Raw genomic sequence first — 72,089 nt, 5'->3', positions numbered from 1 at the left:
CCCCAATGCTCTCCCGAATCGTCCGCTGCCAGCCGCTTCAACGGACGCAGGAGGGCGCGCCGATCTCCCGTCTCACGGCGTCGCAGCTCGCCCCGGCCAGCCCGATGTCGTGGTTTCACTCCTGTTGCTCTCGTGTCAAGCGCGAAGCCACTACCCCTTTCTATATGGCGCGGTCCACTGGACTCATGTGGGGACCTCACATGCACCGACAGGCGGACAAGTCATCTCGTGTCTCAGTGCGCGACCGACCAACCGACCGATCCAACCGCCAATGAGGGTTGCCCGAGCAACTCGAGCAGACTGGCGGACTTACGCGCAGACTCAGATGCAGGCACTAAGCCCCGACCGGGCGACCTCTAGCTGAGTTCTACTACTGGCGGAGTGGCAAGACTCTCATTTTCTGGCTTAAAATTTGATCCAAACGACAGACGTACTCGCTCTCCGAAGACAGAGAGACACTAACTGCCGCACAAATGCGAACGAGAGACAGGCCAGCAATTGGTTACGCGAGACTGACCTAGCCTCACTCCGACTGACCAACTGCCGAGCTGATAGCGCCCCTTAAATGCACGTGAACAGGCAACCCTTCCGCTTTCCCACCAGAGTGAGACAGCAAAGCTGCGATTGCCACAGCGGCGCCACAGCCGGAAACGGAGGGTGACTGCTTCATACAACGCGCTGCGGCGCGTTCTTCAAACAGCAATTTTTTTTTACCACGGCTCAAAAGGGAACTTCACAGCAAACATAAACATAGCCAAAGCCTTGCAGACAAACAAAAATTACGCGAAGCGAAATGTAGTGTGAGAAGGACTACGCGAGGGGCATCAACGAATTCGAAAGTAAAGTTCTATGTACTGACTTGGTAGAAAATTCCAAGAAATTTTGGTCTTATGTCAAAGCGGTAGGTGGATGAAAACAAACTGTCCAGACAGTCTGTGACCAAAATGGTACTGAAAGAGAGGATGACAGACTAAAGGCCAAAATACTAAATGTCTTTTTACAAAGGTGTTTCACAGAGGAAGACTGCACTGTAGTTCCTTCTCTGGATTGTAGCACAGATGACAAAATGATAGATATCGAAACAGATGGCAGAGGGATAGAAAAACAATTAAAATCGCTCAAAAGAGTCAAGGACGCTGGACCTGATGGGATACCAGTTTGATTTTACACAGAGTACGCGAAGGAATTTGCCCCCCTTCTTGCAGCGGTGTACCGTACGTCTCTAGAAAAGCGTAGCGTTCCAAAAGATTGGAAAAGGGCACAGGTCATCCCCGTTTTCAGGAAAGGACGTTGAACAGATGTGCAGAACTATAAACCTATATCTCTAACGTCGATCAGTTGTAGAATTTTGGAACACGTATTATGTTCGAGTATAATGACTTTTCTGGAGACTAGAAATCTACTCTGTAGGAATCAACATGCGTTTCAGAAAAGACGATCGTGTGAATCCCAGCTCGCGCTATTGGTCCATGAGACTCAGAGGGCCGTAGACACGGGTTCTCAGGTAGATGCCGTGTTTCTTGACTTCCGCAAGGCGTTTGATACAATTCCCCACAGTCGTTTAATGAGCAAAGTAAGAGCATATGGACTATCAGACCAATTGTGTGATTGGATTGACGAGTTCCTAGATAACAGAAGTAAGAGTAATTTCAGGTGTGCGGCAGGAGAGTGTCGTAGGACCGCTGCTATTCACAATATGTATAAATGACCTTGTGGATAACATCGGAAGTTCAGTGGGGCTATTTGCGGATGATGCTGTAGTATATCGAGAGGTTGTAACAATGGAAAATTGTACTGAAATGCAGGAGGATCTGCAACGAATTGACGCATGGTGCAGGGAATGGCAATTGAATCTCAATGTAGACAAGTGTAATGTGCTGCGAATACACAGAAAGAAAGATCCTTTATCATTTAGCTATAATATAGCAGGTCAACAACTGGAAGCAGTTAATTCCATAAATTATCTGGAAGCAGGCATTAGGAGTGATTTAAAATGGACTGCCCATATAAAATTAATCGTCGGTAAAGCAGATGCCAGACTGAGATTCATTGGAAGAATCCTAAGGAAATGCAGTCCGAAAACAAAGGAAGTAGGTTACAGTGCACTTGTTCGTCCACTGCTTGAATACTGCTCACCGGTGTGGGATCCGTACCAGATAGGGTTGATAGAAGAGGTAGAGAAGATCCAACGGAGAGCAGAGCGCTTCGTTAAAGGATCATTTAGTAATCGCGAAAGCGTTACGGAGATGATAGATAAACTCCAGTGGAAGACTCTGCAGGAGAGACGCTCAGTAGCTCGGTACGGGCTTTTGTTGAAGTTTCGAGAACGTACCTTCATAGCAGAGTATGGATGTAAATGTAAATGTAGATGTAGAATGGTCCTAGGAAATCGGCCACATATGTTTTATCACTGTATTTACAATTAAATATTACTATCTCACTCTCAATTGGGCAACATTCCACAATTAGGAAAGTATCAGAAATACCCTCTGCTGACGGCGGGGGCTCTGGAAATAGAAATATCTGTACTATTCTTATGACTGGCCATACTTTTCCAATTAAAAAAAATTTTTTTATTCCCTTTGCGGCTATCGCAGTATTCCAAATCAAATCCATACTTTCATTAGCACTGGACATAGTCATTTTCTTTGCACATGTTGGAACACACACACACTTCATAAGCCTAATGCTCCAGGCGATCCTATCACGTATCCCCTACTACTAAGTATAAAACTTAGTCAATAACTGCTTGCTGGCGATACGAAACAATATTGAACGAAAATCAGCGATGCGTGGACGTGTCTCATAAGTTTTTCTGGCGAGTGGTACCACAGAAAGAGAAATGTAACCGTCTTACAAGCCGCCAGGTGTTAGAAACACGATCGCATTGACTACATTACTGTCACAAGCGGCGTTGGTTCTACAGGTCCTCCCAAGTATCGCTAACGATATCCACGTTAAAAACTATAGAAGCCTCATAAACACAGGTCTGGCATTACCTCCGAATGAAGTGGTTTTTCCGCACAAATACCGCGACACTGAATATAGACAATGATCGCCGGAGTGTACTATATTAACAGACCGAAAGTGCGGTTACACGTCGCGGACGGTGTAAGCTCGTAATAAAATCATCGAATTTAGAAAGTGATTCGGCTAAGGAACGTGGTATATGAAGCCGGTATTAGCCGGTATTTGCAACTCCCTCGTGCTGTCGTGTGATATTTCTCCAGCATTTGTAACGCATTTCCCTCGACGCCACATCAGAGGTTCTGAGATATATCAACTATAGGCGATGGTTGATTGAGAATGATCACATACAGTAGATGGTATGCTGATTGAGGTCGTAAGAAATGTACAATAGCTTTTCAGATCTCTAGTGTAAGGCTTACCTGTAGAAATGCTGCCTGCGATTTAAAATCAAGTCTTTCCAATCAACCACATACCGGCGATGGATCCTATGTAGAAGTCCTTTTTAATGGGGAAACCACATCAAGAGAATGTCTGACACTGATGTTTTTGGATTCTCTTTTGGTGGGCGGAATTATTTAGAATTTAATCAAATTTTGACATCATTTCTTTCATATTTCGACCAGTTACGCTGTGCTATCCTCTGAAGCTTGTGAGTATAGTTCTCCAATTGCGTGCAGTGTAGCCATTCCGATTTTCATCTGAGATGAAAAAGGTTTTGATTTTACATTAATAACGTATTTTCTAAGAACATGAACCTCAGTACAGGTGAAAATAATAAAATTAAACTTTTTGCAGGCGTTGGAACAATTTACTTCGATTTTCACAATTTTTCTCTAATTATGCAAAGAAAAATGCCCTTAAAAATCTGGTTCATATAATTCATTACTTTTTAAATAATCGTACTATCTTTTTTCATAATGATCGGTTCTATACTTCTTCAGTTTGACTGCAGGCAAATGAGAAAAATGTCGTTTCGAGATAAACGCGTTTGTAAAATAAATTCTTGGGAACTAGAAATTCAAGGAAGTTAACAATAATGTAAAACGCTTACCGATTAATCTGCGATTCCAGCACTATACAGTAATCCTTCATCTTCCTCACAGGCTTCGTTTTGCGCTTGCAGTAGTGCTTTCCGAGCTTTCCGACCTTCCTTCGATTTCATTGAACTACGTCGATTCTGACAGCTCACGCGCTGGTTATCTATTTGTTCGCCATAATTGAAGATTTACGTGCATATTACAATTCCTGGCTCGTTCATGACGATCAGTTTCTGTCACTGAATAAGCCCACTGCTAAATCGACGCCAATTCAACGACTTTTAATCCGGAGCTCAAGTGTTTAGGAGCTAATCGCCAAATAGTGGAATTAAAACTTTCATTCACATTTTGTTTGTGGCCACCTAAACATCTCTTCAGTAGTTAATCCCTTTGTAAATCTTCATAAATTGGAGGAATTTTCTTCTGTGCACTCGGTTCTATGCTTATAAAATCTAAACGAATGCTAATTCCGCTTTGAAATTTTGACAGCGTTTTCTTGAATAGTTAAGCTAACGATTTACTGGGTTTTTTAACCTCCTAATGTGGTTTCCGCCCTTAATGATTACATCCACTAGTGAATTATATTTCTTGTACTCTCATACATCGAAACGAGTCACCTTTTTCGAAGCTTTCTGTTATAGTGAAATTCTAACGTGGTTCTAGAGACTCCCTATGCCTCTTGCAACTGCTCTGCCACACTTGCAGCTTTGCGCATGTGATCGTCCCAATTTAAGACGGAAATGAGCAGAAGTCGGAGAGAGCTATATCTAACAAATTCTGCAACCTGTGTAGAACCAGGGAGAGCTGAGTTAGTGCGACAGGACCGTGTTTTGACCATTCGATGGAATTGGGACCATATTGTCGTAGCTCCAACAACTTTGTACGTTGTGTAGGGTCAGCGCGAAACGAAGCCCGCTCCTGCAACACCAGGTAGTATAGAGACAGTACGAACAGTTACGGTGGTGTTTCGTATCAGGAAATTACAGGTATTGCAGTCCGAAACAGATCAGCATCCCTCAGTATAAATTCACATCTATCACCCCAACATTCTATCATCGTGATTATGAACCATACAACAAAGGAAAATTACGAACTATAAAAGTTCCGCTAACTTCATCCGACAGAGAACTCGATAAGATTTTTACCGGATCTCACTCTTCCCATACGTCAAAAACAAATACAGCGTGTGTGCCGGCATCAAGCACATGTGACCATCCTATTAAATATACAGCTATTGATCCATTGCATGGACCAGTGTAAAGTTTAATTGCCTTTACTATAGGAGGATGATCGCATCCCATAGACTATACTATCAGTATCACGAGAGGCTCCCTGTGACCCCGTGTCGTTGTTTGAAACATTGTTGTTTTCTGCTGTAACACGCTTTGTACACTGCCATACATTTTGTTTTTTCCGCCATGACTTTGTGGACTGTCAGACTCTAAACTGACATTAAAATGTGCTGATCCATTGCCTCTCACAGTAAACTAGATGTCGCATCGTGTAAATTATGTTGTTGCTGTTGCTACCATAACACACACACACACACACACACACACACACACACACACACACACACGATGATTTTAAATAAAAGACAGTCACAACATAATGAAACTGGACAAGTTTTGCGGCGCTGTGGAGCGTTTCCAGACTCCTGTTCAAAGGTGACTGATGGCCTCTACACTTACGACTCATCTGTCACAGTGATGGAATAACTGATAGCACGGTGTTCCATTTTGATTGATTCCTCATTTTGCAGCCATGTACGCGATCACTGTTTCACTGTTTCGGTGCTAGCCACCCCCCCCTCCCCCCCCCCCCCCAAAAGATGTTGCCCCTCCACCAAGACTCTTTCTTCATCTCAAACAAGCGATGTGGTAATCAACAGTATACCAGTGAACAGATAGGATGGAAAAGACACCGTCAATATACTGTAATAATGAGCATCACACATGAAAGTGCGAACTATTTTAGCAACTTTACAGTAATTTCAGCACCGATCAATGATGTGACAGCATGCTTCCCAGTTTCAGTATCATCGCTAAACCGCTCCTCCTCTACTTTGCAAGTACCGTTGCGAATGTAGAGAGATGACTGTGCAGTATGTCCATTCATTGCTAATTCTCGAACATATACATCATCAAAGTATACCAGGAAGCGATCTACATATTTCTTGCACCTCAAGCATAGTGTGTAATTTACGATCTTTCTCAATGCAGATCGGAGTCACAGGGCATTCTCGCATTCTTAGGATAAAGTCAGAGACTGAATGATCTCCTCGCACTGTCGTTGAACAACCCGCCCTGCAGCACCGTTACCGCTTTGTTATGCAGCTGAACAGGAGTAGACCACTACATTCCGCGTCTCGTGAATGAATGGAGCTTGTTGCACCCATCGAAGTGCATAAGATTTCTCCAGACGCGCGCATGTCGAGGAGGTTAGTACCCCTTATCAGTGTATAGTAGTAGATTTGAAAGTGTTGTGGTGTAATAGCAGACAGTTAAGAAGAGTAAGAAAGGGGTGGTTTTTATGCATAATGGAGCTCCAGACAGATGGAGCTCAGGGCATTTTATGTAAATCAACTACGCTATCAATTCTAAAGTATTATTCTAGTGTCTGGGATCAGTATCAGGAAGGTATTGGTAAGAGAGAACATAAACACACGCACTCCTAAGGCTACACGGTTCTGTACATAAAACAGGCTATAATGTTAAATCGCAGCAGTTTCCGATCTATTAGTCATGGGGAATGCAATACTGTTATTATTACAATCTAAGAAATATATTTCCAGCCCATGACATACACCTTTCTTGCAGGTTTCTCTACGATAAACTATGGTAACAAATTGTAAAATAAAAAAAACTACTTCCTTAAAACATCGATTCTGCGTGATACATGCACAATATAGCTTTCCAGACGTGTATAGCGTCCACTGTTCACATCTGATCACGGTTCAGAAATTATACTATGGACCCATCAGTCCCTTATAAAATGGTCGTTAATGGAGAATACCTCTTACAAGGAAACGGATAAAGGCGTAGCAGCGGCATTTGACATGTGAAATTACACGTCACGCCGCTACTAACTCTGTAAACAGGACATCTGTAAAGCAGCTGCATACACTGGCGCTGCAGTGTCTCACAAAGACACTGAGAGAAATAATTTCCAGCCTACATCTTCGGAATTATACTGTGAAAGCGATCGGTAGCACATTTCTACGTGCTTCATATCGAGAAGTATCGCTTAAATGGTATGATATTCAGGCAAACCATGTGCAAATACGCGTGTTCTGGTAATCCAAGAGTGTGGAGAGGGCTGTAGAAAGCAAGCAAGCAAGCAAGGTGGTCGGGACCTGAAACAGTAACGCCTATGTGTCGAGGGGGACCGACACAGGCTTTGTACAACAGCGTGGAGACTGACCTCAGTCCACTGAGGGTGCTCTGGTCGCGCATCGGGCCAGTGTGTGTGCGGGTCAGATGATTTGTGACCGTCGGCTGCTGTGGATGACGGACCGACCTCTCGGGAAATACACTACGTGATCGAAAGTATACGTACGTCACCGACATTCATACTTTTTCATATTACGTGCATTGTGCTGCCTCCTACTGCCAGGTACTCCATATTAGCGACCTCAGTAGTCATTAGACATCGTGAGAGAGCAAAATGGGGCGCTCCGTGGAACTCACGGTCTTCGAACGTGATCAGATGATTGGGTGTCACTTGTGTCACAAGTCTGTACGCGAGATTTCCACATTCCTAAACATCCCTAGGTGCACTGTTTCCGATGCGATAGTGAAGTGGAAACGTGAAGGGACATGTACAGCACAAAAGAATTCAGACCGACCTTGTCTGATGACTGACAGAGATCGCCAACAGTTGAAGAGGGTTGTAATGTGTAATAGGCAGACATCTATCCAGACAATCACACAGAAATTCCAAACTGAATCAGGATCCACTGCACGTACTATGACAGTTAGGCGGGAGGTGAGAAAGCTTGGATTTCATGGTCGAGCCGCTGCTCATAAACCACACATCACACAGGTAAATGCCAAACGACTCCTCGCTTGGAGTAAGGAGCGTAAACAATTGACGATTGAACAAAGGAAAAACGCTGTGTGCAGTGAAGAATCACGGAACACATTGTGGCGTTCCGATAGCAGGGTGTGGGTATGGCGAAAGCCCAGTGAACGTTATCTGTCAATGTGTGTAGTGCCAACAGTAAAATTCTGAATTCTGAGTTTGTGGTTTTATGGTATGGTCATGTGTTTCACATGGGGGGGTTCAAAATGGTTCAGATGGCTCTGAGCACTATGGGACTTAACTTCTGAGGTCATCAGTCCCCTAGAACTTAGAACTACTTAAACCTAACTAACCTAAGAACATCACACACGATCATGCCCGAGGCAGGATTCGAACCTGCGACCGTAGCGGTCGCGCGGTTCCTGACTGTAGCGCCTAGAACCGCTCGGCCACTCCAGCCGGCTCGGGGGGGGGGGGGGGGGGTCTTGCATCCCTTGTTGTTTTGCGGGGCACTACCACAGGACAGGCCTACGTTACTGTTTTAAGCAAATTCTTGCTTCTCACTATTGAAGAGTAATTTTGGAATGGCGATTGCCTCTTTCAGCACAATCGAGCACCTGGCCATAATGCACGGCCTTTGGTGTAGTGGTTACACGACAATAACATCCCTGTAATGGACTGGCCTGCGCAGAGCCCTGACCTGAATTGTATAGAACATCTTTGGGATATTTTTTTCAACAATTTATTTAGGGATGGATTTCACATTGTATACAGGCTGTTTGTAAATGAATATCGGGGATTTAACGCTTTATAATATATATTACATTAAACTTACAGTTATAAATGTTATGTCAAATGAAAGAGCAACTCAAACAGTTATGTTTTATCACCAGTGAACATGCGCAGTGCGCAATATTTCCACCGCAATCCATGCCAACTTCGGTAGTAGCGAAGATGGCGACTAGCGAACAGAAAGCGTTTTGTGTTTTGCGGTTTGCAAAGAACAAATCTGCAGTTACTAATGCAACGTGTGTTCCGGCAGAAGTTCGGTTGTGATCCTCCAAGTGATAACATTCGTAGATTGTATTATCAATTTGAAGATACCGGCTGCCTTTGTAAAGGGAAGAGCACAGGACAACCAAGAGTTAGTGAAGAGACTTGAGAGAGTCGTTCACTCACAGCCCAAAGAAATCAGTCGAGAAAGCTAGTCGTGAATTACAAGTTCCCGTGTCGACTGTTTGGAAAATTTTAAGAAAACGCGTACCACTATGTCCTTACTGTTTACAGTTACTACAGGCTCTAAAGCCGGCAGACTATGGATTACATCCCAACTTCGCAAACGAAATGTTGATTCATGGCGATGAAGATTTTCTGGATCAGGTTGTCTTCAGTGATGAATCGACCTTTCACCTTGGTGGACATGTTAACACTCACAATGTAAGCATCTGGGGCTCAGAAAATCCTCACGAGGTGCTACAAATGCAACGAGATTCCCCTAAAGTGACTGTTTTTTGTGCCGTATCCTGGTGGAAAGCTTATGGGCCTTTCCTTTTTGGTGAACCTACTGTCGCTGCCACTTCTTACCTTGGTACACTACAGCAATGGCTCTTCCCTCAGTTGGAAGAAGATGAGCCAGAGAACTTTATTTTCCAGCAAGATGGTGCGCCACCTCACTGGCATAGCGAAGTACGCTATTGGTTGAACTTCACTGTACTCAAGCGCTGAATGGGCCGCAAGGGGCCCAATGACAGGGCTTGCTTTGCATGGCCTCCACGTTCACCCGAACTAACGCCATGAGATTTCTTCCTTTGGGGCTTCATCAAGGATCGTGTGTACGTGCCTCCACTACCAGCAGACCTCCCTGAATTAAGAAACCGGATTGAAGCAGCTTGGTGTGGCGATCGCACACTAACTTTGTATACTATTAACACAACCAGTTTGTAGTTGCAACGCTTCCTTAAAGAAGGATGGTCACAATGGAATGTAGTGGTCTACTACCGGTCAGCTGCATAATAAAGCGGTAACGGTGCTGCAGGGCGGGTTGTTCAAAGACAGTGCGAGGGGATCATTCAGTCTCTGACTTTATCCTAAGAATGCGAGAATGCCCTGTAACTCCGATCTGCATTGAGAAAGATCGTAAATTACACACTACGCTTGAGGTGCAAGAAATATGTAGATCGCTTCCTGGTATACTTGTATATGTTCGAGAATTAGCAATGAATGGACATACTGCACAGTCATCTCTCTACATTCGCAACGATACTTGCAAAGTAGAGGAGCGGTTTAGCGATGATACTGAAATTGGGAAGCATGCTGTCATCATTGATCGGTGCTGAAATTACTGTAAAATTGCTAAAATAGTTCGCACTTTCATGTGTGATGCTCATTATTACAGTATATTGACGGTGTCTTTTCCATCCTGTTTGTTCACTGGTATACTGTTGATTACCACATCGCTTGTTTGAGATGAAGAAAGAGTCTTGGTGGAGGGGCAACATCTTCTGGGGGCGGGGGGGTGGCTAGCACCGAAACAGTGATCGCGTACATGACTGCAAAATGAGGAATCAATCAAAATGGAACACTGTGCTATCAGTTATTCCATCACTGTGACAGATGAGCCGTAAGTGTAGAGGCCATCAGTCGCCTTTGAACAGCAGTCTGGAAACGCTCCACAGCGCCGCAAAACTTGTCCAGTTTCATTATGTTGTGACTGTCTTTTATTTAAAATCTTCGTGTGTGTGTGTGTGTGTGTGTGTGTGTGTGTGTGTGTGTGTGTGTGTGTTATGGTAGCAGCAACAACAACATAATTTACACGATGCGACGTCTAGTTTACTGTGAGAGGCAATGGATCAGCACATTTTAATGTCAGTTTAGAGTCTGACAGTCCACAAAGTCATGGCGGAAAAAACAAAATGTATGGCAGTGTACAAAGCGTGTTACAGCAGAAAACAACAATGTTTCAAACAACGACACGGGGTCACAGGGAGCCTCTCGTGAGACTGATAGTATAGTCTATGGGATGCGATCATCCTCCTATAGTAAAGGCAATTAAACTTTACACTGGTCCATGCAATGGATCAATAGCTGTATATTTAATAGGATGGTCACATGTGCTTGATGCCGCACACACGCTGTATTTCTACAGGCACACATGAATTCAGCAGCAGTAATAATCAATTAACAACATTTGCATATCAAGGCCCTGTCCACAATTAGTATTTACAATATTAACCGTCACACTTGTGGCAACGGTCCCTTTACGTGCCGGTAACAACAACCAAAATGATAGATGAAATACATAACCAAATGTTTACAATGTCGGCTATCACCTTTCTCACTCAGTTTTACACTTACTGAAAAGGTAAAATTAATTTGATGCTATCTGACCTGAAGAGGACTATTAATTGTTCTGTTTACACTTAGCATTCTACTACACTCACCGGCGAGGTGGCGCAGTGGCTAGCACACTGGACTCGCATTCGGGAGGACGACGGTTCAATCTCGCGTCCGGCCATCCTGATTTAGGTTTTCCGTGATTTCCCTAAATCACTCCAGGCAAATGCCGGGTGGTTCCTTTGAAAGGGCACAGCCGACTTCCTTCTCCGTCCTTCCCTAACCCGATGAGACCGATGACCTCGCTGTTTGGTCTCTTCCCCCCAAACCAACCAACCATCTACTACACTCAACGTCCGGAAGATTCTACACTTCATGTAAGCTTAAGACAAAACCTTAATTTGATGAACATGCGATTGATCCGAGCAAACGTTAATCTATTACGATTTCACAAACACACGATCCAAAGAGTGAACTTATACTCAACTTTGGGCAATAGGAAATCTTCTGCCTAAAACAAGCCTCTCGTTGAATGGAATAGAGAAATCGCGCGTTAACAGGGTCCGGAAGGCCCTGAGTTCAAATCCTGAGATTTCCGTCACATTGCAAGCTCGCGGGGCGAGATTTGCTCGCGTCGACCACTATAAACGTTTCTGAAAACAGGAAAACGTGAGCGGCATACACACTGTAGTATATACAAGTTACACAAATATATATATATATATATATATAGAAAAGCAATACCGTAATATAAACATATTACAAGTTAACCGATGAACAGAAATAAGGATCTTAGTTTCCTTTGATATATATATACTACGTGAAAAGACGTGTCAGTCCACACCCAATGACTTAAGGTCCACCTTACAAGATAATCTGTCTTTGCTGAATGGCTGACACAACATAAATCAAACGTGCAGTACCTAACGTGACAATCAACCTTCAGATAGGTATTTGAAATTGCAATAGAACATTAATGTCACTTCAATAGGTCGCTAATGCAATAAGCACGGGCCCTATGGCCACAGACCAAAATACACACGGCCTCTATCCGACCATAAAACACAACGTGACCTATGTTTATCATGGCCACTTGCCTTCCATACACACAAGACATTAAGAAACTAATTCATAAAACCAGAAAATTCTAAATCTAAAGCTAAATCAAGAAATGACGTTCAAGTGAACCAGCTACCTTCAGTGTGCCACTAAGCACCAAATCCAAAATTACAAATTCCAGGCGCTATTTCTAGGCACTTCATTAATATAATTTCATGGCCGTTCCAGAAGATAACTCGCCTCACCACCACTGCAGTGAATGTTTTGCTGGCTACTAGCACGAGCAACTGCAACAGTCAACAGTCCTTAAGTACACAATAATATTCACTATATATATAGAAGGAGGAACCCACCACGAAAGCTTGGCGATTAATTTTTTTTTTCCTTCATGTGAAATTCACACGCCATCCATCCACATAGCTCTCGTGGCATTCCTGGTCGCCACTGGCCAGCCATGCGAATACAACTTTAATACTTTCCGGCAGCGGCCCATGCTTCTTTGTTGCTCCAACTCAACTGGTCCTCACGGCATACGGCCGTGCCATGTGACATGGTGTCGCCAACTCCCCACAACGACATCATCGAAAGCACGTCACGTCACGTCACGTCACGTCACAGACTGACTCGGGTCATGCGCGGACCCACTCTCTTCGACTTGCGCACGCGCGCCGCCATAAATAGCCTGCCTCAAAGACGCAAAGAGAACAAGGCACAGGGACAACGATCAAAGGTGGAAGTAAGAATCGATATCGCCTGGAGCCAGAAACCCACCGGCTCACAGCTGTTGCTACAATCACTGAAGACACACTTATCAATGTTTGGGAAGAACGTGGCTATAGACTTGATGTGTGCCATGTGACAAATCGTGCTCACATTGAATATTTATAAGGTCCTTGATAAAACTGTTTGAGTTGGTCTTTCATTTGACATATCATTTATAACTGTAAGTTTAATATAATAAATATTATAAAGCGTTAAAACCCCGATATTCATTTATAAACACCCTGTATTTGTTATGCTGATACAAAACACTTCTCCTGGCGTGCTTGGGGTCACACAGTAAATAGCATACAGATCTGAAAACTACTCGTAAATCACCGCCATCTTGGATCCGTCATCTTGAATAAGTTTGGCAACAATGAAGAGTGGGATGACACAAAGGTAATCCCACTAACGTCGGGGAGCTTCCCATAAGCAAGCGAGGGTAATACGTCACTGCGACAGAAGGTCTCACAGCCTTTTAATTTGCCGCCGCATTAGCCTGGCTCGGTCCCAGGCAAAGAGCTTTAACGATTGCTTTCTGCGTCGCTGGATGTCTTGTTTTGTTTCTATGTGGCAGAGTGGTGGGTTGCTGTGCTGGGACCGCTTGGTGCGTTAGAACTCACAGAAGTTGCCCTCTAGGGGTGCGGGACATGTGTTGGATTGGCATCGTATATAGACCAGCAGGTTTACATGTTTGGTCATTGCACTCCACGCCTGAGTTGCCATGCATGTGGACTTGGGGTACCTCTAATTGCTGGGCAGACTAAAACGTCTGCCTATGTTCAGAGCCGCCTTTTAGTTTGGAAGGATGGCTTCAGATTCGCACTGGACATTTTTCTGTTTTTGTGGTGGAAGCAGAGAGCATCAGTTTCAGGGTCATGATTGGTGCCTGTTTTGTTGCCATGCCTAGATCGTCAATTTTCGAGAGCAACTGGATGGACCTCCATGTTGTTGTGCAAAAGATAGAAAATCAGGCACTCACCTCTGGACGGTCGTAGAGTAACGTCGTTTAATTTCTTCCATATCCAGAGACATTCACGCAGATTTCTACGTCTACATGGACACCCTGATGCTCTCCGGAGTATGCCAAATGGGAGGCCGGGCAGCTGACAACACATGGATCTTCGACATCGACCTGTCGGTGGCTTTGGTAAAATGTCGCAAAACTAGGACAAAGAACTCTGAGCTGCACTACTACCACATGTTACCTTGTTGTCATCTGCAGCACCCACAATCAGCGACACTCTGTTTGCACGCAAAGCCACATCTTTTCTGTGTGTGGTCAATCACCATTTTGAGTTATTTAAGTTCTACCTTAGTATTAACAGTCCTCCACTCACAGTACAGTCCACAGCATGTTTATTGTAGTGAAACTAGGCATACAGGCGTGTACTGTTAGCAACACAGCAGCACTTCTTGCTCATGTTCGTCATTTTTGTACAGTCTACCATTCTAATGTTCTGTGCCAAGATCCCTGCCTTAATTTTGCCCTTACGGAAATAGCTTAGCACATTGTTTTGTTGGCCTGTGGTGGTAACTCAACTTCCTTTCCCAACTCACGCAATTTCTTTAGCGATTGTGTTTACGAAAATTAGCCACCTCATAAGTGTGTGGCAAATCGGTCTCCGTACAAGATGGTTGCAGGACCTCGCGTCTTCGAAATAAAATGTCAGATCAAAACACCTCCAACTGTTCCAATATCCAGTTTTATTTTATTTATGCCAACAGGTTCAGTGCTACAGTATACCATTTCCAGGCACCCTGGCTGACGTGTAGGAAGATTCGCACTCCTGCTCCAGTCTTAACAGGGGCCAGCACTCCATGACCAGTATCAGCAGAAGAAATCTATGGATAGCAGTCACTGAACTCTGCTTCCTATTTGTACTGGACCAGAGGTGCGACTCTACCTACACATCGGTGGGAGACCCCGCAAATGGCGCATTGTAGCGCTGAAACCGGTTGCACAAACAAAATAAATAAAATAAAACTAGCAATTTGAAAGACTGAAGGTGTTTTGATTTGACATTTTCATTAGCACGTGCACAAGGGACAAAGTAAATTAGCGTTCAGTAAGCCTGGCGCAACAGTATCAATGTGCACCTTCTTGAGGGTGGCGGATATCAAAATTCTTCCCTTTTGATATTGAGGAACGTAAATCTGTCAGCCCTAAATAGGACCCATCGCAGGCTAACTCCCAACATGCCTAAATCAATTAACTTGAATTGATTCGAAATATAGGAATTTTATCCGAGAAAAATCAAGACAACTTAGTTCAGTCTCTTGACAGAAAAATACTGGAGGACGTAATAAGTTTTCTGACATGGTTTGAAAACGCCTACTGTGATCTTGAAACATCCAAAATATGCTGTATGTGTGTTGTGGAGGTTGTGGCTGCTTTCCATTCTAGAAATCCAACGAGGCCGAAATCCTTTACCTAAAAAAATTAAAGAACAAAGCAAAATCACTTTTAATCAATAAATGGGAAGTTACAACGACTTACAAATGCACATTTTTTTTTGAATACAAAAGGTTAAAATTTGTTGGTAGTGCCGATAAAGATGAAGTAATAGAGGATGCTAGGAAATATGTTGCAAGAAAACAAAGAGATCACAAAAATGGTTCAAATGGCTCTAAGCACTATGTGATCATCAGTCCCCTAGACTTAGAACTACTTAAACCTAACTAATCTAACGACCTCACACACATCCATGCCCGAGGCATGATTCGAACTTGCGACCGTAGCAGCAGCGCGGTTCCGGACTGAAGTGCTTAGAGCCGCTCGGTCATAGCGGCCGGCCAAAGAGATCACAACTCAAGTTCCTGCTAATGAACGGAACGTGATGGATTTTTCAACGAATTCAGATATCCGTCAGAAGAGACTTCAGCGTTACTACAGATGAAATTTCGAAATATATCAACGTCAAAGTCCAATTTGCGGAAGGCAGAGCCCTGATAGCAAAGTGGAGCGAATGTGGAAGCATATATACACATCTTTCCTAACTGGTATACTTTGAGCACTACATTCCAGCATCCATCACGCCATCCGAGAGGAGCTTCTCCACTACGGAACAAATAATGATATTATTGCAGTCAGTTAGTGATGGGTGATTAATATACCAACATGGGATTAATCTTTTATAAAAATGGCAAGAGTTTATTGATCATGAAATAGGACAAACAACGCAAGTTAAGTGACATGACAAGTAATTCATGAACTGTTGGCAACACTAATGAAAGCAACAAATAATTAACTATCCGCTGTGTGGCATTTGGTTGGCAAAGACGAAGGTTTACCCACTTAATCTCAAAAACATGGATAACGCAATCTGAAATTATCTAACGCTGACACCACTTTGATGGATTTATTCTACACTGCATTTGTGTTGCTGAGAACAAGTAGCGAGGCTGAGAGTCCGTTTGTCCAAACAAGTCAGAGCAGCAATACTATCCGCCTTTCTCGATGCACAGCGCTCTCTCATGCGACGATCGTTGTGCTAGCGTCTGGAGAGTAGCGACACGCGGGCCTGTAATTCGTTATCGTGGACGCGGAATCGCTGGCAGGCGATCTGTCAGATGGATCGCAATTATTCCCTAATAGAGCCCTGAGATCTCTGCAGATTCCACTGTGTGACACTGCTGTTCGCTGGTCATACTAGAGTCCAGTTTGAATCATTTAAATTGCAGTCTTCACAAGAAGATCAAACGTCAAGGTGGCGGACCAGATATGAATAAGATTATACTTGGCACAGCGAGTTGTCTGAGATGATTCAAATCCAAGTTATTGGTATAGTCTAGTCTTCACCACAGGTTCTCCAGTCAAGACCAGTGCCAGAGCGAAATCATGTTTCACTGCAGTTGCAGCATCTTCAGTGGGCTTTTATTTTGTGGCTGTTAAAGATAAACGATGTTCTTTACTGTTTGTATACATGTAACTATCAGGTTTTAAATCGTCATTACAGATATTTGAAAAAAACACATAAAATTATGAATTCATACATTTTTACCACATGTGGTTTTTCTGATGTATTGTGTTTCTACAGTGACTGTTTTGTTCCACAGTTTGTCATCTGCAACCACTCACACCTTAGAGTAGATAAGTTGTTTAAGCCAAAATTACGATTTGAAAATTGTTATTTCTATGCTCGAAATTAATTAATTCTATGTGTGTTTGTGCGTGCGTGTGTGTGTGTGTGTGTGTGTGTGTGTGTGTGTTTGTGTGTGTGTGTGTGTGCGTGTGTGTGTGTGTGTGTGGTTGTGTGTCTATTTACATTATATTTCACTTACGTTTTCTTTTTCCTCATCTTCATCACTGTCAAACACTATATATTGAGCTGTCACTGTCACTCATTACCAGCTGTAAGAACAAACATGGCGGACAGTGGAACAGTTGAAGATGTGAAAACAAGATGGCTGACAGTGGAACAGTTGAAGGTGTTCCTGGCAGTTGTTCTCAATCTTTCAGAGGTGTCTGTGCACTTGTGTGTGTGCGCGCGCGTGTGTGTGTGTGTGTGTGTGTGTGTGTGTGAGAGAGAGAGAGAGAGAGAGAGAGAGAGAGAGAAAGGGTGAGTGTAATAGTAGGCTGGAGAAGCAACCAATCCATGGCTTTACTCAGGAAGGAGTTTCCCACAGCTACTATTGGAAGCATATTTTGAGAGTTTTCGTTTGGACCTGAAGTGAAAAACACATTTATCACAGAGATAATTACCTTGATGGGCCATAAATTACAACATGTCTGACCACAGGCCCCAGATAGAGAAGTTCTTTTCTGACCCAACATAGATCATTTCAGAGCCGCCATAAATGTTGCATTCCATCATAGAATTCTTCTTAACGCTTCCCAAGAAATTGTCCGGTCCAAGGCGAACTTGGAAACGCCAGCTCTTTTCACAATGGGAATTTACAAAACTATCAAAAGACCTTGGCTGTGTGACCTTCTTCCTGTACTGCGTCCCTGTTCCTGAACACTGGTACGAGAAACTCTTGGGATTAGCATTCTGTCCCCCCTGTGTGATTCGATATGTTCCTGCACGTGGCTTCCAAGCCCCAAATGTCCATTGCAAGATTTGCCTTTAAATAAATCAACCCTAGAAAGTACTATTAGACCTATCATAAGGATTCCAGGTGCATTAACAATCAACATGCGCCCAGCAACGCCTACCTGTGTTGGTAACTTCCTGTGGTCTCACATAAAATACTGAAGTATAGCCTTGAATATGAAAATAAGTGAGAGAGTGACTTGTCTTCTCTCACTCTACTGTAATTTTCACACTAATCCAATGCTATTTTATTATCATTTACATTAGAATAAAGCAACAAGATCAGTATAGCCACATTTATTTTGGCAGCGGTGACATTACATCTGCGCCATTGTGATTATTAATACATATTCTGACGTAAATTTGGTAAGAATTTTAGAACATGGCTCAATTGATTACATCCCTCATTTTTCCAACAGTACCACACTTTATGTGACCTGTTGTTCTTGTGTGCTTTCTACTTCTCAGTATGGTATTACATATCGATACCACCCACTGGCATTCTACAGTTGGCACTGGAATAGGAAGTTTGCAAGTTTCTGTCTGATTCCAACGGCAGTCGTGCGGGCTCTGATGGTCCCAGTTGTGCATGCCCGCTGAGCCACGCCTCCAGTGACTCTAGGCCACGACCATCCTCTGCCGCTGTGATACGGGAAGGCCAGCGGCAGTGAGGCAGCCCACTTGCACTTGGGGTCTTAGAGCTACAACACCATCGTTCATGCCTAGTACAGTGAGCCTCCTACTTGTTGACTTTGTAATACCTGGACTCCGTTTCTTACTGTATTATTTGTAATGGGTCTTCATACACTTAGAGAAATGCAAGTTAAATAAATCTTCTGTTTGTTGTGTTAACTTACTCGCTAATCATTTCTGCTCCTGTCCAGATTTCCTATGGCCACAGTTGCTGCACCACTTTCCTTGCCGTTGTCTACGAAGTCGTACACAACACTTGATTTATTTTTTACCACATACATTATGCAGAATACTCTCTGCACACTAGTATTCTAGAATGGCAGACTCTAAATTCCTGTCATCACCCTGCTGACAGTCGAGAAATTCCGCTCACCAGCAGGACCTTCAAAAGCCGCCGATCCTCCCAAAATGCCTCTACTGATGAATTTTGTTCCATTGTGACAATGTGAGAACTTGCTAGTCATCCAAAGCACTGGCAACACTGTCGGCTCCAAGCAATTCTTTAAAACTGTCCATTATACCCCCCACATCAAGGGAGAAGCAGGAAATAGTTTCCAGAGGCTTTAGATTTTTTTTAAATTTATCTTCTGAATTGGGCAATGACTGTAAAATTGGTTCCCGTCAGATCACCGAAATCAAGCACTGTTAGACTTGGCTAGCCCTTGCATGGGTCAGCGTCCAGGGCTGCCGAGCACTGTTGGCCAGCGATTTGTAGTCAGTCCACGTGAGGCCAAATGAGGAGCTGCCTGAGTGACAAGTAGCAGCTCTGTCCACGGGAACTGGCAACAGCTGGGGAAGCGGTGTACTGACGACATGAGCCTCCATATCCGCGCCCAGTGATGTCTATTGGCAGAAGGTGACACAACGGCCGGTCTGGACTGTTCGGCATTGCAAGGGCAGGTCGGAGGGAATAAGTAAGTCTCTTCTGAATTTCTTGGCATAACTGACAAAGAAATGACACATATCGTTCTTTTATAATCTTTCAATAGTTGTCGGTTCATTGAAAATAAATCTTAATTCGACTCATTCAATATCCATCACATAATTTCTGAATCTTAACTCTGTCAAATCTTATGTCTTGATATTATTTAAACCCTCAGAGGAACTAAAACTGACATACAGTTCAGCAGCAGTAGTTTTCATAGCAGCTGGAGAGATTCAACATACATACATCACAAAAAGTTTTGCATCACTTCGGTTCCGCGAATTCCAGAACCTTACAGAAAATTGGAATAGAGATCAACATAAACAACATTTCCGCTCTTTTTAGCTCATGAAAACCACACATTGTATGTTGTACCTCCATACAGCGAGACCTTCAGAGGTGATGGTCCAGGTTGCTGTAGACACCGGTACCTCTAGTACCCAGTAGCACGTCCTCTTGCATCAATGCATGCCTGTATTCGTCGTGGCATTCTATCCACAAGTTCATCATTCATCAAGGCACTGTTGGTCCAGATTGTCCCACTCCTGAATGGCGATTCGGTGTAGATCCACCAGGGTGGTTGGTGGGTCACGTCGACCATATACAGCCCTTTTCAATCTATCCCAGGCATGTCGATAGGGTTCATGTCTGGAGTACAATCTGGCCACTCTAGTCGAGTGATGTCGTTATCCTCAAGGAAGTCATTCACAGGATGTGCATGATGGGGGCGCGAATTCTTGTCCATGCTGCCGATATGGTTGCACTATCTGTCGGAGGATGGCATTCACGTATCGTACAGCCGTTACGGCGCCTTCCGTGACCACCAGCGATGTACGTCGGCTCTACATAACGCCACCTGAAAACAGTACGGAACCTCCACCTTGCCACACTCGCTGTTCAGTCTGATCAGATTGCCTCCAAACACGTCTCCGACGATTGTCTGGATAAAGGCATATGCGACACTCATCTGTGAAGAGATCCTGAGCGGTCCACACGGCGTGTTGTTGGGCCCATCTGTACCGCGCTGCATTGTGTCGTGGTTGCAAAGATGGACCTCGCCACGGACGTCGGGAGTGAAGTTGCACATCATGCAGCGTGTTGCGCACAGTTTTAGTCGTAACACGACACCCTGTGGCTGCACGAAAAGCAGGGCGGCGTTGCTGTCAGGGTTTCTCCGAGCCATAATCCGTAGGTAACGGTCATCCACTGCAGTAGTAGCCCTTGGGTGTCCTGAGCAAGACTTGTCATCGACAGTTCCTGCCTCTCTGTGTCTCCTCCATGTCCCAACAACATCGCTTAGGTTCACTCCGAGTCAGCTGGACACTTCCCTTCAAAATGGCTCTGAGCACTATGGGACTCAACTGCTGAGGTCATTAGTCTCCTAGAACTTAGAACTAGTTAAACCTAACTAACCTAAAGACATCACACACATCCATGCCCGAGGCAGGATTCGAACCTGCGACCGTAGCGGTCTCGCGGTTCCAGACTGCAGCGCCAGAACCGCGCGGCCACTTCGGCCGGCGACACTTCCCATGTTGAGAGCTCTTTCTGACACAAAGTAACAATATCCACAGTCAATGTCTATCTTCAGGAGTTTTGAGAACTGGGGTGATGCAAAACCTTTTTTGATTTGTGTATTAGCTTGAAATATGCGATTACAATCAGTGGTTGTTTTAATGACTATTTCAAACATAGACCGGATAAGATTAACAGAGTACGTAGATAAAGTTCAAAGAAAGGCAGCACGTTTTGTAGTATCGAGAAATAGGGGAGAGAGTGCCATGGATGTGATACAGGATTTGGTGTGGACATCATTAAAACAAAGGCGTTTCTTGTAGCGGCGGGATCTTCTTACGAAATTTCAGTTACCAACTTTCTCCTCCAAATGGGAAAATGTTTTGTTGAGCCGACCTGCATAGCGAGAAAGTATTATCATAACAAAAATAAGGAAAATCAGAGCTCAAAAGGAGAGATATAAATGTTCGTTTTTTCTGCGTGTGGTGTCACCGCCAGACACCACACTTGCTAGGTGGTAGCCTTTAAATCGGCCGCGGTCCGTTAGTATACGTCGGACCCACGTGTCGCCACAATCAGTAATTGCAGACCGAGCGCCGCCACACGGCAGGTCTAGAGACACTTCCTAGCACTCGCCCCAGTTGTACAGCCGACTTTGCTAGCGATGGTTCACTGACAAATTACGCTCTCATTTGCCGAGACGATAGTTAGCATAGCCTTCAGCTACGTCATTTGCTACGACCTAGCAAGGCCCCATTATCATTTGCTATTTATCTTGTGATGCATGTACCGTCAAGAGCTATGTTCACCAATTATGGATTAAAGTTAAGTATTCCAGAAGCTACGTACTTTTTTTACTAGACTCAACTCCTTTAACTGTTCCAGACCTCACGCCAGCCTGCGTGAGCTTAAACGCGTGCCTTTCGGCTATCTCATAGTGGCTTGGCTGTCTTGCCAAGTCACAACACTGCGCTCTATTCGAGAGTGGAATAATGGAGAATTATTGTGGAGTTGGTTCGACTGTCCGTCTGCCACTCACTTAAGTTTGATTTGCAGTGCAGCCATGTAGCTGTAGATGTAGATGTAGATGTAGATGCAGATGAACTGAGTGGGTTTTAGCTAATTTCAAGTGCAGCTTTGAAGCATTCTATTCGTCTAACTAAAATTTTGTTAATGGCTCTTATGCGAGACAACTAGCGCATACCTGACAACGTGTCTATTTCGAGCGGTTTCTTTACGGCCAGTGTTTCATCCAGCAGAGAATATTCAGCTTGTCGCTTGGCAATGCACAAAAACCAGTTACGAACTTCTCTATCCACGTATTCAGAACGCGAAGGTAATGCTCTGCAAGAGTTTTCTGTAACTAGATGCAATAAGTGTGACACACGTGTGAAATTAGCAAAATGAAGCAGAGATTATTTCCGAACAGAAGGTAATGAATGATGTTACCATAACATTAGCACCTGTACCCAACGACTTACTTAAATTAAGGCCATCTTTAGCTAGCTAATTTCTTAAACGGATTACTTAATGAGTCAACTTCTTCACCTATTTACAGCCATCTACAAAACGTAGTTATGAGCTTTTTCTTGTTTTGGCTAAAATAACGCAATATGATGCACAACGTTTTCTTGGTGTCAATGAAGGCACTATCGCCCATGGTCATCGAGTAAGGTCTATCGCTCACGTCATCACGGAACCCTCAAGCAAACACGGCGACATCACATCAGTAATCATCCCTGCACATTTAATGTTACGCAGCTTCATTCTACTGAGAAATATAGATGACTTGTCAAAAGCTGCCAACAAATCTTCTAGATACTTGCATCATGCAATGTTGCTAGCTTCGAATTGTTACAACAAGCTTGTGAGAATTTTAGGGCCTGTAAATGCTGCTTACTGTTCGCATGGTTTTTTTCTGTGTTTGTACAGAGGATTTGCACAATTTGCAAAACGCTTTGGTTTCATCGCCGTTTGAACATGTGAGCCATCCTGACACAAACTGACGCTGTAATTCCCCACAACGGGCAGTTTTTATTAATGGAAACACCAAGCAAGCAGAAAGAGTCCAAAGACAATACCCAAGTCTGGGCCACAAATGAAACCAAGAACTCTACTGCGCCGCTCGGTTCTAACTACTGGGACTAAAAGAGTTTTTTCTATATGTAATCGGTATGTTCATGGTGTGCAGGGTTGTCAAATTAAATCGAATATATTACTTGCCGAGTAAACAACACTTTTCCTCAACACATACTAATTTTGTGGGAATGAATGAGGTATCGCTAGAATTTATTTTTTGTTTCCGGCTTCTGACATTTCATGCCGATGTTGTGCTAAAACTTACTATTTACGTAAAATTTTAACGTAATAGAGATGCTCAGCTTCATAAATATATTTTTCGAAGCAAACTTATTAATCACTTATAAGAGAATCCCTTTTCATGTTATCTTACTACAATGCAATTTTGTTTTGAAATATTTATTAATTGGATAATTTGTACACAGACAATAATCGTGGCTACTGCGATATTCCACTATTTTTGCCCGTCGAAAAATTTGACTTTTATAAAAGACTGTATTTCCTGAAACGACAAACATATTTGTCACTGTCGCCTTGAGTTGTGATTTACTTATTGCTACTAAGGCCAATCGTGCTTACATAAAGTATGAAATACAAATAAAATCTCAGGATACAGTTAGAGGTAATTGTGGCCTTAGTGATATACCAGCGAACACAACATTGTAAACTATACATTTCGCATTTACTACAGTTTGCACACTGTTCATTCCGACAAGTGAACTGACAGCGAGATGTATGTTTTAGAATTCTTATATTCATTAGAGTCGTCAGAATTACCGCCACAAAAATTTATATTAAAAGGAAACACTCTTTTCATGTTGAATGCCACGGATCAACTTAACACTGTCCGTCCAGGCAGTCCTTTCCAGTTGACAAGAAGACAGTTGGCTACTGAAATTGCATTTCCGATCACTATAAACGAGTGACAGGAACAAACGACTCAAAGAGCAGGACTGTATTACCCAAATCCCCCCCTTCACTTATAGATAACTGTACCTAGTCTATCGAAAGGTATCTAAATCACTTAACAATTCTGTATCCATTAAAGAAAATGAAAAACAAAAGACACACGAAGATTACATTCTTACGTCAAATATCATTGAGACCGTGGTATTATAATGATCTATAAGGAGTTTTGCTGAAAATTATGTGCGTGGAAAAATATAATCAGACGGTGTTAAGGAAAGATAGATTAGGCAGAATTGGTGGTGAAGTGTTTGTGTCTGTCAGTAGTGGTTTATGTTATAGTGAAGTCGAAGTAGATACTCCCTGCGAATTGGTATGGGTGGAGGTTATATTTAACAGCCGAACTAAGTTAATAATTGGCTCCTTCTACCGACCCCCAGACTCCGATGATATAGTTGCTGAACAGTTCAGAGAAAATTTGAGTCTCGTAACAAATAAATACCCCACTCATACGGTTATAGTTGGTGGGGACTTCAACCTTCCCTCGATGTGTTGGTAAAAATACTTGTTCACAACCGGTGGTAGGCAGAAAACATCTTCCGAAATTGTCCTAAACGCTTTCTCCGAAAATTGTTTCGAGCAGTTAGTCCACGAACCCACGCGAATTGTAAATGGTTGCGAAAACACACTTGACCTCTTAGCCACAAACAGTCCAGAGCTAATAGAGAGCGTCATGACTGATACAGGGATTAGTGATCACAAGGTCGTTGTAGCTAGGCTCAATACCGTTTCTTCCAAATCCACCAGAAACAAACGCAAAATAATTTTATTTAAAAAAGCGGATAAAGTGTCACTAGAAGCCTTCCTAAGAGACAATCTCCATTCCTTCCGAACTAACTATGCAAATGTAGACGAGATGTGGCTCAAATTCAAAGATATAGTAGCAACAGCAATTGAGAGATTCATACCTCATAAATTGGTAAGAGATGGAACTGATCCCCCATGGTACACAAAACAGGTCCGAACGCTGTTGCAGAGGCAACGGAAAAAGCATGCGAAGTTCAGAAGAACGCGAAATCCCGAAGATTGGCTAAAATTTACAGACGCGCGAAATTTGGCACGGACTTCAATGCGAGATGCCTTTAATAGGTTCCACAACGAAACATTGTCTCGAAATTTGGTAGAAAATCCGAAGAAATTCTGGTCGTATGTAAAGTACACAAGCGACAAGACGCAGTCAATACCTTCGCTGCGCAGTGCCGATCGTACTGTTACCGACGGCTGTGCCGCTAAAGAGGAGTTATTGAACGCAGTTTTCCGAAATTCCTTCACCAGGGAAGACGAATGGAATATTCCAGAATTTGAAACACGAACAGTTCCTAGCATGAGTTTCTTAGAAGTAGATACCTTAGGGGTTGCGAAGCAACGCAAATCGCTTGTTATGGGCAAGTCTTCAGGTCCAGATTGTATACCGATTAGGTTTCTTTCAGATTACGCTGATACAATAGCTCCCTACTTAGCAATCATATACAACCGCTCGCTCACCGATAGATCTGTACCTACAGATCGGAAAATTGCGCAGGTCGCACCAGTGTTTAAGAAGGGTAGTAGGAGTAATCCATCGAACTACAGACCTATATCATTGACGTCGGTTTGCATTATGAATAACCTCGAAGGGAACGATCTATTGATACGTAATCAGCATGGTTTCAGAAAACATCGTTCTTGTGCAACGCAGCTAGCTCTTTATTCGCACGAAGTAATGGCCGCTATCGACAGGGGATCTCAGGTTGATTCCGTGTTTCTGGAATTCCGGAAGACTTTTGACACCGTTCCTCGCAAGCGACTTCCAATCAAGCTGCGGGCCTATGGGATATCGTCTCAGTTGTGCGACTGGATTCGTGATTTCCTGTCAGGAAGGTCGCAGTTCGTAGTAATAGACGGCAAACAATCGAGTAAAACTGAAGTGATATCAGGTGTTCCCCAGGGAAGCGTCCTGGGACCTCTGCTGTTCCTGATCTATATAAATGACTTGGCTGACAATCTGAGCAGTTCTCTTAGGTTGCTCGCAGATGATGCTGTAATTTACCGTCTAGTAAGGTCATCCGAAGACCAGTATCAGTTGCAAAGCGATTTAGAAAAGATTGCTGTATGGTGTGGCAGGTGGCAGTTGACGCTAAATAATGAAAAGTGTGAGGTGATCCACATGAGTTCCCAAAGAAATCCGTTGGAATTCGATTACTCGATAAATAGTACAATTTTCAAGGCTGTCAATTCAACTAAGTACCTGGATGTTAAAATTACGAACAACTTCAGTTGGAAAGACCACATAGATAATATTGTGGGGAAGGCGAGCCAAAGGTTGCGTTTCATTGGCAGGACACTTAAAAGATGCAACAAGTCCACTAAAGAGACAGCTTACACTACACTCGTTCGTCCTCTGTTAGAATATTGCTGCGCGGTGTGGGATCCTTACCAGGTGGGATTGACGGAGGACATCGAAAGGGTGCAAAAAAGGGCAGCTCGTTTTGTATTATCACGTAATAGGGGAGAGAGTGTGACACATATGATACGCGAGTTGGGATGGAAGTCATTAAGGCAAAGACGTTTTTCGTCGGGGCGAGAACTATTTACGACATTTCAGTCACCAACTGAATGCTTTCCAATGCGAAAATATTTTATTGAACCCAACCTACATAGGTAGGAAAGATCATCAAAATAAAATAAGAGAATTCAGAGCTCGAACAGAAAGGTTTAGGTGTTCGTTTTTCCGCTCGCTGTTCGGGAGTGGAATGGTAGAGAGATAGTATGGTTGTGGTTCGATGAACCCTCTGTCAAGCACTTAAATGTGACATGCAGAGTACTCATGTAGATGTAGATATATCATAAATTCACGATTATTACTTCACATTGATAGGTTCATTTTTAAAGATGTTTTTTGTGCATTCTCACAACTGACGTTATTCCAACGACTACACTCATTCAAAATATTGTTATTATTTAAAACTATAAAAGTGAGAAATTTGACACGAGTCACCTGAGTGACAAAAATATCGAACATTGCCTGGAGATAGGACTTTATGATCTTAGGGCTGAGGGCAAAAACAATAAAAAGCTTTGTAAACATTAAAGTTATACACAATATTACTAGATACAGACCCAAACAAATTTTTGTCACCGTTAATTCTTTGATGAAAATCGTTGCATGTGGCAATCTACTGCTTTTACCACATCGGCACTCCAATTGTTATTAGCTTCAGACCATAAATGATTCATGTGACTAAAGACTCTTTTTCACATAGACATTGCTACATGCAGCCGTATTTTGTTCCAAGATTTTATTATATAAACCAATTTCTTTGCATGAACTAGGTTTATCAATGTCTTCTTTGACGCTCGTACATATTTTAAATATCCAGGAGTTACTTTCCCTACATCCATGTAACTTAAAATAATAAAATGACAATTTTCGCATTCACACCAGTTTGTAAGAGAACCTTTGGTTCTTTAATAGGCTAAAACAGCTTCATTCTGGAATTTATTTCTGTTAACCTCATTGAGGTTTATCATTTCTTGGTTAGCTTTTGCTCCAAAGAAACTATCATTCCTACATGAATCAATAACCTCTTTTAATTTGAGCATAATATTATATTACTTTACAGGATGTATGTGTCTGGATACCAGAACTTCAATAAATTTCTGAAATAAATTTAATAAATAATGTACAAAATAAACATAGTACTCTGGCACTCCACTTTTTTCATTAGCGACAAAAGACTGAATAGGTTTATTGCATTATTTATCCCCTCTTCCCGGAAATACATTTTGATCACTTTCCAGTCAAACAAATGTCTTTCCATATTTAGCACTGCAGTTGTCCACCTAACTACTATATGGCGAAGAACGGTATGATATCTCAATTAACAAATGCATAGAATTCTTTAAGCGCCTCCATCCTTTCGACATTCAAAGAAAATTCACTGTAAACCTTTAGCACAAGACTTTCAACGTCGAAAGGTAATAATTTCACCCAGTATGTCACTGTATTATGCAAGAAATGACAACTGCAGTTAGCTTTAAGGAGTTCAAGATTTTGCAACTTCTGAAACACGGAGCAGGTATGACCATAATTGACCAAAGTATTGAGAGAGCAGTATATGCAACAAAATTAGTAAGCTCCAAACGAAATATTTCAAATGTTTTGACAGTAGTATTCGTAGTAGACTCTGATGTTTCATCCAGTTCTTCAAAAAACTGTAACTGGTAATTTACTATTCCATCTTTGCCATCATAGAAAGTTACTACAAGTGGGAAACATTTTCTCTTCCGTTTATTGGGAGCATCAGTATGTACCGAAAATGAACTGATGTGATCATTTATTTTTTTACAACTGTTTCAATAAAATATGACACCAAAACATTACTTGTGAGAGCCTCCAGTACTGTTCCACGTCACTGCTCATTTGAAGAGAATTGTCATTATAGAGTACGGAATCTAATTTATTGCCACAGTCAGAGGAATTGCAATTGTGTCTACGTTGTACTGTGTCAAAGGTCTTAGTAAGTTCAAATGCAGTATTTTCTCTTTTAAATCTCCAGAAGGTGAAACAAGAAATTTAATAAATTAATAGGCTAAATTACTTTTTATTTTAATGGCAGACAAACGACCCAGAAAATACACAAAGCCAACTCAATATTAATAAAAACATAATCTGGCAACCAAACTCACACTTACATATTTCGTTACTCTACTAAGTACTGTTTAATCTCACTCAATAAGAACATATCGCAATGGCATGATTTCATATGTTGTGTTTACGTCATAATTTTATTTATTCTAAAAATAAAATGAGAATCCTTTATTTTCTCCTTTTTACATTCCTTTAAACAAGGTTGAAGCTCTAGTCCACATCAATAAAGCATGCAAAAAGTACAGAAATCTTGTAACTTGGCCTGATATCTTCACACAATAATCAGAGCAGGTAATAGATACCTACTTCCTCACAGAACTAGAAGTAACAAAAAGAAGCAAACACAACAATAAACAAAAGACCCATAAAACGGACATCCAAACCCGTAACTTTTAGTGGCTGTGCTCGGAATAAATTACTTCTTTCGTGAAGCAAGAGATGAGCCAGAAATGGACACTATATACAACAATGAAGCTTCAACTTTGTTGTACCATAATTTGTAGAAATGACAACCACTTGTCGACTGTCGGCAGAAATCATTGTTTACCATCTTTTAAGCACACAAAGCAATAAATCACATGAGCACATATCTCTCTTTGACTCCATAAGGAGCAATAAAACTGTGAACCAGGCATTCCATGGACTGTCAGTTTTTAATATCTACTGAAAACAATGTGAATCTCGATTACTTTTCAGTTCCTCTCTGTTGGCTTAAGAAAGACTGCACTGGTGTCTGTCGGTTTTTCAGTAGTTCTTTGCAGTAATGCCCTTTCCATTATCTGCCATAATATCGTCTGAATTGGTGTCAATTACTATATAATGCTAAAATCAGAGACGAAAAAAGGAAAGGCGTATCCACTAATTTGTAGAGAGAGAGAGAGGGTGAGAGAGGGAGAGAGAGGGAGAGGGGGAGAGAGAGATCTAGTCAATATCGAGGAAACTAAGTATGTGTTCTTTGAAGTAAAATATCAGAGATGATACTAGTAGTAAGGTTATGCAGATAAAATAGTCCCCAATTTCCCCAGTAACAAAATCATGTTCCCCAACAGTTGCCTCCCCCCCCCCCCCCAAATTTTGCTGCATATTTAACTAATTTATTTTTTACTTTACTCGCTTCTGTCCGTTTTCCGAGTCCAGGTGATCGCAATCTGTTGAACACCTGTGAACTGCTGTGTGCCTCTACAGGTATTTGAATGTTTGAAAAGAGAGTATTTGTAAGTTAGTATTCTGATATTTCATAACTCACTCGCATTATTCGCTCAATAAGAAAACTTACAAAGCAGTTGCCTTCTGAATCATGCACTTCTTTGAACGGCATGCACATGAAATTTGTTTCACCCCACGTCCACTAAGCAATTGTATTCCCAAATTCTGTAGAAACGTACGCTACCACATATTGTGTCAACCGTTTTAATTTGGGTTTGACCTCATGGTCGCGATGATCAATATACACTCCTGGAAATGGAAAAAAGAACACATTGACACCGGTGTGTCAGAGCCACCATACTTGCTCCGGACACTGCGAGAGGGCTGTACAAGCAATGATCACACGCACGGCACAGTGGACACACCAGGAACCGCGGTGTTGGCCGTCGAATGGCGCTAGCTGCGCAGCATTTGTGCACCGCCGCCGTCAGTGTCAGCCAGTTTGCCGTGGCATACGGAGCTCCATCGCAGTCTTTAACACTGGTAGCATGCCGCGACAGCGTGGACGTGAACCGTATGTGCAGTTGACGGACTTTGAGCGAGGGCGTATAGTGGGCATGCGGGAGGCCGGGTGGACGTACCGCCGAATTGCTCAACACGTGGGGCGTGAGGTCTCCACAGTACATCGATGTTGTCGCCAGTGGTCGGCGGAAGGTGCACGTGCCCGTCGACCTGGGACCGGACCGCAGCGACGCACGGATGCACGCCAAGACTGTAGGATCCAACGCAGTGCCGTAGGGGACCGCACCGCCACTTCCCAGCAAATTAGGGACACTGTTGCTCCTGGGGTATCGGCGAGGACCATTCGCAACCGTCTCCATGAAGCTGGGCTACGGTCCCGCACACCGTTAGGCCGTCTTCCGCTCACGCCCCAACATCGTGCAGCCCGCCTCCAGTGGTGTCGCGACAGGCGTGAATGGAGGGACGAATGGAGACGTGTCGTCTTCAGCGATGAGAGTCGCTTCTGCCTTGGTGCCAATGATGGTCGTATGCGTGTTTGGCGCCGTGCAGGTGAGCGCCACAATCAGGACTGCATACGACTGAGGCACACAGGGCCAACACCCGGCATCATGGTGTGGGGAGCGATCTCCTACACTGGCCGTACACCACTGGTGATCGTCGAGGGGACACTGAATAGTGCACGGTACATCCAAACCGTCATCGAACCCATCGTTCTACCATTCCTAGACCGGCAAGGGAACTTGCTGTTCCAACAGGACAATGCACGTCCGCATTTATCCCGTGCCACCCAACGTGATCTAGAAGGTGTAAGTCAACTACCCTGGCCAGCAAGATCTCCGGATCTGTCCCCCATTGAGTATGTTTGGGACTGGATGAAGCGTCGTCTCACGCGGTCTGCACGTCCAGCACGAACGCTGGTCCAACTGAGGCGCCAGGTGGAAATGGCATGGCAAGCCGTTCCACAGGACTACATCCAGCATCTCTACGATCGTCTCCATGGGAGAATAGCAGCCTGCATTGCTGCGAAAGGTGGATATACACTGTACTAGTGCCGACATTGTGCATGCTCTGTTGCCTGTGTCTATGTGCCTGTGGTTCTGTCAGTGTGATCATGTGATGTATCTGACCCCAGGAATGTGTCAATAAAGTTTCCCCTTCCTGGGACAATGAATTCACGGTGTTCTTATTTCAATTTCCAGGAGTGCAGTTCAGATGCCAAGTAATACCTGTCGTAGCGGCCCCTTATTGTTAGAGGGCTAGCAGAACCGACACGCAAGATGGGTTGCTAACCTCCATTCAGCAGCGCGGAGAGAAAAATCGGCAGCGGCCAGAAACATTAACAGATTTTCCAGATAAACAAGGAACTACTTGGCCAGTCAACATGTGACAGTGTTCCACCAATCGGAACTCATAATGACTTTTGTAGCACTCCGCCGACATGGATTTATAAGCACACCTAGACAGTCAGACAGGCAGTGTTTACCAATCGCTAGGAACAAGTGGGTTCAAATGGCTCTGAACACTATGGGACTTAACTTCTGAGGTCATCAGTTTCCTAGAACTTAGAACTACTTAAATCTCACTAACCTAAGGACATCACACACATCCGTGCCAGAGGCAGGATTCGAACCTGCCACCGTAGCGGTCGCGCGGTTCCAGACTGTAGCGCCTAGAACCGCTCGGCCACTCCGGCCGGCGAAAGCGCTAGGAACAGCTCTGGACAATACGGACGCCGGCTCTAGCCTTGTATTCATTCGCCTTAGCCTTGTAGTAGCACGTTGTAGTTGGTAGAGTAGCTTTTGTCGGTATTTTCTTCCGTTGCATTGTTTCCTTAACTGTTTTTCTACCACAGAATTGTGTTTTCTTTTTTTTTGTTTGTTTGTTCCGCGTTTAAAAGTTACTGTATGACAAGAATGCGTTTTTTTTCTTTAGTTATAAAAAAGTATCTTCAAATTGACAGCTATTTCTCTCCTGCCGACCGCAGTACACTATAATACCCAAAAACCTGACGCTGATCAGTAGGCTTGTGCATTGTTTCAGTTGGCCTGTTATAACAGCGTCAGTATTTCCATCTTTTATTTCCTTTTCTCTCAGAGTTTATTTTATTACTTCTGTGTGATTGAGTGTGTTTTCCAGAACAGAATGGTTACAGACCGTTAATGATTTTGAAAATATATGCTATTTTCCAAACTGTGTCGGTGTTGCATATAATTATAGAGTCTACCAAGGAAGAAGTCAGCGTCTACATCAATCATAAAGACATCCATTCGTGGGTGTCGGTAGAAATTGTTGCAGGGGCACCGTGCTCTAAAATTTTCATTTTTGGTAGGACTCTTACAACACGTGTCATGCCACAAGAACTAATTCTTATAAGTGACACAAAAAATTTTTCAATATCCTTGACAATTGATGATTGTCCACTCAGTAAGTGAATAAAATTTTCTTAGCTCAGATTCCAGAAGTGGCATGGAAGGGGGAAGGAGAGCCCCCTCTTACCCCCATCCTCGTTATATATATATATATATATATATATATATATATATATATATATATATATATATATATGTACTAGAGTTTGTGGCAGTCTCCTTGCATTTGTAAATCTTGAGAATCAAGTGTGTCAAGAGGGGAGTAAATGGCATTTCTGCTCTCGTCTGTTACTATAAAGTTTTGGAGAGCACAAACCACTATGAAAATTTCCTGTTTTATAAGAATTTGCGTTCACAGTTAAAACGTGTGCATGTAAGACCCAAAATTTTCAACAGCCAATTATGCGTTGAGGGCTTCCTAAGGGTAGGGCTTCATTTTATACACTAAAGAGCCAAGAGACTGGTGCACCTGCCTAATATCTCGTAGGGCTCACGCGAGCACAGCACGCAGGTGGCATGGAATCGATTAATGTCTGAAGTAGTACTGGAGGGAATAGACACATGAATGCTGCAAGGTTGTCCATAAATTCGTAAGAGTACGAGGGGGTGGAGATCTCTTCTGAACAGAACGTTGCAAGGCATCCCACATATGCTCAATAATGTTCATGTCTGTGAAGTTTGGTGGCCAGCAGAAGTGTTTAAACTCAGAAGAGTGTTCCTGGAGCCACTCTGTAGCTATTCTGGACGTATGGGGTGTCGCATTGCCCTGCTGGATTTGCCGAAGTCGGTCGGAATGCACAATGGATGTATTAGGGGTCCAATTCACTCCAATTGCACACGGCGCACTCTATTACAGAGCCTCCACCTGCTTACTCACCCCCCTGCTGACATACAAGGTGCATGGACTCATGGGGTTGTCCTCATATCCGTACAAGTGCAACCGCTCGATACAATTTGAAACGAGACTCGTCGGCCAGGCAACACGTTTCCAGTCGTCAACAGTCCAACGTCGGTGTTGACGGGCCCAGGAAAAAAAAGAGCGCATATCGATGACGTTTCGTTAAATGGTTCGTACGCTGACACTTCTCATGGCTCAGCATTGAAATCTGCAGCAATTTGCGGTAGGGTTGCAGTTCTGTCATGTTGAACGATTCTCTTGAGTCATCATTGGTCCCGTTCTTGCAGGATCTTTTTCCAGCCACAGTAATATCGTAAATTTGTTGTTTTGCCGGATTCCTGATATTCACGGTACACTCGTGAAATGATCGCACGGGAAAATTCCCACTTGATCGCTACTTCGGAGATGCCGTATCCGATCGCTCGTGCGCCGACTATAACGCCAAATTCAGACTCGCTTAAATCTTGATAATCTGCCATTGTAGCAGCAGTAACAGATCTAACAACTGCGCCAGACACTTGTCTTATATAGGCGTTGTCGACCGCAACACCGTATTCTGTCTGTTTACACATGTCTGTATTTGAATATATATGTCTATACCAGTTTCTTTGGCACTTTAGTGATTATATCCTTTTTTTTAAGCAGTCAAACAACGCAAAATCGTTGTATTTGAAAATTATGGGACTTACATGCACATGTTTTGACTATGAACGCTAATTCTTCTACGCCAAAAACTTTTCAGAGCAGTTTGTGCACTCCAAAACTTTGTAGTAAAATACGACAGCACCAATTCCATTCATTCGCCGCATGGTACGTTTGATTCTCAAGATTTAAAAACTCCAGGAGGCTGGCGGAAATACAAAAAGAGCAGACAGAAATATACCGCTGGAACTCATAAACATACATAACTGACCCGTGAGCCAAGGAAGTGCGAAATGAATTTACAGATTACTCTGTATCACTAGAAGGAGAACAAGAAAGGCGATACAGATGACTTTAAATTTCAGATGATTTCTTATGTGAGCGTAAACCTATATACATTTGTAGTAATAAACATTTTTGATGAATATTAAATCTGCTTCACTCATCCAATTGTCGTCTCTTTCCTCTGGTGAGTAGGCGTGAAACGTAAGTATGAAATAAATCCCATTTACTTCTACACAAATCATCTCCGATTCGTATAGTTTTTCGTGTCAACGCTTAATTAATTGCCTGGAGATACTGAGTGCGCAAATTGTGAATTTTTTTACGTGTCTCCTCTTCTCTAATTTCAAACTCCACAGAATATTTTACAGTGTGCCCTGTTCTTAATCCTGTTTTTGAAAACCACGTATTGTTTGTGTCACACAACACAGGAACACCCTCGACTCTTTAAATTAACTGCTGCGTTTTTTTCAGTGGTCAACAAGTACTTCAACACCGACATTTCGTACTGTCCACGCACAACTTCTGTGAGTGTCTCAAAAACTTGCAGCAACTGGCAAGTTCGGCGAGTACTTCCAGAAAGGTACAAGGAACTAGGAAACGTTTTCTCTAGGTTGCGAAAGCAGCTTCTACAACATTACGAAATTAAAGGGAGTCAGCTTCCGTGGGTGCTTCCATATCCTGTCGACTTCCAGAAGTGGTTTCTTCAAGCCACTTGCGGAAATTTACCTGATAGTGGACACGCGCCGCAATATAAGCGCGTGGCGACGGGCGGCCGCTTCAGTCCGAAGAACTCCACGATGGCCGCTCTGCTGCTGCTGGCTCTTCTCGCCATGGCTGGCCACGCCTCCCCGCAGCCCCACGCAGGTACAGTGCTGACCCCAACACGTACCTCACCTCGTCCCTCACGGTGAAATTCTTCATTTTCCATTATAGTCCGTGTCTATTTGCCGTAAGTCCAAACTGGGAACCGAAGCTCAATGTAAACTTACTTTTGAAACACCAGTTTTGCTTACTCTTCCATTTTTTCTCTTGTCCATCTATTCCTCATTTACATCTACATTTGTGGCTGTACTCCACAAGCTACCTTATTGTGTACGGAGGTTGTACTTTGTGTACCATTAACTCTTCCAGCTTTCCCGTTGTAGCCGCAAATATTACGCGGGAAGAACGATTGTTACCAAGCTTCCGTCTGAGTTTGGATGCCTCTAACTATATATTCAAGCCATTTTCGCGTGATATAGATAGCAAGTAGTAGTACGTAGGTTGATTCTTCCAAGAAACTACTCTCATGGAATCCAAACAGGAATCCATAGTGTGCTTGGCAAAGCCTTTGTTGTAGCTACAGCCGCTGGAGTTGAACACCTCCGCGACTCTTTGGCGATTGTTAAACGAACTTGTCACGAAAGGACCTGCTCTTCTGTGGGTATTCTCTATTTTAACCATCCGTACTGTACGTGTGCGAGTCCCAAACTACCGAGCAATATTGAGGTGTCAGTCGAGAAAGGATTTCGTTATATTATCTCCTTCCTGTCCGCCGCTTGTGGTCTCGCGGTAGCGTTCTCGCTTCCGAGCGCGAGGTCCCGGGTTCGATTCCTGGCGTGGTCAAGGGTTTTTCACCTGCCTCGAGATGATTGAGTGTTGTTGTGTCGTCTTCGATTCATCCCCATTTCGGTCGGAGGTAGGCAAAGGAAAACCACCTCCACTAGAACCTTGCCTAGCAAGACGCTGCGGGTCTCCCGCATCGTTCCCATACGCTCTGTGAAGGAGTATGAGACTCCACCATCTCCCTCCTGGCGGGACCACGGTTCCTCAGATGTAGCCCAATGAGTCAGTTTGGAACCTGGCACACCTACGACTAGTTTCATGTGGTCGTTACATTTTAAACCGCTTCGTAAGCACATTTCTAGACATGTTGGATGTTACTGCTTCCAGCGCGTGTTTAGCAGTCTTGTAACCATATAATAACGCGCAATACTTTACATTTGTGTATGTTGAGGGTCAACTGCCGCTCCCTGTGCCAAGTAACGATCTTATGCAGGTCTTCTTGCATTTCGCTACAACGTTCTAGCCAAGTCTTCTTTGTATACAACGGCATTATTCGACATATGTCTTGGAGCTTTCGACGTTATCCAATAGGCTATTTGCACATGTTATTGCGCATTATGCGAAATACAAAAATAATGAACTGTTTCTATGACATCACTATTGATTTACACAATTTTCTTTTCAATGTGACATTAGCTTTTATCACTGTACTTTTTCTACATAAAATTACAAATCTGAAGGCCGATTTAACTCGGCGTGGATACGACTCACTTATTTAGGGGGAAAAAGGGGAGTGGGGACTGGGGGGGGGGGGGGGGGGCTGGAAGGGGAATGAATCATCTCACCATCGTTCACGGTCGTTCGTCGTGTGGCGACATCGGCAGCAGACGCTGAGCCGTTACGGCGTGTCGCCTCGTAGCGGTGACGTCTGCATCTACATCTACATCCATACTCCGCAAGCCACCTGACGGTGTGTGGCGGAGGGTACCTTGAGTACCTCTATCGGTTCTCCCTTCTATTGCAGTCTCGTATTGTTCGTGGAAAGAAGGATTGTCGGTATGCTCCTGTGTGGGCTCTAATCTCTTTGATTTTATTTTCATGGTCTCTTCGCGAGGTATACGTAGGAGGGAGCAATATACTGCTTGACTCTTCGGTGAAGGTATGTTCTCGAAACTTTAACAAAAGCTCGTACCGAGCTACTGAGCGTCTCTCCTGCAGAGTCTTCCACTGGAGTTTATCTATCATCTCGGTAACGCTTTCGCGATTACTAAATGATCCAGTAACGAAGCGCGCTGCTCTCCGTTGGATCTTCTCTATCTCTTCTATCAACCCTATCTGGTACGGATCCCACACTGCTGAGCAGTATTCAAGCACTGGGCGAACATGCATACTGTAACCTACTTCCTTCTCTCTTCCTTCGCAGCACTCATTAGCGAGCCTCCTATGGCCAGGTACGGTATCCGCGATGTCGGTGTGTGTTGCCGCAGCCGAAACAGAGATATAACGGTGTCGGGAGGCAGATGTAAGCGGTGGGTGGAGGGGCCCCACGTCCTATTGCTTCCACGCTATCTCCCCAACTGTCCTCTTCGCTTTTCATCACTCTCTAAGCTCACAGACGCGTCGAATATTTCCTCCTCTTGGCCCTGTCATTGGCGGACTAAATTTGCAAGGCCGCCTGATGACTGATCGCCGTTCCATGATTACGCCTCTTGTGCAGGGTGGCAATTTTCTATCTTGTGTGAGCTGATGTGTGATTGATAAACAGGTGTCTTTCTCACGTCTTTATTGTCGCGCTGCTATCAGCTTTGGTCGCATGTTGTTCCAATGTTTCTCTTCGTTCCTTAGTTGCTGTGAAAGCAACTACGCAAAACTTCTTTCTAACGCCTGTCTCTGCCTGAGGCCTAGATAGTCTCATGTTTCGGGTTCGTCTAAGAATTTTCTGGAATTTGTGATTTATAAGCAACCACTCTACCGCACAGGAAACTTTTTTTGTTTTTTTGTTTAAGCCGGCTGACTTCATCCGCAGTTCTTTAGTTTCACACGCCTCTCTGTGCGAAATCTTGGTGCTTTGTATCTGCGCTCCGTCTCAGTGTTTGTACTTGAGGACAATATTATGGAAATGGAAGAAGATGTAGATGAAGATGAAATGAGAGATATGATACTGCGTTAAAAGTTTGACAGAGCACTGAAAGACCTAAGTCGGAACACGGCACCGGGAGTAGACAAAATTCCACTAGAACTACAGGTAGTCGCGGAGAGCTAGCCCTGACAAAACTCTACTATCTGGTGAGCAAGATGTATGAGACAGGCGAAATATCCTCAGACTGCAAGAAGAATATAATAATTCCAATCCCAAAGAAAGCAGGTGTTGACAGATGTGAAAATTACAGAACTATCAGTTTAATAAGTCACGGCTGCAAATTACTAACACAAATTCTACACAGACGAATGGAAAAGCTGGGAGAAGCCGACCTCGGGGAAGATCAGTTTGGATTTCGTAGAAATGTTGGAACACGTGAGGCAATACTGACCCTATGACTTATCTTAGAAGATGGATTAAGGAAAGGCAAACCAAAGTTTCTAGCGTTTGTAGACTTAGAGAAAGCTTTTGACAATGTTAACTGGAGTACTCTCTTTCAAATTCTGAAGGTGGCAGGGGTAAAATACAGGGATCGAAAGTCTATTTACAATTTGTACAGAAACCAGATGGCAGTTATAAGAGTCGAGGGACATGAAAGGAAAGCTGTGGTTGGAAAGAGAGTGAGACAGGGTTGTAGCCTATCCCCGATGTTATTCAATCTGTATATTGAGCAAGCAGTGAAGGAAACAAAAGAAAATTTCGGAGTAGGTATTAAAATCCACGAAGAAGAAATAAAAACTTTGAGGTTCGCCGACGACATTGTAATTCTGTCAGAGACAGCAAAGGGCTTGGAAGAGCAGTTGAACGGAATGGATAGTGTCTTGAAAGGAGGATATAAGATGAACATCAACAAAAGCAAAACGAGGATAATGGAATGTTCGAATTAAATCAGGTGATGCTGAGGGAATTAGATTAGGAAATGAGACACTTAAAGTAGTAAAGGAGTTTTGCTATTTGGGGAGCAAAATAACTGATGATGGTCGAAGTAGAGAGGATATAAAATGTAGACTGGCAATGGCAAGGAAAGCGTTTCTGAAAAAGAGAAAATGTTAACATCGAGTATACATTTAAGTGTCAGGAAGTCGTTTCTGAAAGTATTTGTGTGAAGCGTAGCCATGAATGGAAGTGAAACACGGACGGTAACTAGTTTGGACAAGAAGAGAATAGAAGCTTTCGAAACGTGGTGCTACAGAAGAATGCTGAAGATTAGATGGGTAGATCATATAACTAATGAGGAGGTATTGAATAGGATTGGGGAGAAGAGAAGTGGCACAACTTGACTAGTAAAAGGGATCGGTTGGTAGGACATGTTTTGAGGCATCGAGGGATCACCAATTTAGTATTGGAGGGAAGTGTGGAGGGTAAAAATCGTAGAGGGAGACCAAGAGATGAATACACTATGCAGATTCAGAAGGATGTAGGTTGCAGTAGGTATTGGGAGATGAAGAAGCTTGCACAGGATAGAGTAGCATGGAGAGCTGCATCAAACCAGTCTCAGGATTGAAGACCACAACAACAACAACATATTTCCGTTGTTGCAACTTCGATGGGCAGCAGTGTATTACATTCTTTTTGAAATCTTAGTGTATTTCACTCTCGCTTGGGTAGGTTAACCGATTTTGTGATTTTGGATGAAGCAACAGCAAACTCTTGCTCTGACTTTGATAAAAATTTCAAGTAAATGAATTACTGTCGGTGAGAAAATGTCAGACTTACTGTGCGCAAATTCTTTGACAGCATTCTATATTCTAATCTTTTTGCAGCCTAAAAGTTTTCTGGGTATGGTACCGCATCATAATGTAAACAACTACTGCTGCTGGAGAAAAAGCAACGTTTCGGCCACGATTGCAGTGGCCTTCTTCTGGGAAGACCCAGCCCGGATCTCTCACCTTCGACTTCCATCTCTCTGACTCAATGAAAGATGCACTCCCCAGGAATGATGGGTATGGCTACCGGTAAGAGGATGTAATTCAATAGGTCAAAGTGCCCTGATACAGCAACATGTCGACCAGTAGAGTGGCATTATGAGGGTATACAGGACCTGCCAGTAAGGTGACGTAAAGCCGTCGCACTCAACGATAATATGCGTTGAAAAATAGAATTTTGTAGCCAAAAAGAAAGGAGAATGATATGATGTACTGGAATTCTGAATAAAACCAAGCTGCCTTTAGAAAAAAAAAATGTGTTGCATTACTTATTGATATCCCCTCGTACATTACCTATTATATACTCATGTTCAGATAAAACAGAGCACCTTGAACAGTTAGAGATACTTTACTACTTCTCCTCCCGAAAAGGCCATGAAGTCCGAAAGCTACCGGCCGGCTGCTGTGTCATCCTCAGCCCACAGGTGTCACTGGATGCGGATATGGAGGGCCATGTGGTCAGCACACCGCTCTCCCGGCCGTATGTCAGTTTCCGAGACCGGAGCCGCTACTCCTCAATGAAATAGCTCCTCAGTTTGCCTCACAAGGCTGGGTTCACCCCGCTTGCCAACAGCGCTCGGAAGACCGGATGGTCACCCATCCAAGTGCTAGGCCAGCCCGACAGCGCTTAAGTTCGGTGATCTGACGGGAACCGGTGTAGCCACTGTGGCAAGGCCGTTGGCGAACAATTACAGATAGGACGTTCATATTCAGAGGACATGTACAGTAGTATGTTCTGCAGAAATGATTAACATTTCAGTCTCTTCGATTTAGCATGTGTCCTGTTGCCTGCTAGGCACAGGATCCACCATGGGCCCTGATAGCTTGTTGCGTGCGTGACGGCATGGACGCGTTTGAGGAGCGAATGGCGTCCTGTTATACAGATATCGAAGCTGCATTCACCTGGTTCCAAAGTTCATCTGAGAGGGTAAGCAAGACCCAGAAGGAGGCCGCTGCAATCGTGGCCGAGTCGTTGGTTTTCCTCCAGTAGCAGTGGTTTTTTACATTATGACGCGGTACCATACCCAGAAAACTTTTATGTCGACTGACTCTGGCCGCGGAAACCTACGCAATTATATTTTTGCAGCCTGTTGTGAAACTGAGTTATCAGTTCAGTTATAATGACATTTCTATTCAAATTACAGGCTGTTCGGTGGACGTAAACAAATCCAAGATGCCCTACCCTCAGCCGCTGCTGCTGAAGCCCGGCGGAAGCAAAGACGTGCACGGCTTCGTCACGCCGGACTCCTCGGGGAAAATATTGCTCAGGCAGAACCAGCAGATCATCGTCGCGTGTCCCGACAACGCCCTCGTGGTGACGAAACAGCCGCTGGCGACAGCCACCTGCTTCTCCGGCACCACCTTCACCATCGGCGGTACGGCCTACAACTTCAGTGATCTCCGATGCGTGTCCCAGCCGAAACCATCGGAGAGGAATCCGGCCAAAACGTGCGGCAGCAGAAGTCAGTATCAGGAGATCCAGCTAGGCTTCCAGGTCGGCCCCGACTTCTACACGCTCATCGACGCCTGCTTCGACGTTCGCTCCTACAGCACGGTGTACGACCACTTCACGATGGTCCGCGAAATAGGGGGCAGCCAGGCCGGTTTCCCCCGGCCCGACTGGTTGAATGGCACCTTCTTCCCCAACATTGACATGGATAATCAATACAGAAGGACCACGCAGATCGACACGGTCGGAAAACTGCTGGAGGACCCTAACTTGGGGTCCAGGTACATTTCTCTAACGACCGACTACTTCCTTTCCAAAGGACACCTCACTGCTAAGTCCGATTTCAGCCTTGGCGCGCAGGAATACGTCACATTCTTCTACATGAATGCTGCACCGCAGTGGCAAACATTCAATGGTGGCAACTGGAAAACCATGGAGGACAATGTACATTCCTATGTTGCAACAAACCTCGTCGAGCTGCAAATCTACACGGGTACGCACGGAATCACAACGCTGCCCAACAAGAGAAATGCCGAGACGGAGTTGTACCTTTATACTAACGGCACAAACTACATTCCAGTGCCGAAGCTCTTTTGGAAGATTCTGTATAGAAAGGATACTAAGGCAGCTGTAGTGTTCCTAGGTGTAAACAACCCGTACATTAAGAACCCTGGCTCTGACTACTTCATCTGCAAAGACGTATGCACCAAGATCAGCTGGTTAACTTGGAAGGCCAATAACCAGAAGATGGGCTACTCGTACTGCTGCGAATATGCAGACTTCAAGAGAGTCGTGGTCGACGCGCCCAACCTCACCGTTAACTCTCTGCTTACCTAAGCCTTTCAACTGGAAAGCACTTCGAATTAAATTCAGAAATCACAAGGAAGCCACACCAGACGAAATCCGTATTCCGGACTTCTATGGGATCCAACAAAGAATGTAAATACATCTGTAACTCTTTATTTCGGTTAGCTCACAGTCCTTGAATTTTACTGATATCAGAATTTCACTTGAAGCTTTTTGTGCCTTCTTTGAACGCATATTCCTAAAGTTAAGAGATTATCGCGACTTTTGATTTACACATTCCGATTCTCTCTTGAAACTTATGTCTACCAAATAGAGTAAATGTATCCAGTACAAGTAATTTTGCTATATTTGTGACATATTTATTTTAGAGAAAGTTTGGTTATTGGATTGCAACATGGGAATACTAGCAATTATGTTTATATGGTATACGGAGCACAGTTAATTTCTCACTTTTTTCCGACTTTACTACTTAGGTGCATGATTATAGAACAAGGTTACAGTGGAGGAAACATGATGAATGTACATGACAACAAAATCCGATGTAACGTATTTTCTAACTTAAACATAATTTGTATGTATGAATTTTTGAAAAATAAAAGAAAATTTGGATGTAAAAACAATACTTTGTGCTCAAAACTACAGTGTGAATGAAGACACATGCATATTTTAAATTTTATCTTTATGTTATTAAGTTATGGAAGTATTCTCATTGCATATCAGTCATTCAGACTAAGCGTTTCTTCTGCATGTATTACTTTTTGTATAACGAACCGGTAAGACAAAATTCAGCGACATTTGAAACTGTATCATCAATATACTCCGTCTCTTAGGGAAAGCGGTTGCAAGAAGTGATAATAAACGAGAATGTGCTGTACACGGAACAAGCAACAAAAGGTGTAATTTTATGTTTGGAATTACGAAAAGTACAAGACTTCTTCAGTAGGAGAGTTGTCGTAGTATTGTGTAGTGTTGCTCCGCTTCGAATCTCTGCTGTTTTTGTGTATTTTACTCTTATGAAGCCAAATCGCATGTAAGTGTTACTACTGGACATCATACTGAAAGTCAACAGCGAATACATACTCTGTAGCGTCCTGTATGTAGAATTTTGTCAATGGGCCATCGACCAATTCTTACTTAGGCGTCACAATCTTCGCTAGTTCACTAATACTTTCTTTCATACAGTCATGTCTATGATACCAAGCATCGACTTAGTGTACTAAATAGTGTGTGTGTGTGTGTGTGTGTGTGTGTGTGTGTGTGTGTGTGTGTGTGTGCGCGCGCGCGCGCGTGCGTGTGTGTAATAGTACTGCAACAGCACATCTTAAGCGAATCTTTCACTGTATTTCGCACTAACATTTGCACAGACATTTGAAGACGTGTCAGATATTCGTTAATATATTGTTCAGGAACATTTCAAGAGTTACTATAATACAACAGCTGACGTAGTCCTTGCATTATCCAGCTATCTTTTGTTAAAAGCTATGCCTCGTTACTGTCGCTGTTCACATCTTTTGTCTGTACTTTTTTCGTAATTTCGGTGCACCATGCTCTGCATCAGTTAATGTATAATCTTGTTTCTTGGTTTTCTTCTGCCTTTATTTCCAAGTCTCTCTACATCGAAAACGTTTCAGAGTTGCAATTATACCTTAGAATGTGCTCGAAAAGGAATAATTTACTTTCACCGGTGACTCTGAGGTTATTTTTCTGTGTGCTTTTCCCTTTTAATACTATTAAATTAATTTTCCTTTCCATCCATCTGCTTTGAGCACCCTCTTTCAGAAGCACATTTTTTTTTTTGGCTTCTAGACGTTTGACATCACCTGTTGAGAGTTTCCAGCTTTCGAAGTCATACAGTACCCTATGTTTTTAAAAATTCTCTCCGTAGGTAAAATCTTCAATTTCGAGCCCTATGCTGCGATATTCTTCAAGGACCTATGATGTTCACGTTTAGCGTGACACTGTCTACAACCAGTGGCCCTTTCAGTTACAAAAGGGGACGCTTCCTGTGCTCGCTCTAAAGAAGTAGGATTACTAGATGAAATTTTTTGGGCTACTATTAGAGGGCCATCACCAATAGACAGGTAGCGAAACACGCAGCGCAAGTGAGGGGGAATGTTTATCAAAATACCGCATACATGACTTCCTCTCGTTTGTTTGTATTTCTCACGCACCATTACCGCTTATTTACTTCCTTGCTGGTGGGAAACAACGAAGCTGGAATCCTACTGAAATCATCTCTATTAACACTTGACTACTAAATCATAAATTTTAAGGCTGCAGAAAGGTATAAAACAGGTATTTTGTACTTAATTTGACATGTAGAACATTTGAGAACTAATAATTGTAATTAACTAACGCATAAAGTATAAATTATGAATCCGTGTGAATAAAACTGAAGTAGTAAACTGTACGGTAGTTTAGCAGTAATGTAACATTTCACTCCCTTGATTTTCTAGGTTTAAAATTACTTTCGTTCTTAGATGGCTCAACTGCATATCTACATCCCTGAAGGCGGAAGCCACGAACCTGGAAGTCTGTATCATCTTTATTGAAATTGTATTCGCTCTCAGAAGGTCTACCGGTTCTCGGACTTTCTATCTATAAATGTTGCGGTTGCGTTCCTTGGTCAGGATACGTATGTTGTAGAAAATCTGCATCTTGGCTGCAATTCTCGTAATGTTCCGCTAGCGCGGATTTCACGCTTCGTGTTAACAGCACGTGGCGTTCGTGTTGTTCGATGCATACCGCACAATAACCCTGGGTTCGGCGTAGGGCGGTGGTGGGGTGGGTGGACTGCTGTGGCCTGTTGTGGGGCTACGGCGGGACGAAGCCTCTCCGTCGTTTCTAGGTTCCCGGTTTCAATACACACAATACACAATACACAAGTATGGCGATCAGGAACATCCTTGCCGCTCCCCCTCTTCTGATTTTTCTGTGCTTATGCTTCCATAAGTTTCTATAGTTTTTGTTTGGTACAAGTATAAGTTTAATAGCACTCTCCATTCCTTCGAATCTCAGCATATATCGTTCTTACTTTAGAAGAGTCATTTCCACTGAATTTTATCATATGTTTTATCGAGATCAAGACTTCTGTTCTATTCTATTTCACATTTTACTTCATCTCTTACGTAATCATAATTTACAATCTTCCACGTTGACTGCAAGCAGAAGCCTTTTGGGCACAGTATTTCTATTGTTTGTAGATCAAAAGACTTCATATGTCGTAGAGTGTCAAAACATTTCTGTCCCTTGGCATTGCTCAGACACCGCATTTTCATAGCTAGTCGATATTTGCTATGCACTGATCTACCGGTAGCAAAATCAGCCAATTTCTTCTGTCAAAGTAAACACTCTAATTTAAAATACATGAATCATTTATACTAATTTAAGAATGTAGATCCAAAGATGCAATATTGACGGGTGCATGTAGCATTCAGTATTATGTTGCTGGTAATGTTGAGAGAAGATGAAGCCTGATGTTGCTACATTATACTTTGCTTTCGTAAAGCGCTAAGGAGTTCCTTCGAACGTATCTCCATTTTTATTTTTGGAATCAATAGTCTTCTGTATGGTTGATGACATCCGCCATGAATTTCTCCCTTGATCTCAGAGCAGCACTTGCAGCCTGAGTCGACAAGTATTTGTTGGATATATTCCAGCCACTACCTCACCCTACAGTTCTTACCCTCTAAAGCTCCCTCTAGTGCCATGAAAATTATTCCCTGATGTCGCCATCATCGTGTTCCTTATTGTTGTCAGTATTTTCCATGTGTTGCTCTTTTTCTGTGGAAAACCTCCTCACTCTTACGATACAACCATGTTATATTATAGCCACAGACTGTTTCATAAGTGCTCGCACTTATGGCTCTACAAAATGGTTTAAAATTTGGCTTGCAAATTGAAATAAATTCCGACAGTCAGGAACGTAACACAACACCTTTTCTTCACTCCGCCCAAATATTCCTTATCAGAAGGCTATGAGCCATCCATTTCCAAAGCTCGAGTCACTACACTTCCGTCACAAAAAGGATAATAATTATAGTTTGTGTATTCTGTACCAGCTGTGCTTTATTTCACCCTTCATCGCTGTAGCTGTTGCGACATTCTTCATTTTAATTAACATTTGACATTGAATATAGTTTTTCATGAATGTTACTTCAATTTCATTACGTCGGTCAGGATTTAGAATGACCATCATAACGGCAAAAACTTCAAGAGAATTCAAAGAATATCTCTTACCAATTCCCAAATTCAGGATGTACATTATTTCCTGAATTAATATGATTTGTGGAGAAAAAATCGTTTAGTGAAATCGGCGCAGAAGGCACTTCATTTAAAATATGTTAAATATTCGTGACAGTTCAATGCAGCGTTTCCGAATGATACAAGGTAACCGTAAGATATATTTTACAGCAAGACAAACATTCTAACGTTGGTTTTTGAACATACGCTCCTTCATGATTGTTTGGAGGGCTTGCAGCTGGATCCCAAAACCAGTTTTACTCAATTTTTCGCCTCTTCAAATCATCAACATCTTTAGATGAGAAGCTCGATTGCTGAGACGTCTGAGACATCACCCTAATGTAGATCACAGGACGTCCACAGCGCGTAGACCTGAAGCCGCCAATGGTGGCCTTACTACATAGTAAAACGGGGTTCCACGTCTTGCCTTAGAATGCTAGATGCGCAGTCGGAGCGGCCTTAGAGACAGTTGTTTCGAACGCGATGTATCGCTTTTCCAGCTTTCACCAACGGAGGCGCTGCTTGTGTACTATGAGCAGCCAAAATGGGTACAGCACGAGTGGCGTTCAGCTGAGTCAACAGTTTAAATATGACACGAACGTAAACTTTAGGCTACACTAAAGGTCAGTCTATTACCACAATTTTGATTTGATACTCAAAATCGTTGGCTTCGACAGCTCGCAAACAAATTATGACCTATCAAACTCGGGCTACACTACATACCAGTCTGTTACCACAACGTAATCGAATGATTTTAGCCGAAAGCCAGTCGTCCCATATCCGCTTCACAGGCTCATCACTCTGCTAAGGGGCAACACTGACAACTTCTTGACCACGCGTCATGGGCATTGTATGGCCTGCAAGGGGCGACCAGTCTCGCTTCTCAGCACTTCAGCTTCGCTCCTGAGGGTGTCCGCCAGTTGGAAAGTCGAGGTACCGTCTCATTCCAGGACCTGACTGCAAATCCGACAAACATACCAAGCGATGATGTGTTTGAGATGACTGCGTGAAGTACACTGGCATCCACCTGTTTTTCGAACGACTTTACTGCGATCTCCATAGTCCCACAATGTAGTCTCGTGGCACAGTTCCGTACATTGTGGCGTAACGCCTAACCCTACGATGTTCGTTGTCCCCGCCATCGATGCGTCTTCGTCCATCTATGACAAAATGGACACAATTTCAATTAAACCTAGAACAGCAGCGTAATTAGTACATGTCATGAAAAGAAATCACTTTTATCTGTTATCTTATGTTAGAATTGTTAATTTTAATGATTTATTCGTTCGACTCGTTAAAAAGATAAGGAGGATCGTTGCTAACCGTTGTATAATATTTTAAATTACACATCCACATTCACGCTACCTACAAACAGAGCATAAAGTCCTGAAACGGTTACATAGACGCACAGAATTTTCTTGGTAAACGCTTATGACACTATTGTGTACAGTCTTAGACAATAAAACTGACCGCCGGCCGGTCGCCTCAGAGACTAAGTCCGAGTCATTCGCTTAAGGTGGCCAATAAGACTGACCGCCCCTGACAACTCTTAAGTCCGGCCATATGCACAATCTGGCAACACTGTAAGATGCGGAAGTGTTAGGAGGAAGTGTTGTCTACTTCCGAGAGATTGTCGGGCTGTGTGAGCCCGTGGTCTAGTGGCAAGGGACGTGCGTTGTAAACTTATAGTCGCCTGTTTGCGTCCAACTGTACTTCTTTTTTTTTTACCACATTTCGGTCTCAAGTTATGAGGCTGACTGAACATCGAAGATAATTCGCTTTACATTCTACCCACCAGCAATAACAAGTATTCCAGAAACGATTCCGCAGGACAGCTCGTGGCTGCGTCGCGATCATAACAGCTAACGCTCGAGCGTTTCCCTCGCGCTGCAGCGGCTACCGGCCACCGGCCAGACGCCACCCGCCGCCTGAAATCCGGCGCCGCCCATGTGAAGGCGGCGCCACGCTGTCAGTGTATGTATCAACTGTCATTTTCGAATTTGAAGTTCTATTATCATCTTGCAGTTAAGCATTGGATTTTGGATGGTTGAAAATCATGAACTACAGTTAAACGTTGCAAAATTGAGTCGCAAGTGGAAATAGGTGTAACATCTGCAACACATCGTTTACTTTTGGTATAACAGAGGGGTGAATGCAGAGGAGGCAGCTAGAAAGATTTGAATCGTGTGTGGAGCGAGTGCTTTTGGAAAAAATACGCCAGAAAAAGATATTCTTGTTTCAACAAAGATCGTTCTGGCATGAATGATTTTCCAATTTAAGGAAGTCTCGACTACTGATATATGTGATAGATTACCATTTTACCGCCACGCGACATTTGCATTCAACAGGAAAAGTTCAGAAGTCTGGTGTAGGAGTACTGCATGCTCTAATTCGGAACAACAAAAATCAACGGAGTGACTATTATTGAACGTCATCAGGTCGCTCATTGAGCATTCGTATGCAGTACTGTTACTGGTGACGTGTTATGATGCCGTTTTCGTTAACTTCCTAAGAAGAAATGAAAGGCTGAGCACCTCAAAAGACATAAACTCGAGCAAAGAGTAGTGTGAACATAATATTTTACACCTGATACACGAATTAGTAGGATATTACCGACTTTTGACTACGAAAAGGTCTGTATTTACTTCATTTTTTGTATCATTCACAAGCATTAAGAAAATGTGGCATTCCATAGATAAAATTATGTATTCACAACAACAAAAAATATGTCTGCAGAAAACATAACTGGCATTATGAATTTGGCAGTACCGTAAGGTTTTCGCTCTGACACTAAGGCTTACTGAAAGTAGCAAGGCGAATTTCGCTCGAGCGTTGTCTTACGATTCCCTTATAGAGTTTTTATCTGCCTGCTTGTAGCTCTGAGCCGGCCGGGGTGGCCGAGCGGTTCTAGGCGCTACAGTCTGCAACCGCGCAACCATGCCTCGGGCATGGACGTGGGTGATGTCCTTAGGTTAGTTAGGCTTAAGTAGTTGTAAGTTCTATGGGACTGATGACCTCAGAAGTTAAGTCCAATAGTGCTCAGAGCCATTTGAACCATTTTTTTGTAGCTCTGCTACAAAAGAATTAAAAATCTGGCTATCAGCGAGTCTCGAATGGCGAACGAAAGCAGCTTGCACCTGGTAGCCAAGCATGCTACCTGGGAACTGGTTTTTTTCCTAAAGTGGGAAGACGTTCTTTTGTGGTTGAATTGTTGGCAAATGTCAGTGAGACGTGTGCGCTTGGTCTAAGCGTTTCGGTGTGTTGAATTTGTACCCATGATTTTTCTACAGGTTTTTTCTGTCCCAAATAGAGTTGAAGTCTCCCATTAGTATTTTCCGTCATCTTGGTGAACTTTGCTCATAATATTTTCGAGTGTATATCTTTTATAAGGGCTCTGAATGATTCAGAAGTCGATTGTTGATGGGTGTGATTTCTTCGACAGAGTTGATGCTAGATCTGTGTTCGAGTTGTATGTAGCTCTTGAAGATGCAATGGTTTCCCTAATGCAAGGTTTCATTGTCAATTCGTCGTGGTTCTTGAAGAGCAAGGATGAGAATTTTTTGTCTGTCGATTTCTTTTGTGAGATTATTGAGGTTTCTTGTTTGGATCAATGTATCGATGTTTAGTTTTCAAATGAATGTTTTCTGCTGGTAGGGAAATTTACCAGAGATCTTCGATATTCTCTGCCGTGCTAACCTGGACTCCCCAGAGTCCGAAAACCCAACTGCCGCCTATCGGTGGCCAGGTTGTGTACCACCTGGGATAAAGTTAACTTTGCTTGCATAGTTCATGTTTTCTTGTGTTTCACTGGTTTGGCCTGGGTGATACCGGGACCGGACAGGACCAGAGGGTGTTGAAGCCTTCGGAGGCAAATATTTTCAGCCAAGCTCATTGAGCTAACAGGCGGTGACCAGAGTAGCCGTGATTTTCACTCGGAGATGTCTGGATTTTGGGTTCAACGGATTGAGTAGCCGTTCAGGATTGTGTTAGTATTTGGTTCACCCCAAGTATTTGATTTCCTCGGTACCACCCAAAGGGGGGGAAGGTTTCCCCTATCGGCCACACGGGATTTTTATTATTATTATTATTGTCACTATGTCATCAACAAATCCGATATGGTGTATCTTCTCACCACTGAAATAGATGTGTATTGTTCGATTCAGTATTTCTATCACATAAATATGGGTTATAATTACGTTACATTGCTGCTACTAGACATATTTCTCACTTTTTCTTAGACAGTTGCTAGCTGTTACTCCATCATAGGAATTTATGTGCGCAGCATTGTTGCAATACAGACGTTCAAATTATCCGATTTCCTTAATTTCATTTCGGTACAAGATCGTCCTAATCGGATTCAGCCAGTCAGTCTTCATGTGGATATCCGACTACGACTCTCATCATATGATAGACTGGGTAAACCATATTCTTAATCCGACTGTTGACTCCAGATCACTCATCTATGACAGGGCCTGAATTCTTAAACACTGTGGAAAATAATAATCCAATGTGCTTATTACAAATACGTTATTTAAATACAAATATATGAACTAATGAGATAACAGTTTATTTACAGGAGCAGAGCCCCATTCATCATAGCAGAGCAGTGCGAGATTGGTTTCAAGGCCAAGAGAGGATAAAGTTGTTGCCGTTTGTTCCACGATCACCGAACATCAACCAGATAGAGAATATGTGGGCAGTGGTAACAAGGTCATTGCCATGTGGACCTACAAATGCAAGCGACCTTTGGACGAATATAGAAAAAGTATGGTGGGAAGTAAACCATTACCCTACACTGTCGACGACTTAATGAAATCAATTCCCCTACGCCCTCGAGAAATCTTACGTAATGATCGTGGGTGGGTTGGTTACTAAAAGTATACTCGTCCACAAAACCCATGTGGACAATTATCTGATAATCGGTCAAGCTTTGCTTTGTCGCAGCTCTTTAGCATACAACAAGTCCATTTAATTTCAGTCCCCTCCTAACAATTCTTGCAGTGCAAGGTAATTGAAAAATCTCATTTACTCGACGCCAACTGAGGAACCGACTGGTGCATGTGTTGTTCAACACACAGTAGTTGTTACCCTCACTGGAATCAATGACAGTTTGCGTGTGTGTGTGTGTGTGTGTGTGCGTGTGTGTGTGTGTGTGTGTGTTTTCGTGTTAACGCACAGTCTGAATCAGTACTATTAACATTAGAGAGACAACCAACAATAAATATTGCATCAAATATGACTGTAAAGTATTTTAATGCGATGGGAAGTTACATACTGAATTTTTACCCAACCCACGTCCTGCATATTACGTTAAGTAAGATGTATTAACTCCATAGTATCGTTATCAGAGACAGTGCGCTCTTGTTGTCGAGGCTCGCGAGAAGTGCAGCGATTAGCAGTGCCCAATGCCGCCGCGATTTGTTTATGTTGGCTGAGCGTGGACACTGCAGCAGACGCTTCGCCATAAACAGAAAGAAATCACCTTGGCTCTGACTGCAGTGAGCGGATATCACTGCCTGCGTGTTCTTATAGTAACCAACGTGAGACTCTACTCACAGGTGCCATGGAGCAATTGCAACGGGTATCATGTCATTAGTCATCAGTGATGAAATGCCCACCCTATTTGAATCCCAAGAAAATAGGAACCTTCTCACAAAGGAATGTGAGGTGACATCAAAATTTATCCAACATACAAAAATTAACTGCAGGGCTTTCATGAATGCAGTAATAGCACACAAGGAAATATTATGTCTCGGAAGCGTATATTGCATTTACTCTTCTCATATTAACGCCCTTGTTTTAATATGAAGTGAGAAAAAAAAACACGGAAAACTAAAGTTCCTGAGAAGCATATAAGTCATTTCCTCTTCTCATATCACAACTTTTGTTTTAGTATGAAGTAAAAAAAAAACACAGTTTAGGGTTCTGAAGCATAAAAGACACCAGATTCTTATCGTAGGCGCTATCGGAAACGCAAAAAGCAGGGAGCTGCCCATTCCTTTGTCCAACAGTCTGATTCCTTTCATGCATTACTCCCGCTAGGGGATTCTTATTTAAGGGCTTGTGGGCATCAAGTTCTTCAGCAGAACAAGCCTTATGTTATTGTGCTAATTACGGTATGGAAAAAATGCAACAAAGACGAGTTCCGCTAGAGCCGTGAGGATATTTGCACATGCCTGTATTCAGCAATGACTGCCAGCTGCCACAACACTTTACAGAGTCCTTGTGACAGGCAACACAACTTTGCGTGCACTTCAGACTTCATTCAGTGAGACGTCAGGAGATGGATGAAAACGTCAAATTAACGTCGCTTTCCGAGTCGTATTCAATTCAGAATGAGGTGTTATTAAGGTAGTTGAGCGTTCTAGCAATTACACTTTTGTAATTCCCATATGAGTATTTCGACAGCCAAACGAACCCGTTAGTGTGAAACTATCGGGAACTGCATTAATATCAAACTGGAAGAACTTGAGACAATACGTGGACTCTTCTCTTCACTGGGTGACCTATTACTGTTATTTAGCATCCTCTCCGTCCTAGTCGTAAGGCATATGAACTATTCTTGACAAACATCAGCAACCTGTAATCACTGAGAGTCACAACTGCGTGATGATAATGGTTCAGATTGTCAGTAGTTGTGGTGGTGTTATGCTGCCAAACTGCTTACAGTAACGTTAATGGTAGCGCACATAATTTAGCGCTGACTACCTACTTAAGTAAAGTTAGTGTTGTGGCGTCGTCGTTTGTCTTCATTTGGCCTCAGCTTGAGTAATCCGATTTAACGAACATAGTACTCCAATCGCGGGCTGCTAATACAGTATGACTACAGAGATTATTGTGCGGGTATTGCATTAATTCTGCAATGAAATGCTTAACAAATATTACCCTCAGCTATGCAGCTGGAATGACTCATTACACAGGTACTCCACGTTGCACTTGGTTAAGTGATCAGTTCGCTACAATCCTGCTTGTACTGTTCGTAAATACTTGTATACTTCAAAAATGGTTCAAATGGCTCTGAGCACTATGGGACGTAACTTCTGAGGTCATCAGTCCGCTAGAACTTAGAATTACTTAAACCTAACTAACCCAAGGACATCAGACACATCCATGCCCGAGACAGGATTCGAACCTGCGACCGTAGCGGTCGCGTGTTCAAACGGTTCAAATGGCTCTGAGCACTATGGGACTTAACTACTGTGGTTATCAGTCCCCTAGAACTTAGAACTACTCAAACCTAACTAAGGACATCACACACATCCATGCCCGAGGCAGGATTCGAACCTGCGACCGTAGCAGTCGCGCGGTTCCGGACTGCGCGCCTAGAAGCGGTCGCGGGGTTCCAGACTGTATCGCCTAGAACCGCTCGGCCACCCCGGGCGGCATACTTGTATACTGACCATTCGTTATTTGACTAAATATGAACTACAATCTAATTCGCATGTATATGACATGGGTTAGCGCCGGCACAAAGGTATGACTAACGGTTGGATGCCGTTAAAGTCCCGTCACATTGATGGCAAGACAAATGTTCGCAAATCACCTCTATTGCCTCAAAAAACAATTGCATCTTAAATATCAAAGAACCGACGTCCACACTGTCACAGCGCGTTGAAATACAGCAACGACGGCAGATGAAAATTTGTGACCGACTGGGCTTCGAACCCATACCTCCTGTTTACTAGACAGACGTTCTGATCACTGGACCATTTTTTTTTATGTTTGAAAAGACTTTCAGCACCAGGTAGGCGGAGGCAAAGAGGGCAGGGTTCGAAGATCCGAGGTCTGGCCACAATGCCTCCCCCATACCTGTCACTGAGCAGCTGCATTATTCCCATGTATTCCATGTTTGCACCCGTATATTTCTTTGAATAGTAAAACAAAATTGAAGTAGTAATTAAAGTAAAATAAATTACAGATTGCCGCATCCAATGGCGTGCGTTCCTTGTAGAACATAAGTTATAACAATGAAAAGGGTGACGGGTAAATACATAACAAACATTCATTCAGAAATATATTCACAATATAATTTATTATGGACTGGTTGCATATGAAGTCTGTAAGAAAGCCATATATTTTTCAACAAATAAAAGAAATTTCGGTGCCAGAGGGGTTTTGCCAAATTAGAACAGTTCTGATTTTAGATCCAACGTATAAGAGTATTCCAGGAATAAAAAAGTGAAAGAACAGTATTCTGATTCTAATCAATAAAACTGACCACCTCTATGTAGCCCACATAAAGCAATAGATAAAAAATTTTAAACCATTCCCTATATTTGTTATTCTTCTTCAGCTTAAAATGTTCTTCTGCAATATGGAACATTGTAAGTAGGCCGTTTATGTTTTCTTATTGGTAACGCCACGTAGCGCTCTATATGAAAAATCACTGGCTGTGCTGTGTGCAGTCTGTGGGTAGTTTGCATTGTTGTCTGCCATTGTAGTGTTGGGCAGCGGCAGCTGGATGTGAACAGCGCGTAGCGTTGCGCAGTTGGAGGTGAGCCGCCAGCAGTGGTGGATGTGGGGAGAGAGAAGGCGGAGTTTTGAAATTTGTAAGACTGGAAAATTATGAACTGACATATATATTATGACTATTAAGGTAAATACATTGTTTGTTCTCTATTAAAATCTTTCATTTGCTAACTATGCCTATCAGTAGTTAGTGCCTTCCTTAGTTTGAATCTTTTATTTAGCTGGCAGTAGTGGCGCTCGCTGTATTGCAGTAGTTCGAGTAACGAAGATTTCTGTGAGGTAAGTGATTTGTGAAAGGTATAGGTTAATGTTAGTCAGGGCCATTCTTTTGTAGGGTTATTGAAAGTCAGATTGCGTTGCGCTAAAAAATATTGTGTGTCAGTTAAAGCACAGTCTTGTATAAATTTTTCAAAGGGGACGTTTGATATGGCGACCCTGCCAGGATACCTCACTGGAATCTTTTTCTTGTAGTTTGTGTAATTAGTGTAGCTATTGTTTATTGCTAGCGTGTAATTGTAGAGAGAATCTCCTTTGTAGTTGCAGTCTTTCATTGTTGTACAGTAAAACAGTTGTGGCATGCATGTAGATTTGCAGCAAGTATTTCGCAGCTGTGCTTGCAATTAACTAGATATTATTTTCAGTGCTATGTTAATGTGTTCCCCTATTTTTGCTCTTCAAATTGTGTTTTTCTGTGTTGTCGTGTGAAATATTGTGACAATAATGGCGTGTGAAAAACGTAACACTAGGCTCCAAAGTAAACTGAGAAATGACAGCGAAGACGAAAGCAGTGTGTTAGCGCCACTGTGTAATGAATTAACTAATGTTCAACATAGTAACTTGGTAATTGTGCCTAAGGAAATGGAGCGGGTGGCAAACAATGGCATAGGCAGTGAAACAATTAGTGAACAGGGAAGCATTATCGATCGATCGCTCAGCAACTGCTCGCCTCAGGAATCTGAAATGACAGGAAAATATTTTGCAAATACTGTAGATTCAGGTTTTGCGTCCTCACCGTTTTCTCAAATAAGTCAAGACACATTTTCTGCTTCTCAAAATGTGAATGTTGCTGGTGCAAATTCACTGCCGAAAAGCGCTGAGGAACATGTTTCAGACACCAGTGCATTGTTATTACAATTAATGCAAGAAATGGGACAAAAGCTTCAAAAGTTAGACACAGTGGAACAAAATCTTAAAAAGTTAGACACAATGGAACAAAATCAGAGACAAACACAGCAACAGTTAGACACAATGGAACAATACCAGAGACAAACACAGCAACAGTTAGACACAATGGAACAAAATCTTCACACCACGCTTGAACAAACACGTGAAGATTCAACTGCTGAGTTACATAACATTGAATCGAAATGTCAAAAAGTCTGTAATGACGTAAAAACACAAATTTGTGAGCATTTCCAACCTATTTTTTCGCGTCATGAAAATGCATTACAGAATCACGAAGCAGCCATAAAAGAACTGCAAACTATTGTTCATGAAAATCACGACACCCTGCAAGCTCAAACTGACTCAGTTGCGTCTACCGATTCAGTTACGCAACTTGCAACAACTCAAGAAAACTTAAAGGACACAGTAGATACGATTTCAACACAAATGGACACTCTGAAAATTGGTTCAGAAAAACACACTGAGGAAATAAGTACACTATCACAGAAAGTAGTTGAACTTTCGGATCAGCTAAATAATTTATCTACGTAGGTAGATGATAATCTGAATGACACAGAAGAGTGCAAACAAATCAGGAAATTCAAACAAAATCAGAATCAAATTAATACGCAACACCAAAGAGAAATCCGGGAAGTACAAGATCAGCTGACACAGGTAATACAAGAATTACGTATTTCAGAGGACACTCGCGCCCCAATACAGGAAGAGGGACATAGAAATACGGAACAGCCACAAAATAATGAGACAGCGCATTTCGGAAATTATGAAAGAAATTGGCAAGGTGCACCGAATTTTGAAATGGAACCGCCGAAACGACATAACAATGACCGATATGCGACTCGCCGACATGATGACTTTGACTATAAGCTGTTCATTACTACACGTAAATTCAAAACATTTAAGAATTCTGGCAACGACATTCATCCACAAGCATGGCTCCATCAATTCTCTCATTGTTTTCCTCCAAACTGGTCCTTAGAGCACAGATTAGAATTTATGTGTGGCTACTTAGAGAACGAACCAGCTGTAAGGATGCGATCTGTCATTCACGATTGCCACAGTGAAGGAGAATTTTACCATGCCTTCCTCTCAGCATATTGGTCTCAAGCCACACAAGACCGAGTAAAACATGGCATCATAATGATGAAACATTTCGAACAATCTGAATTTTCCAGTCTTGTGAAATATTTTGAAGACATGTTGCACAAGAATCAGTACCTGTCAAACCCATACAGCCCCTCAGAACTCATCCACATTTGCTTAATCAAATTGCCTGAACATTTACGACACATTATTTTGGCAGGACGTTGAAAAGACGACATTGAAGCTTTTCAGGGACTCTTACAAGAATTAGAAATTGACACAGACAGTCGCGGGATGCGAAAACAGGAAAAAAATCACTACAGGTCTCATCCGTCACAATTCCATGACGACAGAAACAATAACTGGACACGACAGATCTATTATTACAACGCAAATCGTGACCAAAATAGACACCACCTGTACGACAACCGTTGGCAGAGTAGTAATAATTACAGGGAAAGATCACCTCTCCGCAGTAATGAATATGACAGAGACAATCATAGAAACAGAAAATTTGGCAACCTGAACTATTATTATCACGGGAGACAGAATAACTTCAGACGCAATGGTCCACCGTGCAGTGATAATTCAGGGAGAAATTCTCCACCACTTAACCGACAAGAAAGAAACTACAGGAACTACCGACATGACGACAGACGATATAATCATAACGACAGACCTGAACTTCATCATAACTGGCGGGATTTAAACAGGGCTGGGCCCTCTGGGCAAGGTGAATTTGTAGAAGCTAGACCTCCAAATCCCAATAACGACGCACACCAACAAAGGAACAGACAATGACTCGCACCGCAGGCAGCCGCGTGCGCCGGCTGGCTCAGAGAAAAATAACATTGACGCTAACCTTGAGAAAAATTTAACACTCCTCACCGTCGTATACCGCATGATAATTCCGTTCAAGTTGAAACTCTGAGTACTAGGAAGAGTAAAGGACTGCACCACGTTTCTCATGTAAAACCGTTTATTGAAAGATAATCTGCTTTTTAACTTAGTCTTTGCTATAAAATTTTTCACTTTACATTACTAGTATGCTTTGTCAGACTTAAGAAACTGTTAACATGCAACAATGTTTGAAGTTAAATATCCATTCAAGAACCAAGAGAACTTATTTAAACAGAAATTACGAATGCTTTGTTATAGTGAACAGACGACACAGTGTTGTATTTGTACATTCTTGCTTGTTAGTTGCACGATTACGTAATGACTATAAGGCTCACATACTTAGAACATATACCAGTATTGTTAATGACATTGTAATGCAACATTTTGGTTTACTTGAAATTTGGTGTATCATGAGGTAAGTACATTGGCTTCTGCAGAACTTTGCTTACAGAGGACAATAACTACGACACTTCCACAGCATTATCTTACAGCAAGACGCACATTTAGCGCTATAGTACACGTATTTGAGTGATTAATTTTATACTTAAAACATTTATTTTTAAATGTTTTGAGTTACAAAGAAATTTTTCCGTGATACATTTCATTCCATTGCAATAATCTGTAACACCTGAGGGTATAATTACATTAATCCTCAGGGGGGTACACGCCTACTTTGTGTACCATGTGTTTGGCAAGCACAAGGAGCCCTAGCTAATATGGTATTTGCTTATATAACTTTACACATCGGTACCATATTTCTCTAACACACAAATTACACAGCTATCTGATCATTTAACTGGGAGATAAACATTTTTCTACTATATCAGTGACAAATGTTTACGTAATTACACAGTTGGATAACTTCACACTTATGAAACTGTATTTTGTCTGTACTTTGTGAATTGTTCATATTTTTTCAGAACCATTGTGATACTATGAGAGCTTTGAATGACGTATTTGGTATGAGATCATGATTTTTAAAGTACGTTTGAGGTAGATGACACTGTTGAAACGAGCAGAGAATTTTTTTTAGGTTTTGAAATTATTGCAGAAAGCTACGACGATTTTGAGATTTGACTGAGGTGTTATGATGTTATTTTTACGACGACGATGTGTATTATGCTGTTGAGGTATGTTTATGATCAATAAGCTGATGCTATATAAGGAATGTGATTACGTGTTTATATGTATATGAATAATGAATAGAAGTTAGGGACTCTGGTTTGTGAATAAGGATGTTGGAAACCGAGAATCGTACTTCAAGAGTTATGAAATGTATGTAACTGCGTGAGTGTATTACAATGCCGACGAAAATTTCTTGGACACTGTTATATCAATAAGATTTTGTATCTACACATTTGCAACGCAAATTCTCGACCTCTGAAATTTTTTATATGAGACTGCCACTGTAGAGGAAACTGCTGTCATAAATATTTCCGTAAGAAAGTTAAGTGACCACCTGCACGTAATGCGTCATGGGCACCCAGCTGGGCGACAGTCGCCTGAAAAAAAAAAGCCATTAGCGTGTGCCTTTCAGAGGTACAGGTGGAGAAAAAAAAAAGGGAGGCCATTATCCTCGTTATTGACATTCCTTTGTAGAAAGCATCGCAAATACGACACGCTCATAACTTAGAAACATTCTTACATCTGCGCACCTGATTAGGACAAGTGTCTATCTACGAGAATTGAGAGAATTTCTACTAACTTATGAAATGCCTCATGACTACTGAATGATTATTTTATGCTTTACTTTGTATATAGTTGCTTATTTCATTTGATATCTGGTTTCCAGCTGTCTTGCAGCATTGGCTTCATAAAATAAAATTAAATGCATTTGCTAATGTGAACACTTTCTGTCAACAGATCTATTAAATAATTATTTTATGACCCACATTCTTCGAAAAAGGAGCTCTTGGAATGGAAAGAACAATAAGAAGGGACTAATAACAGTAACTGCATATATCATTTTCTTTTCAAGTAATTGGTAATATCTTTTGTAGAAATAGTTGTGGTGCACCACTTTAATTATATAGACATTAAGATGCGATTATACATTTCCCTTATCTGTGTTGTCTTTAGTGTACTATTTTTTCTGCTTGAGCTTTGTCATGTTTAGGTATAAGTTATTTCATTTTATGCTGCTGCTTGCCAGGCATAGTGCTACTAAATTTCGCTTTGCATTACTCTGTTAAGCCATTTTACTACTGATTTATTTTTTTGTTTGCTGCTCATTGCCATATATTAGTTGTAACATTGATGCTTGCTTTGAAAATTTGAAAATTTTGTCATTGCTGTTTGTGTTAACTGTTTTGTGCTGCTGCATTGCCTCGTCCGTTAGTTTAGCATCTGAGCTCAGTAGATTTAAGTTAGCTTAAGAGGGGGTAGACTATATTAGAAACTAACTATGATAAATTGGAAGAAATGCATTTAGAAGCTATAAGAAAATGGTTTGGCCAAAAAAAAAAGTATTTTGAAAGAGGATATGAATAAAAAAAGTAGGGTTTAGGGACAACAGGTTTAGGTAGGATTTTCTTGGAAATAAATGATGAGGTAAGATAATGGGAAATAAATAATGAGGTAAAAAAATATGTGAACAGAATACAGAAAGCATGCTTGGATAGAATTTTTTTGGTGGAAACAAATGTTGAAATAAGAGGAAAGATATATGGAATGAAGTTCTGGGTTGGACTGCAGTACCAAATGTTACACTGAAAACAAACCCTGTCCTTTCCTTTTGTATTATTACGCTATGTGTTTGTGTACCCTTGTGTATTTGTGTACTTCTTGCCTTTATGTGTTTAGCTGATGAGAGCCATGTTGTAGAATTTTTCTAATACTATGTTATTTACTTTGCAAAGATGTTTAGACATTATTTATTCTGTTTTATTTTAATGCTCATGTGTGAAGTTGATACTTCAAAAGTTATTCTGATCTTTTATGTATTTACTTATGTCATAATTCCTGTAACACTGATGTATCTATTTATTTCTATTCTTTTGTAAAGCCTGTTTTACTACAAATGTTATCTGTATTGTTATGTTCTTTAATGATGTATTTTGTACCTTTGTAATTGTATTCTCATGTTATAAAATTGTAATTGACACCAGTTCATCAAATTAAGTACCTTGTGAGTTACATTTCACTGCACACGTTTCTGTTGGTCATAGTATATGAACAATATGTGAGAAGTAGGGACTGTTAGTGTTTGCACGTGTGTCAACAATTCAGCAAGGGACTGGATAACAGCATTGCTGGTTCCAAGGACATTTGAAACAAATTTTTTGTGAGTGGACAAGTGGTGGTTTATGGACTTGCTATATTCTCCGCAAGACTCTTTGATGGTGATTGTGCACCTGCACAGTCGCAACAAGTGGCTGCTGGCCGTCTCTACATGGACTACAGTGGGTCTGCATCTTTGATGGCCCACCAATACCATTAATTCTACAAGGACTGCAGTGGGTCTGCACCCCTGGTGGCCCACCAATACTGTAATCTCTACCAGGACTACAGTGGGTTTACTCTGTGATGACCTACCTACCAATATTCTTCAAAACTTCGACTGACTCTGCTGTGGGTTTGCTCTGTTGTGGCGCATTACCTGTCTGCATGTCGAGAGTCAGCACTGTCTTTCCGTTGGAAGGTCAACACTACTTCTTCAAGACTGCATGGAAATCCACTACTTCTGCGTGCATTTTCTTTTACAGCTCAGACTTTGAGAAAAACACTGCAATTTTACTGTGACGAATGATGAGGACTGTCTTTATGGACTGTGAGAAAATTTTAGCTTTTGACCAACATTGTATCAATAAGTGTGTGCATTTGATATCTTTGTTATTGTAAATATGAAAAATTTTATCAAATGATTATTGGCCACTGACCAAAACAATTTGTAAAATTTTTTGTGGGGAGCATGGAGGCTATGTAAGTAGGCTGTTTATGTTTTCTTATTGGTAACGCCGCGTAGCGCTCTATACGAAAAATCACTGGCTGTGCTGTGTGCAGTCTGTGGGTAGTTTGCATTGTTGTCTGCCATTGTAGTGTTGGGCAGCGGCAGCTGGATGTGAACAGCGCGTAGCGTTGCGCAGTTGGAGGTGAGCCGCCAGCAGTGGTGGATGTGGGGAGAGAGAAGGCGGAGTTTTGAAATTTGTAAGACTGGAAAATTATGAACTGACATATATATTATGACTATTAAGGTAAATACATTGTTTGTTCTCTATTAAAATCTTTCATTTGCTAACTATGCCTATCAGTAGTTAGTGCCTTCCTTAGTTTGAATCTTTTATTTAGCTGGCAGTAGTGGCGCTCGCTGTATTGCAGTAGTACGAGTAACGAAGATTTCTGTGAGGTAAGTGATTTGTGAAAGGTATAGGTTAATGTTAGTCAGGGCCATTCTTTTGTAGGGTTATTGAAAGTCAGATTGCGTTGCGCTAAAAAATATTGTGTGTCAGTTAAAGCACAGTCTTGTATAAATTTTTCAAAGGGGACGTTTCAACATGTACTCTACTAAGTTCTAAGTTTTGTTTGTTATGACGTAAAACACAAACTGTCCCAGAAGCCACTATTAACTGTTATTCTTTGCGGATCGGTAACATTTCCAGTCGGGTTGTAAAGCTTCAGTTATCGGTATATGACTTTCTGCGGTTCTATTGACAGTGCTAATTTCTTCCTAGTCCAGTTCCAAATTCTGATTTTATTTTCACATAAGAAGATGTTCGCTACAGTTTCTACAAGATTTGTCGCAGTATGGAGATGGTCTCAATTTGATTTTCCATTATCGTTCCGCTGTGGGTATGGTTTCATTTACAAAGTCACACCATACGGCACTTACTCTAGTTGGTATAATATTATTGTTAATATTTTTCCTGACGTTCCTCCAGTTTTTTTGTAGGTTAATTTACCTGAATTGGTTTGTGAAGACGATGTCTGGTAATATAATCATAGACGGTTCTAGTGTTGGTTTGTGCTGGTGGAAGTCTTATACAGCTCCATTCGCCATAGTACTTTCGGACGTAATCTAGGCTGGCGTGCTATATTAACAGGAGCGTTCCTATTCCCAGGATCTAGCGAGAGGAACAGAAGTTTCGTGTTGCCTGTCTTAGTGGCATGTATTAGTTTAAATGCACGTCTTTAATTCCAAGTCCTCCGTTTTGCCTCTGCAAAGTCGCCGTGTCGAAGGATACTTTGATGATATTTTGTTTCCACACATACCAAGAGGCTACAGCTAATATTTTATGTGCAGTTACCTGCAGTATCGGTAAGACTGCTCCGACATAATATATTTTTCTAAGTATGTATGTATTTATAATCTGAACTTTGTGCAGTCGGTCTAACCATCGCATGTCATCGTCGTTCAACAAGGTTCTGGTGACATTAAGTTTCCGCTCCCAATTGTTCGTGGCCATGCGCTTGGAATTCGCCCTTAATTACAATCCGAGTTGGAGTCTCTCTTCAGTTACATCTAACCAGTGCACACCTATTGCACTATTGTAAGAACCGAGATGCAGTATTTTGGTATTAAAATTTTGTAAATTTGTGATAAGAACTTATGAGACCAAGCCCCCCGACCATTATTCCACTCGCTCGCGGCCACACTGTATTCCCGCGTGGGTTCGGACGATGTCGTGCGTCTAGCACTGAAAACTTTCGATGACCCGTGGAGACCAAAATAATTATACAGGATGTTTCAGGAGGAATAGTAAATATTGTAGGAGGTGGTAGTATAGACAAATTTAAGAAATAATGACATATAACATGTGTCCAGTTTTTATTGAACATACATATAGCTGGGTTCAATGCATTTTCGTTTCGTATGTTGGTCCTTACAGCACGCAGTTGTCTACACGCCCTTGAAAATGAGCTTCCAGCGTTATTGCAAGAGGTTCATTTGGCTACAAGAATGCGTATGTTCCTCCAGCATGACGGGGCTCCTGCTCATTATAGTCGTCAGGTGACACATTATCCAAACCTAACATTTCCCGAAAGATGGATCGTTAGATATGGGCACTTTTCTTGGCCTTCAAGGTCCCCGGAACTTATCTCTTTCAATTTTTGCCTGCGGGGATGGTTAAAGGCGAAGTCTACAAGGAAAAAGTAAACCCAAGAGCCGATTTGATCGTTCGGATTATGAATAGTGCAGCCCTCATAAAAGAACGCAAAGACGACTACACGTGGTGTTATCAAGAGAAGTCAAATGTGCATTGAAGTTGGTGGGGGAATTTAATATGAGAAGAGGAAATGAAATATACGCTTCCAAGACATATTTCCTTGTGTGCTATTACTGCATACATGAAAGCCCTGCAGTTAATTTTTGTATGTTGGATAAATTTTGATGTCACCTCACATTCCTTTGTGAGAAGGTTCCTATTTTCTTGGGATTCAAATAGAGTGGACATTTCATCACCGGTTAATATTCTGATGACTAATGACACGATACCCGTTGCAATTGCTCCATGGCACCTGTGAGTAGAGTCTCACGTTGGTTACTATAAGAACACGCAGGCAGTGATATCCTCTCACTGCAGTCAGAGCCAAGGTGATTTCTTTCTGTTTATGACCAAGCGTCTGCTGCAGTGTCCATGCTCAGCCAACATAAACAAATCGCGGCAGCATTGGGCACTGCTAATCGCTGCACTTCTCGCGAGCCTCGACAACAAGAGCGCACTGTCTCTGATAACGATACTATGGAGTTAATACATCTTACTTAACGTAATATGCAGGACGTGGGTTGGCTAAAAATTCAGTTTGTAACTTCCCATCGCATTAAAATACTTTACAGTCATATTTGATGCAATATTTATTGTTCGTTGCGCACATAAATTCCTAGGATGGAGTAACAGCTAGCAACTGTCTAAGAAAAAGTGAGAAATATGTCTAGTAGCAGCAATGTAACGTAATTATAACCCATATTTATGTGATAGAAATACTGAATCGAACAATACACATCTATTTCAGTGGTGAGAAGATACACCATATCGGATTTGTTGATGACATAGTGACAACAATAATAATAATAAAAATCCCGTGTGGCCGATAGGGGAAACCTTCCCCCCCTTTGGGTGGTACCGAGGAAATCAAATACTTGGGGTGAACCAAATACTAACACAATCCTGAACGGCTACTCAATCCGTTGAACCCAAAATCCAGATATCTCTGAGTGAAAATCACGGCTACTCTGTTCACCGCCTGTTAGCTCAGTGAGCTTGGCTGAAAGTATTTGCCTACAAAGGCTTCAACACCCTCTGGTCCTGTCCGGTCCCGGTATCACCCAGGCCAAACCAGTGAAACACAAGAAAACATGAACTATGCAAGCAAAGTTAACTTTACCCCAGGTGGTACACAACCTGGCCACCGATAGGCGGCAGTTGGGTTTTCGGACTCTGGGGAGTCCAGGTTAGCACGGCAGAGAATATCGAAGATCTCTGGTAAATTTCCCTACCAGCAGAAAACATTCATTTGAAAACTAAACATCGATACATTGATCCAAATAAGAAACCTCAATAATCTCACAAAAGAAATCGACAGACAAAAAATTCTCTTCCTTGCTCTTCAAGAACCACGAAGAATTGACAGTGAAACCTTGCATTAGGGTTCAAAATGGTTCAAATGGCTCTGAGCACTATTGGACGCAACATCTATGGTCATCAGTCCCCTAGAACTTAGACCTATTTAAACCTAACTAACCTAAGGACAGCACACAACACCCAGCCATCACGAGACAGAGAAAATCCCTGACCCCGCCGGGAATCGAACCCGGGAACCCGTGCGTGGGAAGAGAGAACGCTACCGCACGACCACGAGATGCGGGCTTGCTTTAGAGAAACCATTGCATCTTCAAGAGCTAAATACAACAAAAGGTAGCGAAAGGCGTACCAGTCTTCGGCACTGCATTTCTCGAACACAGATCTATCATCAACTCTGTCGAAGAAATCACACCCATCAACAATCGACTTCTGACTCATTCAGAGCCCCTATAAAAGATATACACTCGAAAATACTATGAGCAAAGTTCACCAAGATGACGGAAAATACTAATGGGAGACTTCAACTCTATTTGGGACAGAAAAAACCTGTAGAAAAATCATGGGTACAAATTCAACACACCGAAACGCTTAGACCAAGCGCACACGTCTCACTGACATTTGCCAACAATTCAACCACAAAAGAACGTCTTTCCACTTTAGGAAAAAACCAGTTCCCAGGTAGCATTCTTGGCTACTAAGTGCAAGCTGCTTTCGTTCGCCATTCGAGACTCGCTGAAAGCCAGAGTTTTAATTCTTTTCTAGCAGAGCTACAAAAAAATGGTTCAAATGGCTCTGAGCACTATTGGACTTAACTTCTGAGGTCGTCAGTCCCCTAGAACTTAGAACTAATTAAACCTAACTAGCCTAGGGACATCACACACATCCATGCCCGAGGCATGGTTGCGTGGTTGCAGACTGTAGCGCCTAGAACCGCTCGGCCACCCCGGCCGGCTCAGAGCTACAAGCAGGCAGATCAAAACTCTATAAGGAAATCGTAAGACAACGCTCGAGCGAAATTCGCCTTGCTACTTTCAGTAAGCCTTAGTGTCAGAGCGAAAACCTTACGGTACTGCCAAATTCATAATGCCAGTTATGTTTTCTGCAGACATATTTTTTGTTGTTGTGAATACATAATTTTATCTATGTGATGCCACATTTTCTTAATGCTTGTGAATGATACAAAAAGTGAAGTAAATACAGACCTTTTCGAAGTCAAAAGTCGGTAATATCCTACTAATTCGTGTTAAAATAGGCTCAATCGTCTTACAGACACTTAATGCTTTATTAAGATAGACTGCCGTCGTGATGTTTCTGTAGTAAGCTGAATTCAATTTGTATTAGTACAGTGAATATTTTAATTGCATTTTCCATTAGTTTACTAAACGCAACAGTAATCATCAAAGAGAAATTAATCAGCAAAAGAATTTTCTTTGACTACATCTAAAACGATTTGACAATGCTGAAGTTGTTTACAAATTCTGCGCCAGTAGAAACCTACTGGTTCCAACGATACCATTATACCAGAGTAGTTTTAAGAGTATTTTCGTCTAGAAATGAATTGCCGTGACGGTTGACCGATCAAGAGCGGGAAAGGCAAAATTTTACGAATATATGACGAGAGGGACAGGTGCTTGAGAGAGGACTTCCCTATCAATACAAGTGCCTGAGAGACGACTTTCCTATCAATCTCCTGGATAGTTTTGTTTCTCAAATCAACACAGTGCGTTATCATGCAGTATCACAGGTGACGTAGTTGTGTTGCTCGATTTTCTTACACTGGGACCGAAAGGTGTCTCAGTTGTTGGCAACAAATTCCAGCTGTGTTGCACACAGCCCTCGGGGCAGAATTCGTAGCCCAAAACACACTTTTGGAGCTATCAGGTGTAAAATATTATGTTCACACTACTCTTTGCTCGAGTTTATGTCTTTTGAGGTGCTCAGCCTTTCATTTCTTCTTATGAAGTTAACGAAAACGGCATCATACCACGTCACCAGTAACAGTACTGCATACGAATGCTCAATGAGCGACCTGATGACGTTCAATAATAGTCACTCCGTTGATTTTTGTTGTTCCGAATTAGAGCATGTAGTACTCCTATACCAGACTTCTGAACTTTTCCTGTTGAATGCAAATGTCGCGTGACGGTAAAATGGTAATCTATCACATATATCAGTAGTCGAGACTTCCTTAAATTGGAAAATCATTCATGCCAGAACGATCTTTGTTGAAACAAGAATATCTTTTTCTGGCGTATTTTTTCCAAAAGCACTCGCTCCACACGCGATTCAAATCTTTCTAGGTGCCTCCTCTGCATTCACCCCTCTGTTATACCAAAAGTAAACGATGTGTTGCAGATGTTACACGTATTTCCACTTGCGACTCAATTTTGCAACGTTTAACTGTAGTTCATGATTTTCAACCATCCAAAATCCAATGCTTAACTGCAAGATGATAATAGAACTTCAAATTCGAAAATGACAGTTGATACATACACTGACAGCGTGGCGCCGCCTTCACATGGGCGGCGCCGGATTTCAGGCGGCGGGTGGCGTCTGGCCGGTGGCCGGTAGCCGCTGCAGCGCGAGGGAAACGCTCGAGCGTTAGCTGTTATGATCGCGACGCAGCCACGAGCTGTCCTGCGGAATCGTTTCTGGAATACTTGTTATTGCTGGTGGGTAGAATGTAAAGCGAATTATCTTCGATGTTCAGTCAGCCTCATAACTTGAGACCGAAATGTGGTAAAAAAAAAAGAAGTACAGTTGGATGCGAACAGGCGACCATAAGGTTCGCAGGAGAGCTTCTGTAAAGTTTGGAAGGTAGGAGACGAGGTACTGGCAGAAGCAAAGCTGTGAGTACCGGGCGTGAGTCGTGCTTCGGTAGCTCAGTTGGACTTGGCACAACAGATATTGGCGTTCCTGTTACGCTCCGCCCCTCACACAATTTCATCAGACACACTTTTTTTCCCCCAAGAATATTATTTCCCGGTCCAAAAAACCAATGCAGTGACATGGGTGCGGGGAATGGTGGTGGGCTACGTGTATAACGAATCGGAAAAGGACAAAATTGATTTTTGGCATTTTCTCCTGGATGGACATACGAAGCTGCAACAGCATAAGAAATATAGACAAGACTTCGCTAATTACTTGCGACTTACATTTACCGACCCGCCGGCCAGATGGGGTGTGACGGGTGAGAGATGAGATAGACGAAGAAGACGAGACAGACATCGATCACACTTACGGACCCTTAGTTAATTTCGAGAAGACGACCCAGTCTTACACCAACGTCTGGAGAACGAGTCGATAGATGGCTCTCTTGCTCTATCGAACGTCGGGTCGTGAGCAGGTGTCGCCCCCGACACGAATTTCATTTCATTGCTACAGGAGCATGTTTCTTTTGTATTTGTACTATCCGCAATGTCTTCATGTCCTTCCTTTGGGAATTTTCAGTTTTATTCATTTCCTTAATTAATTAATTTTCTAATTAGCCACTATTTGTCAACATATGGACTTTGTAGACACTATTTATGCGACAGTACAACAACATGTATGTCAGCAAAGGTGGTAAGCCTGACATTGGATACAAAAAAAAAAAAAAAAAAAAAAAAAGTAGAGCACTTGCCCGCGAATAAAAAAAATGGATAGAGCATCTGCCATGTAAAAAAAAAAGTGGTCAGCGCGACAGAGTGTCAATCCTAAGGGCCCGGGTAAAAAAAAAAAAAAAAAAAGATGGATAGAGCGTCTGCCATGTAAGCAGGAGATCCCGGGTTCGAGTGAATAAAAAAAAATAAAAAAAAGCGGTAGCGTAAAAAAAAAAAAGTTGGTAGAGTACTTGCCCGGGAAAGGCAAAGGACCCGAGTTCGAGTATCGGTCCGGCACACAGTTTTAATCTGCCAGAAAGTTTCATATCTGAATCTCATTCTGTAAACATCCCCCAGGCTGTGGCTAAGCCATGTCTCCGCAATATCCTTTCTTTCATGAGTGCTAGTTCTGCAAGGTTTCGCAGGAGAGCTTCTGTAAAGTTTGGAAGGTAGGAGACGAGGTACTGGCAGAAGTAAAGCTCTGAGTAGCGGGCGTGAGTCGTGCTTCGGTAGCTCAGTTGGTAGAGTACTTGCCCGCGAAAGGCAAAGGTCCTGAGTTCGAGTCTCGGTCGGGCACACAGTTTTAATCTGCCAGGAAGTTTCAGGCGACCATAAGTTTACAACGCTCGTCGCTTGCCACTTTTTTTTTTTAAAGGAGGTGGGGGGAGGGCGTTGAAGGTAGAGCGATCAGGGGTCGTAACTCGAGGCCTGGTCACAGTGTCCCCCCCCCCCCCCCCCCGTCCGTCAAGGAATCAAGGAATCAGGGATGGGAAGGGGAAATCTTTTGTGGGAATTATTATCTATTTATTTTTTTATTTACTGTTTTTAATACATTCTTCATGTGGTTTTACTTTATAGCGCAACAAAAATAAATGTATCTAGCACCGCTAACATTTCCGCATCTTACAGTTTTGCCAGATTGTGCATATGGCCGGACTTAGAGTAGTCAGATGCGGTCAGTTTTATTGGCCACCTTATGTGAATGACTCGGACTTAGTCTCTGAGTAGGCCGGCCGGCGGTCAGTTTTATTGTCTAAGACTGTACATAGTTCCGCGTAGTCAGCGCGTACACAACTTTCCTACTAGAGCGCGCCCCGCTAAGCACAACAGCGCAGGCGCAGCGCTCGTCCGTCTCCGCACCACGAGATGGGGCTGCCACAGAGATGGAAGAAATTCTACTTCCGCCGATCCGCGTATTAATATGTAATGCAGCCAATGAGATTGCTGCTTACGTAGAACCTTTTCTGCTCGCGGATTGCACTCGCACATGAACACGCGAGGTATAACGAGTGTACAGACCTCCGGTTAGTCAGTCTGCATTTGTCTGCACCAGTCTCAGCCAGTCTGCATTAGTGTACCAGTCTATAGTCTAGTTTCAGTCTGCGCCTAATAAGATTACCATATTCCTGTACATAGCCAGGAAGATAAATGTATAGACCCTTTTGTCAAGTATCAGATATGTGAGAATAAGATTAACGTACCAATACCAAAAGAACTCCAGATTGTCAATTTTGGTCACTGTCAATCTGCTACTCTAAGCGTGAAAGTGGCATTTCTATCGTCTGACCTAACGGCAGAAGATAAACACGCCACGATAAGACCACGAGACATATTGCTGACACTCGCCTGCTTCGTTAGAGCGACAAGTCAAATAATCTGATGGTGTGTATACTGAAGGTCTTACACTACGTTCACCACAGACACACTTAAACACCCACTCAATACTGTTTATGAAAGGTTCCTATTAAATTTTAGCAATAAAAAAATCTCAGCGAGATTCAGAAATGGCAGTTAAGTAAGTCTGCATGAGTCTACGATATACAGCGTAATATTTTAGCAAATTTTATTTAAAAAAAAAGTATCGTATCTATCTGTGCTTGCAGACAGGATGTTAACAACTCAGTCGCCAAGTCTTTAATAATGAAATATACGTCATACGCAGTCAATCTGCGAGAAAAAAAGAGGTATGTGGATCGTCAATTACAGTAACAGTGAAACACCTCGAACTTTATTTGTTGAAAAGCACCAACTATTCAATAACAGGACAGACGACATGCTCCGTCCTCGTGTGTCTTTTTAAATTCCGAGACCAACCATTTCTGACTAACTAAGCGGGCATGTGAGGGAGGCATGGGAGGAGGCAAAGACCAGAGTCAAACGTAATAATTATGCCAACGTAATTCATCCTCTCTTTGCCTCGAGTGACAAGCCACTTTCACCCGCTCTCTTACAAAGGTAAACAGCTGCTGCTGCCCTCAAGCGTTGCATGTATTAGAACAATATTCAACAAACTGCGCATACTTACTAGGCCTATGTTGTCGAAATATTTTTGACCTGGACACACTGTGGATG

At 42.4% G+C, this 72,089-nt stretch overlaps 1 protein-coding gene and 1 pseudogene across 1 annotated transcript; one reads left to right on the top strand and one right to left on the bottom strand.

The window, feature by feature from the left end:
* The first annotated feature begins 35,671 nt into the window (after positions 1 to 35,671).
* LOC126470095 (uncharacterized) lies at positions 35,672 to 43,377 on the top strand. The gene is made up of 2 exons (XM_050097655.1): positions 35,672 to 35,754; positions 41,646 to 43,377. The coding sequence occupies exons 1-2, from the start codon at positions 35,688 to 35,690 to the stop codon at positions 42,785 to 42,787; spliced, it is 1,209 nt and encodes a 402-aa protein (XP_049953612.1). The 5' UTR covers positions 35,672 to 35,687; the 3' UTR covers positions 42,788 to 43,377.
* LOC126428929 (5S ribosomal RNA) lies at positions 41,066 to 41,183 on the bottom strand (annotated as a pseudogene).
* Positions 43,378 to 72,089: the final 28,712 nt, after the last annotated feature.

Source organism: Schistocerca serialis, chromosome 1, assembly GCF_023864345.2.
Source record: "Schistocerca serialis cubense isolate TAMUIC-IGC-003099 chromosome 1, iqSchSeri2.2, whole genome shotgun sequence".
Taxonomy (NCBI): domain Eukaryota; kingdom Metazoa; phylum Arthropoda; class Insecta; order Orthoptera; family Acrididae; genus Schistocerca; species Schistocerca serialis.
Note: the sequence above shows the minus strand (reverse complement) of the source record. Positions and strands in the feature narration are given on the sequence as shown.

What these genes read in the sequence shown, in the direction of transcription:
- LOC126470095 (XM_050097655.1), top strand. Translation starts at nt 35,688, where the DNA reads ATGGCCGCTCTGCTGCTGCTGGCTCTTCTCGCCATGGCTGGCCACGCC. An exon ending in CTCCCCGCAGCCCCACGCAG is followed by an intron (nt 35,755 to 41,645) that starts GTACAGTGCTGA and finishes TTCAAATTACAG; the next exon opens with GCTGTTCGGTGGACGTAAAC.